The sequence below is a fragment of the Peromyscus maniculatus genome, chromosome 21 (genome assembly GCF_049852395.1).
Source record: "Peromyscus maniculatus bairdii isolate BWxNUB_F1_BW_parent chromosome 21, HU_Pman_BW_mat_3.1, whole genome shotgun sequence".
Taxonomy (NCBI): Eukaryota; Metazoa; Chordata; class Mammalia; order Rodentia; family Cricetidae; genus Peromyscus; species Peromyscus maniculatus.
This window is the reverse complement of record NC_134872.1, coordinates 2,243,897-2,308,173: the sequence shown is the minus strand read 5'-3', so window position 1 is coordinate 2,308,173 and position 64,277 is coordinate 2,243,897. Positions and strand designations below refer to the sequence as shown.

The 64,277-nt window shown below is 54.8% G+C and overlaps 5 protein-coding genes across 19 annotated transcripts in view; 1 reads left to right on the top strand and 4 right to left on the bottom strand.

Annotated features, from left to right (window-relative positions):
- Positions 1-379, bottom strand: part of Mucl3 (mucin like 3) — a 6,899-nt gene extending 6,520 nt beyond the window's left edge. Inside the window, exon 1 of the mRNA XM_076558177.1 lies at positions 263-379. Within this exon, the coding sequence (XP_076414292.1) occupies positions 263-374 (112 nt within the window). The 5' untranslated portion in view covers positions 375-379. The remainder of the gene's footprint in view (positions 1-262) is intronic.
- Positions 380-5,753: 5,374 nt separating this feature from the next.
- On the top strand, positions 5,754-6,527 carry Sfta2 (surfactant associated 2). The gene is made up of 3 exons (XM_006997315.4): positions 5,754-5,956; positions 6,131-6,219; positions 6,353-6,527. Exons 1-3 carry the CDS (start codon positions 5,896-5,898, stop codon positions 6,437-6,439), a joined length of 237 nt encoding a protein of 78 aa, XP_006997377.1. The 5' UTR covers positions 5,754-5,895; the 3' UTR covers positions 6,440-6,527.
- A 5,686-nt stretch (positions 6,528-12,213) lies between these two features.
- On the bottom strand, positions 12,214-23,291 carry Vars2 (valyl-tRNA synthetase 2, mitochondrial). 2 transcript variants are annotated; one of them, XM_076558174.1, is made up of 29 exons: positions 22,754-23,291; positions 22,554-22,635; positions 22,364-22,464; positions 21,824-21,945; positions 21,651-21,717; positions 21,463-21,560; positions 20,467-20,548; positions 20,231-20,350; positions 19,827-19,938; positions 19,197-19,285; positions 18,717-18,807; positions 18,426-18,553; positions 18,231-18,334; positions 17,767-17,848; positions 17,053-17,129; positions 16,906-16,981; positions 16,510-16,615; positions 16,336-16,406; positions 16,112-16,237; positions 15,929-16,033; positions 15,777-15,845; positions 15,605-15,683; positions 15,389-15,516; positions 15,160-15,312; positions 14,271-14,477; positions 13,279-13,390; positions 12,996-13,171; positions 12,763-12,885; positions 12,214-12,681 (listed from the first exon to the last, which is right to left on the bottom strand). In XM_076558174.1, exons 1-29 carry the CDS (start codon positions 22,952-22,954, stop codon positions 12,586-12,588), a joined length of 3,183 nt encoding a protein of 1,060 aa, XP_076414289.1. In that variant the 5' UTR covers positions 22,955-23,291; the 3' UTR covers positions 12,214-12,585. The 2 variants fall into 2 exon arrangements, with proteins under 2 accessions (XP_076414289.1, XP_076414290.1); XM_076558175.1 differs by lacking the exon at positions 22,364-22,464 and having other exon boundaries at positions 22,754-23,285.
- Positions 23,292-23,396: 105 nt separating this feature from the next.
- On the bottom strand, positions 23,397-29,026 carry Gtf2h4 (general transcription factor IIH subunit 4). Its single transcript, XM_006997302.3, has 14 exons — positions 28,843-29,026; positions 27,820-27,962; positions 27,459-27,563; positions 26,386-26,517; positions 26,046-26,142; positions 25,872-25,960; positions 25,580-25,691; positions 25,403-25,471; positions 25,168-25,251; positions 24,839-24,971; positions 24,542-24,672; positions 24,322-24,369; positions 24,105-24,183; positions 23,397-23,663 (listed from the first exon to the last, which is right to left on the bottom strand). Exons 2-14 carry the CDS (start codon positions 27,957-27,959, stop codon positions 23,491-23,493), a joined length of 1,392 nt encoding a protein of 463 aa, XP_006997364.1. The 5' UTR covers positions 27,960-27,962; positions 28,843-29,026; the 3' UTR covers positions 23,397-23,490.
- Positions 29,027-34,971: 5,945 nt separating this feature from the next.
- Positions 34,972-55,792, bottom strand: Ddr1 (discoidin domain receptor tyrosine kinase 1). 14 transcript variants are annotated; one of them, XM_076558160.1, is made up of 20 exons: positions 55,380-55,619; positions 52,253-52,391; positions 47,559-47,644; positions 46,598-46,727; positions 46,402-46,504; positions 45,775-46,003; positions 44,344-44,491; positions 44,038-44,137; positions 42,900-43,086; positions 42,525-42,771; positions 41,691-41,774; positions 41,449-41,600; positions 40,264-40,428; positions 39,614-39,724; positions 38,460-38,702; positions 38,163-38,290; positions 37,405-37,623; positions 36,738-36,972; positions 36,122-36,271; positions 34,972-35,931 (listed from the first exon to the last, which is right to left on the bottom strand). In XM_076558160.1, the coding sequence occupies exons 4-20, from the start codon at positions 46,683-46,685 to the stop codon at positions 35,791-35,793; spliced, it is 2,730 nt and encodes a 909-aa protein (XP_076414275.1). In that variant the 5' UTR covers positions 46,686-46,727; positions 47,559-47,644; positions 52,253-52,391; positions 55,380-55,619; the 3' UTR covers positions 34,972-35,790. The 14 variants fall into 14 exon arrangements, with proteins under 14 accessions (XP_076414275.1, XP_076414277.1, XP_076414276.1 ...); XM_076558162.1 differs by lacking the exon at positions 55,380-55,619 and adding an exon at positions 53,760-53,790; XM_076558161.1 differs by lacking the exon at positions 55,380-55,619 and adding an exon at positions 52,929-53,042.
- Between the last annotated feature and the right edge of the window lie 8,485 nt (positions 55,793-64,277).

Here is a 64,277-nt window from a genome sequence, read left to right as displayed (position 1 = left end):
CACCGTGTCTTTATGTAAGCTTGAAGCTCTGGGCAGGTGTAGCAGCCCCTCAGACTGTCTCAGAAGAAACGGAGCAGGATCGAGATTCCTCTCCTGCATGTCGTGGACACACTAGGCAACCCTTCCCGGCCATCCATGCCACTCCCCTTCATTCATTTCTGTGACTGGTCATCCAGCCCCATCACTATGAAAAATAGGACCTTCATGATTTCTGCCCCCCCCCCATATCCTGGTGACCCCTTTCCCTCTCTGGGCATCTTACCTGCCTCCCAAGAGGCTGGAAGGAAGAAGAGGCAGCAGAGGAAGCCAAACGTGGAGCAGAGACCGCTGGTCAGCTGAGCCATGTCAGCGCTGGGAGGCCGCTGAGGGACCATGGGCCGGGGTCCCTTCATCTTATAAGGGATCAGTTTGACGTCATGGAGGCTGGGGCTGCTCTGAACAAAGCCTTGAGTAAATGGAGCTGCCCCACCCCACAGGGGTGCCCTGATAATGGGAGGCCGCAGCTGTGTCATGGAGCTAGGTACCTGGGTCCCACCAAAGGGAAAGGATCTGGGTGGGGTAGCCAACCTGCCTCCTTATCCATCCCCTGCAGGAGGAATGACTTGTAAGGGGTGGCCTGCAGGCTCTGAGCCAATGCTGGTGTTCTAGAAGGATTGGACAGGGCACTGGACAGGTCCAGGCTCTGGGAGGAGGCACACACTCACCCTCCTGTGTCTCTGGCGTCATCCAGCTCCACACCCCGTATTCACACATGGCCACACTTTCTGCCCTGGGTGGAGTGTCCCCAAGACCAGGTGAAAGAGCAGAGAAGAGGGGCAGCCCTCACGTGGCCCACTGCACACAGACTGCTGCTTTCAGATTTGTAAGGTAATAGGACAGGCTGTGGGAACAGCTGAGGCAGGGACGGACAAGACAGGCAGGGGAACCCTGGGTCTGACGTCACTTGTCCAGCCAAGGGGGACACCTGTCCTTCCCATCCCTCCCCTACCACCCCAGCCCCACAGCTTCCCCTGCCTCAAAGCTGCGTCTACCCCTGCTCAGAAATGTGTACCTCCTATTTCCGGAAGTTCAACCCCCTTCCCCCTCAGTGAAAGGTCTCAGTTGTGGGACTCCACACTCACCTCCACATCCCCTCTGAACCCTTTGCCTGAGGCTTCACTCCTTCCCTACCTAAAGCAAGCATTAGCTTTGAGATCAGCTCCACTGGGGCTCTTGGAGAGAGGAGCCCCTGCCCCTCTCCAAAGCCGGTTAAGTGAAGGCCCCTTACACTGTGAGCATCCTGGGGCAATGTTTGTGTCCCCGTCACGTCCATAGCCCTAGTCTCTGGGACAGTGCTCAACATGCAGGAGACAGTCCTCAGCGGTCCTTTGCCAGTGTCCGGCATGCGGCTCAGTGGAGAATGCTTGCCTAGCATGCGCCAGGCTGTGGGCTCATACCCCAGCCCCCCCAAGAAATGTGAGTCCCCTGGTGGGTTGAAAGCGAGGCTGTGGCTCCCTGAGGGAAGTGGGCAGCAGAGGGGATGGAGAGAGCTGGGGCAGCTGGGGCTCACGGGGACTAGTGGTTTGGCATGACCAGTGCCTACGCCCTTAGGCAGGGCTAGATAAGAAGGAAAGAAGAGGAGGGGTGGCCAACTGCCCATTAGCTCAATTAATGGGAGATTAATGAGCCTCCGTAGCTGTGACTAAGACTGACGGCTCAGAACTGGGCAGCCTGTGGGGTAGAGAGTACAGCCTGCAGGATAAAGAAACTGAGGCAGAGACAGGCCTTTCCTTGTGGCTCCATCTGGACTCGAGAGCAGCTGACAGCCTCCTTTCCCACCAGTCTTCTATACCAGCCTTCCTCTAGGGTCCCCAGCCCCCAAACACTGGCTCTCTGTGGGAAGGGCCCATTTTGCCGCCGCCGCCGCCGGCAGGGGAGGGGGGGGTGCTACGACAATTCCAGGAGCTATCCTTGTCACAGAGTGAGATGCAGGCTGCTGGTATGCAGCAGGAGGAGGCTAGAGATGCTGCTGGCCGTTTGTATGGCTTGAAACACCTTCCAGATTGAAGAATCATCCAGCCTGATGTGTCAGTAGTGCCAAGGGTAAGAATTTCTGTTTTGGAATAAGCTTCAACCCCCTGCTTGTGAACAAACATCCTCCACCCACCTTTGGTCGCAACTCACAGAAGACCCAGGTGTCTAGAGAAGAGGAACTTGGCATAAAGAGCCTCTCGGTTTTTTAAATAATTCATCACCTGCCATTCTTTTAAGTTTGTTTTATTTTATGTGTGTTTTGCCTGCATGTGTGTCTGTGAACTTTTGTGCAGTGCCCATGGGGGCCAGAATAGAGAGTTGGAGCCCCTGGAACTGGAGTTACCGACAACTGGAGCCATCAGGTGGTGCTGGGAATTGAACCCTAGTCCACTGGGAGAGCAGCCAGTGTTCTCAACCTCCCTAGCCCTATCCTCTCAATTAAAAATTTTTTTTGTTTTACTTGGCTTAATATTCTCTCTCTCTCTCTCTCTCTCTCTCTCTCTCTCTCTCTCTCTCTCTCTCTCTCTCGTGTATGTTGCTTTAAGACAAGGTGTCCTGTAATTTTGCTATGTAGATGAGGATGACCTTGAACTCATGATCTTTCCTCTTCCGCCTCCCATGTGCTGGGATTACAGGCATGGACCATCATGCCTGGCTATTAAATTGTTTTGGTTTTTTGAGACAAGATCATAATATCTTGTCTTGGTTGACCTGGAACTCATTATGAAGACCAGGTTAGCCCCCAGATGGTGGCTAACCTTTTGTCTCTGCCGCTTGGGTGCTGAGGTTACAGGAAGAAACTGCCACGCCTGGCCCAAGATGATGTCTTATAGTCACAAGAAGTAACTTTGTCTGAGTTGGACACAGAGGTGCCAGTCACATGGTGGCCAAGCATCTCTGTGCATGTTAAACATCTCACCTGTGAAAACTGATGAGGTCAGCAATGCCATCCTGTTTTTTCCAGACGAGGGCAAAAGAGCCTGGCACCAGGAACTAAGATACCCAAGCTGCACCTGGTGAGCAGCAGAGACCTGGTGAGCAGCAGAGACCTGGTGAGCAGCAGAGACCTGGGGGGCAGCAGAGACCTGGGGAGCAGCAGAGACCAGACCTTGACCAGGGCCTGTTTAGCCTCGAAGGCCACAGTATCTGGGAGACCAGTGGAGGGAGACTGTGGCCATTACCCTTCTGGAGTGGTCCAAGGGGCATCACAGAGAAGGTAGGGCATCCCCACCTGCCTTGAAAGTTGAGTGGGGGGATCTGGGTGGTCAGTGCCCAGCAAAGGGAAGGGTCTCCCTCAGTGGGAGAGTGTTGTGGGCTAAAGAACTTGTCTGATGTCTGGGGAAGAAGGGATTTGGATGGGAAGAAGGGGTGGGGGTAAAGCATCTAAAGGATACCCTCTGTGACAGAATAGAGATGGTCCTGCCCTAGCCAAGGGTGTCTTCTGAATACGAGTCATCATCCCCCTGTCCCACTGCCTCGTGTTGCAGACTGAACCCAGGGCTGAGCCTCGTACTTGCTGGGCAAAGCACTCTACGGCTGAGCTAAATGCCCAACTCCTGTTTTTTGTTTCTTTTTCTGATTCATATAGTTTTGTTTTGTCTTTTGCAGCTCGCTGAGCTGGCTGGGCCAGAAAGAATGATCATTGCCTCCTTCTTGGGTCGATAATAATAGCCACTGCCAAGGTTGCACCCAAGTAGTCGTACGAGGTCTATAAGACAGAGATGGGGGGGAGGGCGAAGGAGTTTGGGACCCGTCCCTGTGATGTCAGGCAGGGCTGCAGCCGCTGCCTGAGTAACTTGAGAGACGTCATCTGGGTCAACGTCTCCCACTAGGACCGCCACCACCACCACCGCTTCAGCTGCTGCTGGGGCAACTGTCCTGGCTACATTGCCACGGCATCTGCCTTTGCTGCTGAAGGTGAGAGAAGCGGGAGGTGGTCCTTAAGGATTGCAGGGATTTTTCCAAGTCTCCCTTTGCTCACCCCAGGACAGTCTGGGGTATAGATAAAAAGAGCCAAATGCAAACCCTGGGACCAGAGCAGAGAACTGTCCCCGCAGTGCAGAGATTCTGTGGCCAACAGCTGCCCGCGCCTGTGTGCACACCACTCCTCATATCTTCAAATGGCCCCACTTCCGTGGTATTCCCCTTCCCTTTGGGAATTTCTGTATCAAACCGGGCCTTGAGGGCCAGGTGGGGCTGGTAGCAATGAGATTGGGGAGCCAGGACACCAGAAAATGGGCCCTGAGCCTTCCTTCTGTGCATGAGAAAAACATGGTTGGAAAACTTGGGTCCCGTCCCGCAACATGGGAGTGAAGGCATGTCAGGGTGAGAATCCCATCCCACGACTCAGTGATTGACACTTCACTTCCCACTACTCTGTGGGTCAGGAAGCCCCGGACCCCAAGAAGCCGTCTGTTGAAAGTGGTCCCAGTGAGGGTGAGTGGGACACAGGCGCCTGGGAAGGAGCCACTCTGGGAGAGGATATAGGAACGGCCAAAGAGGGAGACGATCTCAGCCATTTCAGCCCCACCCCCATGAGCATTGCTGGCTGGCAGCCTGACGGTGGCAATGTGAGGGGTCACAACTGCACCCCAAACTCATCTCCCTCAGAACTGGCAAGTCTGTGAAATAAAAAATGGGTAGGATGTCCCGATCAGGGGGCCCGGGGACCAGCTGCCCAGCTCTTGGCTCGTGCCTGCTGTGACAATCCAGGTCCTCAGTGTTCTTTGCTGAGCAGCAGCAATTAGCAGGAGAGCTGTTTGCCCAATACTGTCAGTGCTTCTCATGCATGACTCATGCGATACCCCAGGACCTCCTCGAGGCAGAGGTTATCACTCCCATTTCACCCACGGCTCAGCTACCTCTGTGAAGTGTGTGCCCAGATCACCAGGTTGCGGTGGTGGTCAGCACCTACCACACATCGGTACCATTTGAGAATTATGAGGACCGGGCGGTGGTGGTGTACACCTTTAATCCCAGCACTTGGGAGGCAGAGGTAGGCAGATCTCTCTGAGTTCGAGGCCAGCCTGGTCTACAGAGCAAGATCCAGGACAGACTCCAAAAGCTACCCAGAGAAACCCTGTCTCAAAAAAAACAGAACAAAACAAAAAGAATTATGATTCAGCTCGTTGGTAAAGTGTTTGCCATGGAAGCATGGGGCCTTAAGTTCCATCTCCAACACCCACATAGAAAGTCTGGCAGAGGGACTGGAGCGATGGCTGGGGGGTGGGGGGGGTGGGGGGTGTCAAGAGCTCTTGTTGCTCTTCCACAGGACCTGGGTTCAATTCCCAGCACCCATATGGTAGCTCTGGTTCCAGGAGATCTGATACCTTCTTCTGGCCTCTGTGAGCACTGCACACATGTGGTGCTCATGCATACATGCAGGCAAAACACCCGCATAAAATAAAGAGAAAATCTCAAAGATGGAAGCTCCCCTCTGTCCAGGTTTCCCACCTGGAAATCCACTGAGGCCGGGATGTTAAGACACCTCTTGGGCATGACGAAGTGAGGCCTCACCCACCCCTCCCTTTCACATTCCAGAGCCCTTCTCTGGCAGAAATGACAGCTAAGAGCAGTTAATCATTAATTCTTCACGAACCACTGAAGGACCCAGGCTTAGGTGGGGCCCCACACCTGCAGGAGGGCCCCCTCTTTGTCCCCACCCCTCTCTCCTCAGGGGTCTGAAGCAAACAATGGGGGGGTACCCTCCACATTACCCAGGAGCCAGTGAGTGGCCCTCTCCAGGGTCATGGGAACCACTCTGGGAGAACTGGAAAGTCCAGTTGCCATGTCTCAGTGCCCCCAACACCAGTGCTGAGGGCCCAGGGTAAAGAGAGGCCGGTTCCACATCTCTCCTGCCATCAGAGAAGTGAGGGAGCCACAATGGGGGCTTCGAGGCCCCTCTTCCTCCTCCTGACCCTCCTCAGCAGCGCGTGTGCAACAGGTGAGGGCCGGAGGGTGGGCAGCGGGGAGAAGGGAGGGGTGCTGAGTCCCTGATCTGAGAGTGGATGGGACCGCCCTGGAGGAAAGGGAGTCTGGTGAGAATGTGGGACACACCCCCCGGGGGGGCACCATGCCCCTAACTGCAGTGTCCTGAGACACATTTTTGGGTTCCCAGGGCCAAAGGTGACTTTGAAAGTGAAGCTGAGGGAGACTTTCCAGGCCAAGGCCTCCCAGGACTCCAGCTTTCTGGACGTGCTCCAAAAGGTAGTTCTCAGGAAGGGAGAAAGTGGTGCTGTGTGCTTCTCTGAGTCCCCGAGGGTTTCTGCTCGGGCTGGCTGGGTCAAGCGGGGAGGGGGTACCATCTACACCTCATCCTCTACTCATTTTTGTTCCCCAGATCTGCCTCCTCCTCCACCTCCCATCAGGGACCAACATGACCCTCCATCACAAAGGGCCACCACACCATTTAACCTGCAGAACCTGAGGCAGCTGAAGCCTGTGTGGGGCTCCAGCATTCAGCTTTGGGGAGTGGGCACTGGGAGTGAGCATCTTAATAAACATGTGGAATCTAATGATTGCCTTGGTGTGTCCAGTGGGTCTGTGAGCACCAGGCAGACAGGAAACGTGAGCTGCATGCCAGGGTCTCTGAATCTCCTGCTCACTGAGCAGAGGTGCCAACTGACTCTCCCTGTACACCACAGAAGCCTGGAATATGAGGAGTGAGGTAACTTCTCACGCACACACGCACGCACACGCACGCACGCACGCACACACGCACGCCTCTCCAGCTCAGCTCTCTTCAGAACACCTATCCTATTGTTCTTTGTCTTCTTTGTCCCTGGCTTTTCCATGTGATGCCTGTGGTAATCCTGAATGCTTTGCCGGCCCAGAGAGGGCCATTCTCCTGAGAGCCAACAGCAGCCAAGAAACCAGGCACCACACAGATGTCTTAGTTCAAGCAGGGTTTTAATTGCAGTCCCTTGTCCTCAGTTTTGGGGTTGTAGGCCCAGGAATCCCAAGAATGTGGACAGAACATCTCAAGATATAGCCCATTGGCCCAGGGTCCTGTGTGGCCTGCATGGCTGGTCAGGCTGGAAAGCAGGATACAGGGGGCTCGGAGGAAAGTGAGGGGTGCCGCTGAGAAGTCGCCAGCAAGTCCCAGCACTGGGGAGAGGTGGCCTCGTTAGAGCACTGAGTGACACCTGACATCTGGACCTGTGATCACAGGTGTCCCAGAAGAAGGGTCAGTTCTCTCCAAGCTTCTAGTCACCCACAGGATGGGGAGGCAGTGCCTGCATCCTAGGACTCTTCTGAGAACAATGTAGGTAAACTCCGAGGGATGTACCCCAGAGCATGTCATATGGTAGCTGGGCACATTTGGGACAGACTGATGTCAGAGTAGGAGCCCAGCCTTAACAGTTCAGTTCCTCTTGGGGATCTAGAGTCCTCTTCCTGTTTTTACCAGACTCCTTTCCTCAAGATAATCTTGAGCTGGGCTTAGTGGCACACACCTTTGATCTCAGCACTTGGGAGGCAGAGGCAGTCCAATCTCTTGAGTTTGAGTCCAGCCTGGTCTACAGAGCGAGTCTCAGGACAGCCCGGGCTACACAGTGGAACTCTGTCTCAAAAACAAACAAAATAAATTATCTCGGCTTCTCACTGACTACATCTTGTAGCCTAGACCTGACTGGCCCCTTAGGAGTGTTGAGAGGGCGGCTACTGTCCTTCCCAGTCCCCACCCACACCACCCCATAGAACTGACTCCTGTGGAAATGCTAGAAACTCCAGAGAGAACATCTCTGAAGACGAAGAAACACAGTGAGAAGGAAGCAGAGCACACATTTTGCCTTGCCTCCTTTCTCCTTTTCTAACTGTCCTGGAACATGTAGCATGAGGAGAGGTAACCCACAGGTCCCCAGTGGACCCCAGTGTTCTGTGACTTGCCCTTGGAACTGCACCAGTTGGGAGGTGGCCCCCATGGGTCAGGCGTGGGGACTTCAGATGACCTGGGGACTGAGGCTTGAGGAGCGGACAGAAGTCTATTCTTCTGCCCAGCCCCTAGAGCTCAAGACCTGTGGTCATCAGAGTGCAGTTTCCAGGTTCTTTTCCTAGAGCAGTACAGGGGAGATAATGCCTTGGGGTTCACCATAGCTGTGAGGGGGAGCTGGAGACACATAAAAATAGACAAGAGAAATGAAAAGTCTCCCTGAGATGGAAGACTGAAGATATTTCAAGGAGAAATGGCAGGATGGCATGGGGGCGGGGTTTCTGAATAGGGCCAGTAGGTGAAGGGGTGGACCCAGGGGCCCTGTATAGTACCCAAGCCAGCTTCCTGTTAGCAGATGAACATCTTTGGGACCGGTACTTTTGTGGTTCTGCAGCACGGTCTTTGTGTCTTTCCCTGATGTTCATCTCTAGGGGACACTCAGCAGCCCCTACATGACCATCAGCACCCCATTATATTTTATGGGGCATCTTGTCCAGGATTTGAGAAGACTTCTATTCAAGGTAGTATACTTGACTGAAAATTGCCAGGACTCAGAAGCAGCACACTCATCTAGCACTCCGAGGGCCCCTTCAGAGCAAGGGGACACCCTGACTAAGACTAGCTGATGGGAACCCCAGTCAGTCCCACCTCCATCAGGAGTAAGGAGTCTGCCGCTTTGAGTTCTGTTGCCAGAATGAGATTTCTCTCTTGAGAACCAGGGTGGCGGCGTAAGCCACCACTCCCAAGCAGAGACAGAACAAACCAGACCCCAAGGCACTGGGGAGGAAGGTTTGGAGAGGACAGATAACCCACTCAGCACACCTGAGAAAGGGCCATGGCGCAGGTCCTTAGCTTCCTCATCGACCCGGCTCTCAGGCCCTTGAGCCAAGTGTAGGCACCTGGGGGTGGGCTGTGTGGGGGCAGGGAAGGCTTGCTCAGCTTTATTCGTGCGTGCGTGCGTGCGTGCCTGCCTGCCTGCCCTGTGCCCCGCAGAAGCCAGAGGCATCAGCTGGAGTTACAGGCAGCTGTGAGCCGCCTGACCTGGCTGCTAGGAATGAAACTTGGGTTCTCTGTAGAGCTGAGCCACCTCTCCAGCCCCTTTCTACCGTTTCCTACGCTGTTGTAGGGAAATCCAAAGCAGTCTTGAAGTTTTCTGACGTAAGGTGATGGCAAACTTGCTTTGTGTTGGAAGTGCCTGAAAGTCAGGTGGAGGCAGGGACAGGTGAGCAGGTCACGGTTCCTAGGGGTAGGAGGTCTTTGCTGGACGCTGGTACCCTGAGGGCTTCTGCTGTTTGCTCAGAACTCACGTGGCTCCTGCTGAGGTAGGAGCACAAATGGCCTCTCCACCCATACCCCGTCCTCGAAACCAGGAACTCCCCACTCCGGGCCCCAGCCCCAGCCCCAGCCCCACTGTGTGTGAGGAGCTCTCCCCTGGCCTTGCTGGGACACTGAGCTTCCAGGGTCTGAAGGGGAAGGAAGTGGAGGGAGAACAGGCTGTAGGACCGTGAGTGGGATTGCACAAGGCCCTGGGTTCTGTCCCCAGCAGATCAGGGTCAGATTCTGGCCAAGCCGCTGGCAGAAACTGCTAACTCAGCCTGCGGGGGGCAGGCTGGAGTTGAGGGTTCCACAGGGTCTTCCCACCAGCTCTTTCTGCCCCGCATCTCCGGGCTTTTCTCTATTTTTTTTCCCCTCTTTGCTGCCTGTTTCTGCCCCGTCACACCCTGGGCGCTCTTCTGTTTTTAATTTCCAGCTGCTATGACATAGAGGAGAGAAGAGCGTTCTGTATTCTCTAGGTCACAGGTGCACGTGGTAAATAATTCACCCCAAGTGCTGAGCTTGCCTACAGGTTATAAACTTGAGGGGAAAAGGTTAAATGGAATGTTTACTCCCGTTTTGTTTTGAGTGGTGGATTGTAAATAGGCAATTCATTAATCTGAATAAGCTCCGCCTTCCTCTTTTGGTCCTACTGAGAAAGCAGAGGATACAGGTACCCATACCACCAGGCCAGCAAAATCTCAAGAGGATGCTCTGGAGGGGGAGACAGGACTGGAAGGTGTCCCAGTGTCTCTTGTCTACAAGAGTCTTGTCATCGGCAGAGGCTCCCGTAGACTGTCCTTACTGGGATCTCTGATCGTGGGTTTAAGCAAGGAACACCTGGTACTTCTCTGTGCACAGACCTGACCTCAATATAAACTGAAGGATTTTTTTTTTAATGGTCCCTAGCAGGAAATATCGGTATATAAAAACCAACAAGAGAGAATTTCTGTGGCGCTGAGCAGATACTGGCATGGTGAGAACTGGCAGGCCCAGTTCCTTGCTGGTGACGTCTGACATGTTGCTACAGATTTGCTAGGTGTTGTCAATAAAGGAGGCGCTTTCAAGGCAGCCCCCAGAAGCAACAGGGGCACAGTTAGCGTGCCAGGGACAGCTTGCTCCTGCAGGGTCAGGAGAACGAGTGGTTAGCGCTGGGACTCAGCACCCACAGACATTCTCTTTCTAGGTTCCAGTTTCCAGTGGTTAGAAGGGAATGCAGCTTCTAGTCTGACTACCCTGTTCAGCATGGCTTTTCCACCTCAGATACGTAATCCCTTGGCTGGCCTCTGGCCTGCTCACTATGGTCAGGGCAGCTCTGGAGGAAATTACTATCCTAGTGGTCAAGAATGCCCTTCCAGTGTCCATGGCTGTGCCATGGACTCTTCTACCCTCGGGACTGTGACTTTTCCTCCCAGGTGGATAACCCTGCCCTCCAGGCATAGGCTGCCTTAAGGATCCACCCAGTGGCTGCTTTCCACCCTAAACCCTTGGCCTCTTGACGAACAGTTTCTCTTGATAAGTGGACAGAATGGCCGGCAAATGCTCTGGTCTGGATGCAGGCCCAGCATGTCTGAAAAGCTTGCCAGCAGAGTCCAATAGGACTCATGAGCTGCATGTCAGGCGTGAACTTGAATAACCAGGAGTTGTCTCTCCAAAGACCTCCAGCCTGTGCATCTGGGCACCAAACAGGAGATGGGCACCAGAGGTAAACCTGGAGGACCACGGGTGCCTGTCAGCTGTGGCTGGTAACGGGATAGCAGTCCTGGATTGTGACATTCCACAGGACTGGCAAAGAACCTATGGCCATTCTCCTCCTCTAGGGCTGTGTAACTTTTAGCTGGGAACCTGGCTTCTGATGAACCTGCCTCCCTTTGCAGCTAGGCTGGCTGTATGATGATGGTCTATCCAACACGATGCAAGTAGGAAGTGTTAACACCCTTGAGGAAAGGACTTCAGAGGGAAGTCCAGCCCTGCAAAGAGCCCCAATACCAACCTCCGTGAAAACATGCTTTAGAACTGGACCCGCATGGCAGCCGCTAACCATAGTTTGAGAGGAATGTGTTTCAGCTAAGTGAGCTGGCTACAGCACAGCTCCACACCACACCCCTCGGCTCTGCTCACCTCCTCTGGTGACCCTTTGTGTGCTCACCCCACACACTGGCCTCCTCGGTACTTGGAGTGCCCCATCTCAGCTCTTCTCTGAGGAACTTTCTTTCCCAGGCACCCGCTTGGCTATTCTTGCACCTTCCAGAAGTCTTTGCTTAATTCCATCTAAGATTCACCTTGACCTGTTTACTATGCCAGCACACTTCAGTTCCAGTCTTCTCTCTCACATTTGATGACTTTTAAACTCTCTCACCCACTGAACCCTGAGGGGAAAAATCAGGAGCCCGCCTGCTTCCTTCGGTATGCATGCAGACACATGGCAGCAAATGGAGGAGACCTTGAATGTGGTGTCAGGAAATAAGATGGAAGGGTGGACATGGCAGCCAAGCCCTGCACGTCTGCCCAGTAACAGGAGCACATGTCAGAGCAACCACCGCGTTTGAGATTTGGTTCCTGCAGCACAAAGGCGCTGCGCCTGGGTAGGTATGTTGAGTCAGCTAGACGAAATCCCTGTTGATTAGCTGGGGTAGTTACTTCCATTCTCTCTAGCATCTCTGAGTCCAAAATGAAGCTAAAACCCAGGTGAGTCGGTTCTTAGTAAGATACCAAGATGATGGAAGACCCAGCCCACAAAAGGCTCAACACAGTAGCTACCCTGAGCTACCTCCACGCAGAAGGGCTGAGCAGGCTCTGAATTTCACTGAGGTGAGGTATTTGGGTGCAGGTGGCTTGTCTGCTTCTGGGACCATGTAAGACACTGAGTACGTCTGTGGTGGGTGTGATCTGTGGTCCCCAGTGCCCCTTTAATCCCCTCATGCCCAGAAAAAAATATCAACCTCCAGGCACAGGACCAAGGAACAAAGGAACTTCTACTTGGTAAGGTGTACAGAGAACAGGGTCACCAGAGTCCTGTCTCTGGGTCTAGGGAACTGCTGAAACCAGCGTCACACCAGAAGCTCCAAGGCAGCCCTCCTCTTCCCAGAGCAAGGGAGAGGCAAGGCAGTCAGGCAAGGCACAGGGTGATGAAGGATCACAAGCAGGTGTGTCTGGGATTTTATCATTTTATCTCCATCTCCTCATTCTTGCGTCACAGGGACTTCTGGTCTGCTTCCTTTTACAAAATGAGGAAGGTGTCACCTCTGAGGTCCCACTGCACCAAGAGCAGGCCACTCTGTCCTCAAAAACAGCCTGAGAAGGAACGTGGGCATGGGTGGGAGCGGAGCTCAGAGTCCCCGGGCACTGGCAGCCTCTTCTCTCAGCTGCTGGAGGTGGGAGGCCGCCTGGTCCAGCTTTGACAGTTCCTGGCGGAGGGAGGACAGCTGGACAAGGAAAAGGATGAGAATGGTGAGCTGGCCTCCCCACCCCTGCCCCCCCAGGAACTCAGGCTTCCTCAGCCTTACCCTCTGCTGCCTCTCTGCAAGCCCCTCCGATGCAGTCCGGTTCAAGAGGTCATCAAGCTGTCTCTGTAACTTCTGCCTTCGGGCAGCTAGCCGAGGTAGCTGGCTCTGGGGGTCCACCAGGCCCTGCGTAACAGGAAGGAAGTCAGCACCCCTGCAGCCTGCTCAGCCTCCATCCCAAGGCCCTTCCCTTCCACCTCTCCTCCTCTGAAATCCCTCCAGTCCCCTCTGGTCACCTGCAGCTCCATGTAGATCTTAATGGTGTCATCCAGTGGGGTCAGGGCCCAGCCGGAGGGAGCTGCCGCCCCCGGGGGCAGGAACCCTACAGCCCCACAGTGGCTCAGGGTGCCGAGGGGCTCCAGGAAGGGCTGGAATCGGCCCTGATCTGCTGGGTCCGAGCTCTGGAGCAGCACTAGTGGAGGCAGGGACAGTGAATCGAGGTCAGCGTGGGCATCTGCACCCACACACGCTGCCCTTCCCTGACAGCCCCTCCTTGAAGACACCCAGGACCAGCCTCACCTCGAGGTCGTGCTTTTGCGAGCTGGTAGGTGGCTCGGAGGGCCCGCAGTGCCTGTACAACCTCTTGGACTCTGGAGAAGCAGCGTTCCAGCTCAGGCTGGTGCCAGGACTCCTGGGGAAGAAACCCAGAGTCAGCGAGGAAGTTCCGGGAAGCTCAGCATTGATGCTGTGCCCTCTATCCACCTGCCGCATCAACAAGCACACTGCTCCCCTCCAGGAGCAGGGCAACCCGTGAGGGCGGGCGCCACCTGAGGGTCTGCACAATCAGCGGCTGACGCCTGTGCTCACTCTGAAGATGCCAACCAGTCCCAACCGGGCTAGAACTCTAAACACCATCAAAAACAAAGCCCAGTGGGGGTCAGATTTAAATCTAGAACCATTTTACTTTGTAAGCATGCATTTATGTGTAACACATGCATGCCTGCTGGATCCCCTGGAACTGGGGCTACAGCTACGAGCCCCCAGTGTGGGTGCTGGGAACTGAACCCAGGTCTTCTGTAAGAACAAGCGCTCTGTAACTGCCGAGACACCTCTCCAGCCCCAGACTTTCCTTTCCCCCCTTTTTTGAGATAAGGTCTCTTGTAGTCCTAGAACTTGATATGTGTACCAGGCTGGCCTTAAACTCACAAAATCTTCCTGCCTCTGCCTCCCAAGTTCTAGGATTAAAGGTGTGCACCACCACACCCAGTGCACTCTAAGCCTGGAAACAATTCAGTGAGACAACAGGTAGTCTGGGCATGGTGCTGCCCCTAACCCCAGCATTCGGGAGGCAGACGTGGGGGGGTCTACATAGTGAGTTGCAGGACAGCCAGGGCCACAAAGAGAGACCCTGTCTCATGAGAAAAAAGTGGGGCCGGGGAATGGCTCAGCACGTAAATGCTTGCCAGGCATCTCCCGGGTTGGAAACCCGTGTAAAAAGCCCCATGGCTAAGTGACAGTGACCCCACAACCTCGCTCCTCCCAGGCTGCCCCGCATCCCGCCCATGACTCACCAGGCTGTGGGCACTGGGGTAGGGAGCCACACAGATGCTGGGGGCCAGGCGGCCACCGTGCCTGGGGGGCAGCCTTTGCCAAAGCTCTTCTGCCAGGAAGGGCATCAGCGGGGCGAGGAGGCGCAGGCCCACATCGGCGCAGGAGAACAGGACCTGAGGGGGTCCTGGGGGACAGGGTACCTTCGACAACACTGGCTTCACCGCTTCCTACGGAGGAAGCTGACAGATAGTACAACAGCCACACCCTGCCTCTGTCACCACGGTGCCGGTGGGGATCAGCTCCTGGGACGGGAATATGCCAAGGGGCTGAACATCACCGGTACCATGCTATCCCTGGGTGTGCAAGTGAACAGGGCCGTGCAGTGACTCCCAGAGGTGGGGGAGAGGGAGCCGTACAGTTTAGGAAAAAGGGTTTTGGTCTTTTATTGCTTATCGGAAGATGAAAGAGGTTTTTTCCCTGCAGTGCTGGAGATAGAACCAGAGCCTTGAGCCTGCTACCTAGGCAAGTTTACAATGCGCCATATCCTCTGCCCTGGAACAAAGCTAAGAAACAGCGAGGGTTATCGGCCCCACTGCAAGTCCCAACCAACTGAGTGCCTAAGTGGGGAACTGAAGTGGACAGGCACTCTGGGTGACTGTCATGGGACACTGCGTAAAGACCCTGGTCTGAAGCCCCGCCCCCCCATCCTCCCAGGATGCAGCAGCTCTAGGGGCTGAAGCGACGGCCTCGGCCCTCTTTCTAGACCCTTCCAGCCTCCTTCCTCACTAGGACAGGCAGGCAGCAGCTCTGGGCCAGTGAGGGAGGAACACGCTTTTCCTGATCGGGGACAACTGGACGTACCCATGGAGCTGAGCTCTGGAAACTGCTAGGCTGTGCCCTCCCACTCACCAGGTAGACGTCACAGAGGTTGTGGAGCCAGAAATGATACAGGGTGTGGGTGACGAGTGAAAGCTCCCGGATGAGGAAGCCCCTCTCACATTCGTGGGCTGCAAAGGCCAAGCGGCTCAGAATCCAGGCGTCCATGTGGGAGGAAGGAGACACCTGCAAGCAGGCGGGCGTGAGGACCGGGACAGCTAGACCCTTTCCTGCCACCTCTCCAGGCTAGCTGCTCCCCCACCTTCTCTGCCGGCTGGGGTATGAAGTCCTCCCCCAGGGCACGGAGGATGAAGCGCAGGGCATTCCAAAGCTTGTTGCAGAAATGGCGGTAGTTCAGGACCTCGGAGACAGACAGATGCAGGTCGCCCCCTGCAGGAAGAACAAGGAGTCTCCTCACCCTCAGCCAGCCGTGCGGCCCACACAGGCGCCCTCTGCCATACCACCCACCGAGGCTCACCCAGGATTCCATGGGAGCACAGTGCAAATCTCAGGGCATCTGTCCCGCACTCGGGGATCCCGTAGGGAAAGTCCTTTTTCTGCAGCCAGAGGGAGACAGGTGTGCCAGTGCCCCGAGGCTGCAGAGGAGGCTGGCAGCCAAGTCAGAGGCCCGGGCCAGGGCACAGGCTCACCTGTGCTGCGGCTGCAATGTCTCGCTCTCCCAGGTCCAAGTTGCCATCTCTCAGCTTGGCCTGTAGCACCTGGGGGTGAGCAGGACATTCATGGGCCAAGGTCAGGCCGCTCTGCGTGCTCTCCTCCGACCTCTGCATGCCTTTGTTCTCACCTGCAGCTCCTGCCCACTAATGATATCCCGTGGGTCTAGCACATTCCCTAGGGACTTGCTCATCTTCCGGCCTTGCCTGTCGCGAACCATGGAATGAAGCAGCACCTGGAGACAGGGACAGGGTCAGCAGAAGGGCTTAGGGACCAGGAGGAGGACAGACATTCGGGGCACTGGAGTACTTACCTTGCTGAAGGGGAGCTGCCCTGTGAGCTGGGTCCCCAGCATGACCATGCGGCCCACCCAGAACATCAGGAGGTCACTACCAGTTTCCAAAAGTGAAAGGGGGTAGAAACGAGCAAGGTCTGGCGTCTAGGAAGACAAGAAGCGCAGTAAGGCCCCGCCTGCCTTGGCCAGGCCTGTCCACCTGTGTTATGCCCACCTCCATGCTCTCCCTTAACCCACCTTACCTCTTGGGGCCAACCCAGGGCAGAAAAGGGGAAAAGCGCCGATGAGAACCACGTGTCCAGGACGTCCGGGTCTGGGGACAGAACGGGGACAGCTAGGACCTCTGGTCTCAGATCTGCTCTATTCCCAGCGCCCCTCACAGATCTGGCCAGCCTCGGCCTCTGCCACGCACTCACCCCTCTCCAGGGTCAATTCTGCCCCTGGTCTCCCAGTCTGTTTTGCTGCTTTCGCTCTGGCCTCAGCCTCTGACCGCCCGACCACCCAAAATTCCTTCCTGTCGTCCTGAAAAAAGAGGGACAGAGAACCCAGGAGTAAGTGTGGCAGGCTCCTCCAGAGGAGGGTCCAGAGGAGGGTCCAGAGGAGGGTCCAGAGGAGGGTCCAGAGGAGGGCCCAGAGGAGGGCCCAGAGGAGGGCCCAGAGGAGGGTCCAGAGGAGGGTCCAGAGGAGGGCCCAGAGGAGGGTCCAGAGGAGGGTCCAGAGGAGGGTCCAGAGGAGGGTCCACCGTCCCGGCACTGATCTCCTGCCCCCTGGAAGGCGAGGCCGCCTTCCACACCCAGCTGCCTCTCACTAACCTCTGCCTTCTCTCCGACCACCAGGTAGGCTGGAATCTGATGGCCCCACCACAGCTGCCGGGAGACACACCAGTCCCTATCCAATGAGATGCCAGTTAACGCCTCGATGTGACCAGTGGTCCCCCCGCCCCCGAGAGCCCCCCTTACCCGATGTGGGCAAACCAGTGCTGCCAGCTCTTCTGGTGGAAGGAGGGCCAGAGCTCCAGAGCCCCGGACTCCACGGCCTGGAAGAAAGGGGCCGGGCCTTTAATCCTGGTCACGGGCAGGCAATCTGTGAGTCTGAGGTCAGGGTGGTCTACGTGACCAAGCTCCTGTCCAGCCAGGACTGCACAGTGAGACTCAGACTCCAAAGGTGGCCAGTGAGATGGCTGAGCAGGCCAAGAGCTCCTGGCTCACAGCATGACCACCTGAGTTCTAGCCGCACAGAAGCATCGGATCCAGTTTATATTCTCATCTCCCTCCACCAGGGTACCATGCCACACGCGCAAGTTTTAAACACTGTGTCCATGTATGGTGTGTATGCACACACACAGGTCACCATGCCACACGCGCAAGTTTTAAACACCGTGTCCATGTGTGGTGTGTATGCACACACACACACACACAGGTCACAGGACAGCCTGTAGGAACCAGTTCTCTCCGCCCACCAGTGTTTTCGGGGACTGAGCTCCTTGCCAGGCGTGGCAGCCGGAGCTTTTGCCTGTCAAGGCATCTCAACAAAGAATGCTGTCCAAGAAGATTCTGGGCCAGAACAAGGGCCCAGCCAGCAGGCCACCGTCCTCTGTCACCACCAGAGCCTTTATGACAGGCTCTCAGACACTCCCCTCCTCCAGGCCCAGCCTCCCCATACCGGGGCCTCACCTTGGCAGCTCGGTCCCCCATTTCCTGGCAGCGGACAAACCACTGGCTCTTGAGCAGGTACTCTACCACGTCCCCCGAACGGCTGCAAGGGTAGCAGGGTTAGGTGACAGCTGGGGACAAAATCTCACAGGAGCCTGGCCTGGTGGCACCCCTTTATAATCCTAACACAGAACCACACCCTAACCCGGGACACCCGGCACAGAACCACACTCTAGCCCGGGACACCCGGCACAGAACCACACCCTAACCCGGGACACCCGGCACAGAACCACACTCTAACCCGGGACACCCGGCACAGAACCACACTCTAACCCAGGACACCCGGCACAGAACCGCACTCTAGCCCGGGACACCCGGCACAGAACCACACTCTAGCCCGGGCATGGAGCCCATCCTGCTGGCTCTCGTGAGCTTCATCCATCCCCTTTCAGCATGGCCCCAGTAGAGGATTTAAATGGCGCTACCTGCAGATGGGCAGGACCATGGGGTGCTCCTGTAGGCCCCGGAACAGGCCCCGCTCTCTCAGTGTGCACATAATCTTTTCCCGGGCCACAAATCGGTGAAGACCCTGGGGAAAGTGACAAGATGAGGCCCCGGACAGGATGAGGCAGGGCAAAGGGTGTCTCCAGGAGACGGGGTAACACCAAGGCGGGCCCCACCTGCAGCCAGTCTCCACAGAGGGATGTCATGGTCCCATCCTCTGCAATGACACTCAGCGGGGTCAAGCCATGCCGGGCTCCCATCTCGGCATCTGCTGGACTGTGAGCAGGAGTCACCTTCACGGCCCCTGGGGGAAACAGCTGCCGTGAGATGGCACTGATCTTGGTCTTGGGTTTCAAGAAGCATAAATCCCACACCTCATCCCCTCTGCCATGACAGTCCCACCACCCGCTCTCACGGCTCTCCCACTTCATTCCCTCCCTTCTCCCCAACCCTGGACTTCCACACACCTGTGCCCACGTGTGGCTCCACACTGGTGTCTGTGATGAGGGGGAGGGGCTGTCCCGTCAAAGGGTGACGAAGCTGCCGCCCGTGTAAATGCTAAGGGAAGGTGAGCAGTTAGGAGAGGCTCAAGTGTGGGGCAGAGGGTCTGGCCGCGAGAACCCCAGGGCAAGGGCCGGGAGGCGGAAGGGAAGGGGTGAGCGCGAGGCCCAGCGAGCGGGCCAAGCAGACAGTCTCTAACAGCTCCTGCACCGCTGCTCCGAGGCAGCCACAGGAAGCACACAGCCAGTGAGGGTGGCGGGAACACTAACGGGCAGCTGCATTTGGTCTGGAGGCCACGGCTAGCTAACCCCGAGCACGAGGAAAAGCAGAGCATCAAAAATAGGAAGTGAGCATAGTTAGAGGCAATGCAGAGCGGAGAGGAGGGGTCTCAGAAGCAGGGGCTCACAGTGAAGAAGGTGGGGTGCAGGCGCACTCCAGTCACTCACTGTGTATCGCGGGTCGTCCGGGTGAACAGCCACGGCCACATCTCCAGGCAGCGTCTCGGGCCTGGTGGTTCCCACCACAACCTCCGCACCTGGAGACAAGCATCCAAGCACCGAGGTCAGCCGTCACCCCAGCCCTCCTCCGACACATGGGAAACGGGTAGAGCTGGGAGCCGACAAGGTCTGGCTGGCCCCAGCCTGCCTCTTGCCCTTTTCTGAACTATCTGGAACACTTACGAACTACACTTTACAACTAACCTTCCTTTGCACTGTTTTTCTGAGACAGGGCCTCATGTAGCCCTGGCTGGCTTGGAATGTAGCCCAGGTGAGCCGTAAACTTGGGAGTGCTCCCACCTCTGCCTCCCACATGCTGTGGTCACAAGCACACCATCATTAGCTTAGAACTGATCTTCCACCTCTTTCCTTAGTGAAAGAGAATCCTCATTCTCTTTCTCATAGAATCATACCAAGTTCCCAAAGAAGAGGTCCACCTGCATTTTTCTCCCCCCCCCGCCCCCCAATCCCCAGAGTAAGGACCCACAACAGGAAACCTACCAGGGTCCCAGCGACCCACCGTACGCTCGAGAAAACAGGAAGCAGCGCTAAGAGGGAAACTTTCAGGACTACACTCACCAGGCTCGCCATCCACGGGGAAGGCGACAGAAACAAGGAGCCCGAAAGACACAGGGGTCGGGCAGCCGGGCAGCTGGAGCACTGTGCGGCCAGGCAGGGGCCGGCTCTCCACCTGGGGGGTTGAGGAGGCAGTGAGAGAACAGTCTTTCTGCAGAGCTCACATCCAGGAGTCCCACAGCCATCCACCCAGATCCCATCCTCCACAGCAAAGTCACAGAGCTCAGAAGCCATGGCAGCTCACTGTGCTGAGCACTGCACAAATTCTGTGATTTTTTACAATGTCCCTACAAGGCCGTACGCCACCATCTGATTGACGGTGAAGAAGCTGGGTGGCTGGAGCTTGAGAAAATCAAACAGCTGCAGGGACCTGACTCCGCCGGCCTGCTTTTCTTCCTCTTGCTCACCTCAATGTCTGAGATGGCTGATCTCAGAGTACACGACCAGTTGACAAGCTGACGGTTGCGGTACAACAACCCCGAGTTGTAGAGTCGCACAAAAGCTTCCGTCACGGCTGCTGAGGAGCCCTAGAGTGACCCGAGTGTCCACACCTGACATCCTCCCTCGGCCGAACCAGGGACTCCCTCGTTCCTCTCCCAACACCCTCCCCACAAAACCCACAGGAGCCGTAACATGAACTCACAGCGTCCATCGTGAAACACTCTCGATCCCAGTCCAGAGAGGCACCCAGAGCGCACAGCTGCTCATAGATCTCTCCTCCTTTCCTGCACCAGAGATTCCTATCAGTAAACATGACCAGAGCACCTCCCACACACTCACCAAGGACGCTCACCAACGCCAGGTACCAGAGGAAATAAAGCGCACGGGGCATTGGCCCAGCAGAGTCTAGAAGCCGATGGAGACAGAACCACACACCCACCAGGGTGGGGCTTTCCATGGCTTTGAAAGACACATAAAGGTCTCTGCAGGAGTGTCTAAATCTTTGGCTTCTCTGAGCCACATAGGATGAATAATTGTCTTGGGCTACACCCAATGGTGTCTAAGCTGGTGCCCCTGGGTTATGAGAACATGCACACATACACACATACACACACACACACCCCTAAAGCTGCAGCCCATGGGTTGTGAGCGCATATATACATTTATTCTGCGTAACACTGTAACATGACATTGCCATCCAGAAAGTTCACATTTGAGAATTATGCAATAGAGGGGGGAAAAAACCTCACACACACACACACACACACACACACACACACACAGTCCTCAAAATGTTTAAGTAAATTTACAATTCATGACTATGCTGGGATGCACAAGGCCCATGTTGTACATGTCTGGTAGGAGCCGCCACTTTGTGAAAAAAAAAGCGGGAGAGACAAAAGCACGTGACAACAGACATGGAGGGGACGGGCCAGGGTGTCGGGAGCCGTGATGATAAATGAGGGGAAACAGACAAGTAGACGGGTTTAAAAAGCACACACGCGCACATATCCATTCGCATACACACACACAATGTGTGCATTCTGACGTAAACATAGCGCAGAGCTCGGGCACCCTGCCCGTCAAATGCTCAGTCCCAGAGCTTCTGCTCTGAGGCGGTTAGGAAGGACCGATGCTGCCAGTCAGAGGCGGAGGCAGCAGAGGTTCAGCTGGTCGTGCACGCGGCCCACCACCGTACTCATGCTTCCACTGCCACACGGCCTTAAGGAAGTCTTCGCGGCTCAGCTCATGTCTCCTCACGCCCTTCTCCTTCCACAGCTGTTTCTCCACCACAGCCTGACCAAGGGCGAGGGAAGAGCTGGTCAGGTTGCTCTGGATAAGGACAGCACCACCAACCAAGACGAGGAAATGGGACAAGAGACCCACCTGCGTAGCAATGCCTGCGTGGTCTGAGCCGGGGACCCACAGCACGCGATCCCCGCGCATCCGGTGCCTGAGGACAGAAACACTGTAAGGGACCCTTGAACTGGCTCACCCTCATGCGGTCCGGCACTCTTGACCTTCCCCCCAGGAACTGCAGCAGCCCCACTTCCTCTCACCAGCGCACGAGGGCATCCTGTATCGCCACCGTGAGTGCATGGCCGATGTGCAGGGAGCCAGTGACATTGGGAGGTGGGATACACATGGAAAAGGTCTCCCCTGTAGCATGGGGCAGCCGTGCCTAGAAGAAGTGAGGAAGTCAGAGGCACAAGAGGGGACTAAACATTACCTGGGGGGGAAGGGATGGGTGCCTGGTGCCCTCAGGGTGAAAAGAACTTCAAGGAGGCCAGGTGGTGGTGACACACGCCTTTAATCCCAGCACTTGGGAGGCAGGAGGCAGGTGGCTCTCTGTGAGTTTGAGGCCAACCTGGTCTACATAGAGACCCTGTCTCAAAAACGAAATGATGATGATGATGATAATGATGATAGCAATAATAAAATTTCAAAGAATATCCAATGTGGGGGAAAGCAAAAAGAAACTTGGAAGAAGCCAGGGGCCAAAAGAAAGCTCTGCTGTGAAGCGGGCCCGTGCCCACCAAGTTCAAGGGCTGCTCACGCTGTCCTGGGAACCTGGCAGCCCCGCTCTGCCCAGCACTAACCTGATACTCTGGCTTGAAGAAGCCCTCTCGCACCCACCACTGGTACCAGGCCGCCTCAACATACCGGGGACTGTAAGCAGGGGGCAGGGGCCCAGAAACGTCTGTACAAGCAGAAGAGGGATCCACCAGTGAACTGCACTTCAGCAGACCAAAGAGCAACAAAATCGCAAAAACGCACCCTACAGTTTACCTTTCTTTTCACCCGGCTCAGTGGGGATTTCATACAACACTACCTCCTTGTGACTCCAGGCCTTAGTGGGCACCGCAGGTGACTGTGGGAGGAAACGGGTGGGGGTTTGCAATTCCCAGTACACCACGGTCATCTGGATCCCGCCCCAGCCTCTTTCAGCCCCTTCCCCAGTCCTGGAGACCCAAGGCCTGACCCCTGACCTTGCTCTTCTCGGCTAGCCCAGCCTCCAGGGCCGCCCGCTTCTCCCGCAGGCGCTTCTGCTTGGCTTCACGGTTCCTCCGAGAGAGGGGCGAGCCGTGGAGCTCTGGCTGTGTACAGAGTGGCTGGGGCCTGGAGAGGCCCCATGCGGGCCTCAGCACCCAAGGCGGTGGCCGGAAGGAGGCCAGAGGTAAAAGAGGCATCGGAAGTGTTTGGGAAGAAGTCAAGGTCTGCTAATCGAGAGGACATGGGACATTAAGAGCTCACACTCGGTCACTCCCACCAGCTGGACCCTCACTCTATGTCCTTCCCCCGAGGGGCGGGGCGCACGGTGTCCGCAGCATTCTCCAGTCCCTGAAACCAGGGCGGCCGGAGAAGGCGGGGGCTCTGGCCGTCACCCTGCGCTGACGCGGACACACGGGAGACGAGGCCGGCGTTCGGAAACCAGGGAGCCCCAGACCCCACCACGCGCCTCTATCCGGAACGCCACAGCGGACGCTCCAAGCGGACGGACCGCCGCCGGGTGTGCGCGCGCGCACAGGGGCGGGGCCGCGCCGGCGCGTGCGTAGGAGACACTCCCTGCACGGGGTCTCGGTGTAGACGTGGGTACCACCACCTCGGACGGGAAAACGCGGGCAGAGCCGCTTAGCTTTTTTCCTTAATTTTATTAAACAAGAAATGTCCCGGCGTGTAAACAAAATACATCTGAGTTGGAAAGCTGCCCGCCCGCCCACCCGGCTCAGGAGCTGTGCTTCTGCCGCTTCCAAAAGCGCTTGACGTCGCTGTGCCCGGCCGGTGTCACCACCATCAGCCGCTTGGCCGAGTTCTCGAACACCAGCACGCCCAGCTCCCGCGCGTGGGCCAGCAGCAGTTCAAAGTCCACTTGCGACAGGAACTGGTTATACAGGACGCCTGGGGTCGGGTGGGACAAGCAGGAGGTGAGCGGCCGCGGTGCCCTCTGCCCCTCCGGGCTGCATCCCCGCAGAGGCAGCAGGCCAGTTCCAAGATCGAACTCTCCACGGACGACTGTCTGTTCACCTTAACTAACACTCGTGGCATCCAGACATTTGAAAAGACAACAGAATACCACAAGAAAAACCATGCAAACCTATCCAGGGAGATGACGGGACTGCCCTGCCGCTTACCCTCACCTAACTAACTTAATCCAAACCGCGCTGATTTGGGACATATTTCCTGCTACCAAAATATCAAAATAAAGGACCAGCTTTTCTCTCCCTCTCTGTGGGAGAAATAAATAAGAAATGCACACGACCTTTTTCATTCACCACGGCCAAACTGCTGGCCTTACCTCTTTAGCCAATGACCAAGACTGGATCAACAGAAGCCACTCACCTTCAGTGAAACGAAGTCTGTCCCTTTCCAGCTCCCACAGCCGAATCTGGTCTGTTATAGTGGGAGGCAGCACAGGAGTCTGCAGGGACAGGGTGGGGCTATAGACCCAGAGCAGGTGCCCAAAGCAGTCTCTGGTTTAGATGCTCCTTTCCTACCCATCCTCTCATTGCTAGGTGCCCAGACTGCCAGCCTCCAGCATCTCGGTACCCGTCCATACCTGTTTGAGCATCACTGGATGGGCCCGTGTCCTCAGGAAATGGATTATCTAGGAAAACACAAGGATACAGAAAGCCATCTGAGCAGTCCCCTAATGTCACCGAAACAGCATCTCTTGTTTTTGCCTAGCCACAAGCCTGACAGACCTGCGTCCATGACAGGAATGTCTTGTCCCCCAGGACAAGCACGGCCCATCCCCACCTCCTCTCCAGGCAGGGTACCTGCTGGGCTGTGATGCCACTGGCGATGGCCTGCTGCACACTCTCCCGGGTCACCTGTGCCACCACCATGTTGGGGAACCGATAGAGCATCTCAGAGAAAAGGGCGATGAGTGCGATCTGCAGCTCCGACTCTGCCCAGGGATGGAGAGGAGTGAGGAGGCTGCCCATCCATACCCGCCTTCCTTAGCCCTGCCCTCAAGTGTTAGAAGAGATACCAGAGAGCTCCTGAACCATAAACACGGCCATGACTGGATTCCCGCCCCCCACTCCTCCCCATCCACCTCCACCCCGCCTCACCGGTGTAGGCATACAGTCGGTAATTGGTTTCTACGACAATGAAGCCTGGCTGGTGCACGGTGCCCCCAGCCCCAGAGACACCAGATGAGAGATTGATGGCCAGGCGTGTGGGGTAGTAACGCCGGGACTTTCTCTGGAAGGACACGGAGAAACAGGGTCCTCTTTCAGATCACCACCCTAACATCTTCCTGTTAGACATCAGATCCCCCAGTGCAAAACCAACCTTTAACAACCCCCCTCAAATGGCCAGCCACTCAGTCCTGGCAAGGGCTTTCTGCTACACCCCAGCACCCCACTCTCCTAGAGGCCAGGTGGCTGGGTGTGCGTACCTTCCTCTGGAAAACAAGCCCGAACTCACGCAGGTGTTGCAGGAAGTTCAACAAGGAATCACTCATACCCTCTACGGAGTAGTCCTGGGGAAGAAGTGGGTAGCTGGGGCTGTGACACATCCCCACTCCCCACCCAGCCTCCTCCCTCTCTCACCCTCTCAGCTAGTTCTGTGGTCACGCTTCCCATTCCACTCCTGACCACTCTTTACCTCCCTGTCCTCCACCCCCTACTTACCTTGCCCAGGGTAGAGAAACTGAGCTGGAAGAGGAAGGAGAGAATCTCCACTAGGTCCATGCCCCGACTCTGAGGAGAGATGAGAGAAGGGAGGAGGGGTTAGGAGCACAGTGTAGGGGGTTGTCACTCAGGGGAACCTGAGAAGAGCGGGTACGCCGGCTAGGCCCTGGCTCTTACCTGGGCTGTCTGCAGATACTGCAGCATGAAGTACCAGAGCTGGGCCGACGTGTCCAGCAGCAGGAACTGGAAGCCAGCAGAAGTGATACAGGGCGGCTCTCCGGGTTCAGCGCTAGAAATGGAGGGGTGACGGGAGCAACATGCAAAGAAGGGTAGCTACCCGTTTCCGGTGACTCCTGCTCGGACGGACCTCTTCTCAGCCAGCTCTCCTCAAGCCCTCCTAACCCCAGGCCCCCACTTTGAGACCCGAGAGACGGTCGAGCGGGGAGCTGCTGTGCTCTGCCCTCCTCACCTCTTCATGAGTCCAGCCTGGCTGAGGAGCTGAGCCAGGTCCTGGCTCACGGCGGCACTGGGGGAGCCCACCATGAAGTGCAAGACCACCTAGAGAAGAAAGGGATCAGACGGTGGTCTCCGGGCCTACGGGGAATGGGAGCAGAGCAGAGGCACACGCAGGCCTGGTCCTCACCTCCCAGCGCTCCTCTGCATACTTGTCAAGCGAGGGGACGTCCCGGGCGTGCTTGTCTGGTCCCAACTGACTGGTGTCATCAGACCAGGCCTTGCCCCTGTGGCCAGGATGGGCAGGAGTAAGGAGCCCATCTGTTTCCTGCTTCCCCATGGACCATGAGAAGGGGACATGTTCTACACCCTATACCCACACCCGGCCCAGTGTATTTCTGAAGGAGCTTCTTCCAAAGCGGGGGGGTGGGCACAGGTTCTGGGGAGACCTCCCTCTCAGGAGATTCTCCTCCATCACTGTAATCAGCGGGTCCCCTGGCCTAGCTCAGGAAGGGAGGGAAACGACATACCCACCCAGAAGGGCAATTCGGAGGTTCTGGCGGAAGATGGGGTTGAGGATGAGGCCCTGGAGTCCACCAGGGAGCAACTGGGTATGCCAGATACGGAGGCCACTCAGCAGCCCTGTACTTTCCTCCTGAGCCCTGGATGGAAGCAGAGGTGGGTGGTGTGCCATGAGCAGAAAGGAGACCTCCGGGGGCTCCATTTCTACCTTTTCTAAACTGGTGGCCCTTGGAGCAGTGAAGCTGTGTTTTCTTACCTCAGATGCCTGTACTGCCACACTAAGTAGAGCCTGGGCTGTCTGCAGATGCTGCAGCATGGAGCACCAGACTTGTGTTTGTGTGTGTCTATGTTTATCACTGTTTGTTTCTGTTTTCTAAGTCAATTCCTTTCTTGTTTTATTTCAGAAAGGGTCCTCTGAAGTCAGGGACAACCTGAAAATCACTACATAGCCCTTGAACTTCTGATCTTTCCATCTCTACCTCCCAACTTCTGGGACTGATTTTTTTTTCTTTTCTCATCTTTTTTGTTTTTTAAGTTAGTATACAACTAGTTAGTTACAGACATCACAACTCTCCAAAGGGAAAACACAGCAAGTGTACTCTGCATAGGGCAGAGCCTGTTGAAAGGCCCTAGGTTTGATCCCCAGCGTGTGTGTGTGTGTGTGTGTGTGTGTGTGTGTGTGTGTGTGTGTGGTGTGTGGTGTGTGTATGGTGTGTGTGGTGTGTGTGGTGTGTGTAGTGTGTGTGTGGTGTGTGTGTAGTGTGTGTGTGGTGTGTGTGCGTGTGTGCGCGTGTGTGTGCGTGTGTGTGTGTGTGTGTGTGTGTGTGTGTGTGGTGTGTGTGTGTGTGTGTGGTGTGTGTGTGTGTGTGTGTGTGTGTGGTGTGTGTGTGTGTGTGTGTGTGTGTGTGGTGTGTTTGTGTGTGTGCGTGCGTGTGTGTGTGTGTGTGTGTGTGTGTGTGTGTGTGTGTGGTGTGTGGTGTGTGTGTGTGTGTGTGTGCGCGTGTGTGTGCGTGGTGTGTTGGACGTGCAGTTTGAGAATGCAGCCACTGGGCAGCCAGCACCAGCTGTACTCAGGACTCACTTGCTGAACTCTTTCTTCACCCACAGGGCCACCGCAGCCTGCGGCAGAGGCTGCTCCAGAAAAAGCATCCGCATCACCCAATTCTTAGCCAAAGAAGGGAGTTCCCTGTAAGGTTCAGAGGCCAGATGTTACCGGACGCTGCCGCACCTCTGCCCCCATCTGCCTCTCAAACGTCTCACACCTCGTTACCAGCCCCAGCGCCCTCACAACCTCCTTCCGTTTTGGATCGCCACACTTTGGAGTAACGTCTAACACGCCGGTACTCACACTAGGCTAAGCCTCTCCCCATGACAACTAATTCCAGTCAGCAGACCCCGTTATGTCCCCCAAACCATGGCTCTTGCTTTGAAAGGCTCCTCACCTGAAGACAGCCAGACAAGTGGCTGGGTGCCCGTACAATCGGTCCAGCACCCCGGGGCTCAGGCCCCCTAAGAACTCCTGTAGATTCCTGCATTGCAGGTGTGCTCGGTTCAGTCCACCCCTGGCAGGGGTGCTCTCCATCACCTGAGAGGTACAAATGTTAGAAGTACTGACCCACAATCCCGGCCAGTGTCACTGCGACTGCAGATCTATCAGGTCCACTATAACCCATCGCTCCTATAACTGCAGACCTATCAGGTCCACTATAACCCATCGCTCCTATAACTGCAGATCTATCAGGTCCACTATAACCCATCACTCCTATAACTGCAGATCTATCAGGTCCACTATAACCCATCACTCCTATAACTTCCTCTCTGGTGCCACTCATCATTTCTCTCAAACCCCTCATGCTCCTGCTTCTTCACCAAGCAGCTCAGGACCACCTTGAACTTGCTAGGCAGCCAAGGATGGCTTTGAACACCCAAGCCTTCTGCCTCCACTCCCCAAGTGCTGGGATTACAGGAACGCAGCAAAGCTGGCTTTTCACCCCACATCTCCCCTAAAGTTCAACCTTCTCTCAGTCTCCAACTGGTGGAATTATTCCCATTTTGTGTATGGTCCTGAGGATCAAATCCAGATCCTCACCACTGTGGACAAGTGACAGAATCATTTATTGTTTCATACTTGCAAAATTGTTTTGCATATCAACGACGCCTCAAGTTCATCTAAGCAGTGGCAAAGATGCCTGTCTGAACCCAGCCTTCTTCCCCCCCACCCTCCTAGTCAGATCAGTCTACACGCCCCAAACCTGTCAAGTCCTTAGCTGTCATCTGGAGAACATGCTTACCAACCCAAATCACTTTCTATCCCTTTCCCCCCAAGCCAGCCTCACCCCTCTCGCTGAGACCCACGCCGTCCGAGCTCCTCACGTCTCCCTGGCTTTCCTTTCACGTCACCTCTCGCTCAACTCTCTGCCTCAGCCCTCTCATACCCCCTCACCACTCGGATCCCCCTCGCGTACCCCGGGTCACGAGCCGTCGCTTAATCAGAGCCAATGTCTCGCATTGGCTGCTGGAATAAAGGATGAGAAAAACGGTGGGAGAACCACGAAGTATTTCTCAGGCAGGAACCAGCCAAAAACCAGTCCAAAGGGAAGGGAACGCAGGGACAAGTGTGAAGAGTAAAGGGGAGGAGAACAGGCAATGCACTCGCCTGCCGCGTGGCATGATGGGAATTGTAGTCCTCTCCTTGCCTACATTGGAGGCACTGTGAGGAAGGTTTGACTACAATTCCCGAAAGGCACCGCAAGAAGACCGGCAGAGAGAAGCTGGTTTTTCATTAGATTCCCTAAGAACACCCTAAGGCTGACCATTTGGTTCCGCATCTCTTTTTGCAACTAAGAAGAGTTTCTGTCCCTCCCAGACAGGAGGAGGCAACCAATCTGGAGGAGCTCCCAAGGCCTCCTATCAGAGGCCCGCTGAGCAGCTCCCTGGTGGTGTGTCAGATTTAGAGACCTCATAACTGGGTTTCTTGATCTCTGATGTTCCCCATGAAACTGAGATAATGCACAGTGCAGAACATTTTCACGAAGCGAGGATTAACACAATCTAGTTCGCCCTTATTTGGCAACTAAATGCTCAATCAATCTTAAATGTCTTCCTCCAGGGTCCTTCCAACTCCCAAGTCGTTAGGAAACTCCACTACAATTTATTTATTTATTTATTTATTTATTTATTTATTTATTTATTTATTAATTAATTAATTTATTTATTTATTTATTTTTGGTTTTTCGAGACAGGGTTTCTCTGTGTAGCTTTGTGCCTTTCCTGGGACTCACTTGGTAGCCAAGGCTGGCCTCGAACTCACAGAGATCCACCTGGCTCTGCCTCCTGAGTGCTGGGATTAAAGGCGTGCGCCACCACCGCCCGGCAACTACAATTTTTAAAAGAAAGCTGCCATTTGTTCTGATTTGATTTATGAATTTACCAGAGAAAAAGGCAACTATAGTTTCTCCAATTCTTATGGCACAAATTCTGATTTATTTATTATTTACTTACATTTGTTTGTTTGTTTTCTGTGTATCCCTGGATGCCCCAGAACTCGTTCTATAGACTAGGCTGGCCTTGAACTCACAGAGATCTGCCTGGCTTTGCCTCCCGAGTGCTGGGATTAAAGGCGTGCGCCACCACCACGTCCATGCCATGGCAACATGAACCACCACCACTCCCACACCGCCCCCACCACCACGCGCCTTTGCCCTCCTACACTCACACACGATAGTAATGAATGAGTAATTTTTTTAAAAATGAAAGTAATTTGACATTGTTTTGGTTGTAAATGTTAGAATAAACTTTGAACCAGCCCCTTCCCCAGAATTGCCATCGCCAAACTCATTTGTCCACTATGACCTTCATCCTGATAGCTGGGGCAAGGCAGTTTCTAAAGATAAAATGGCCTTGTCTGGAGGAACAACTCCAGGAGGGGGGAACTGAAGACTTGCACATAGCCCCAGAAGTGGCATTTAACTTCCCATTCCTCAAACTGCCTCTATAAACCCCAAGTATCCCCTCCGCCTTTGGCAGATACCCCTCTACTGCCATGTCTGCCCCTCTATGTTTGAAATAGAGTCCAGTCTGTTGAGGTCAGTCTCCAGGCTCTTTTCTGCCTCCTGTCCTTTAAGCTGCTTTAGAAATCTAACAGTAAAAAGAAGAAAAGAAGAAACATACTAGATTAGCAAAAGAAATAAGCAATAGAAATAAGAAATCCCAGTGCCTTGTAAAGAGATGAGAAACTTTTGATTTGCAATTAAAGGGGGAGGTGGAGACTGGAGCGATGGTTTGTCAGTTAAGAGCACAGCATACTGCTCTTGGAAAGGATCTGAGTTCAATTAGTTCCCAGCACCCATGTGGGGCTGCTCACAAATGCCTGTAACTCCAGTTACACACAGGGGGATCCAATGCCCTCTTCTTGCCCCTGTAGCAAGCACCTGCACACACATGTGCATAAGCATAACTTAAAATAATAAATCTTCTTTAAAAAAAAATAAAGCTAAGTGTGGCATTATGGGCCTGTAATTCTGCACTGGGTGGTTAAGTGGAGGCAGAAGGGTCAGGAGTGGTGGTGGCACACACCTGTAATCACAGCACTCAGGAGGCAGAGGCAAGCAGATTTCTGCAAATTCAAGGCCAGGCTAACCTACATAGAGGGTTGTAAGACAGCCATAAAGAGACCCTGTCTCAAAAAACAAAACAAAAACCAGGCAAGCTGTAAACTCCTGATCCTACTGCCTCCATTTCTGGAGTGCTGAGATTACAGGCAAGCATTACCACCCTAGCTTCTACAAACAATTTTAGTGTGATTATTCTTTGACCCCGCAAAGCCGCCATTAGAATTACGTCATCCAAGCCAGGCCTTTTGGCATATGCCTTTAATCCCATAACACATGAGGCAGAGGCAGGCAGATCTCTGTGAGTTCCACACCAGCCTGGTCTACAAAAGTAAGTTCTGGGACAGCCAGGGCTGTTTTTACAGAGAAACACTATCTCAAAAAACCTAAAAAAATGCCAGGCGTTGGTGGCACATGCCTTTAATCCCAGCACTCGGGAGGCAGAGGCAGGTGGATCTCTGTGAGTTCAAAGCCAGCCTGGTTTCCAAAGCGAGTTACAGGAAAGGCGCAAAGCTACACAGAGAAACCCTGTCTTGAAAAACCAAAAAAAAAAAAAAGAAAAGAAAAGAAAAAAAAAAGAAAAAGAAAAAAAGTTGTATCATCCTGAAAACCTCAGCCATAGAATAGATTAGATGCAGAGATACCCAACAAAGATGCTTCCTGAACTCAATGGCAAAGGCTCACAGGTCGGTGCCAGAGGCTGGTTAGATAAAACATGAATCATCCCAACAATGTGGAAGACTGGGCACCCCTGAGAAAGGAGGGGCCTGTGTGCACACTGGGGCCTTGAACTGCACATGACCCACCAGCAGAGGGAGAAATGCAGATTACAGTGTTTTAAACAGCCCGTAAGAAGCTTTGATATGTATCTAAAACTGAAAGGTAGGCTGGGGAGATGGTTTAGTGACCAGAGTTCAGATCCCCAGAACCCTCATAAAACGTTGGGTGGGAGTAGCCACCTGCCTGTACAAGACAGGGGATCCCCAAAGACGCTGTCTAGGGAAACTGTCCACATTAGATAACTCTGGGCGATTGGGAAACCCTGCCTCAATGCATAAGGTGAAAGCCATGGGAGGTGGTTCAACTTGACTCTGCTTGGCAGGATTCAGTAGAGGAGGTGGCCCTGCCCAGTGGGGCCACATGGAGCACAGGCTGGGATCTGGGAGCCTGGTGAGGCTTCCCTAACTCTGTAGATACTCTTTATGTTAGCCCTTGAGGTTTTTTTTTTTTTTTTTTTTAGAACTGATCCCTGAGTTCCTTAAATTGGCTGTTTTTCAGCTTATAATCTCGCAGCCGAGGAAACGAAGACACATACACAAATACATGTGGGATAGGACATACAAGTGAGCAAAGAAGAGATCCTCGGGCTGAAGACCATCTCTGAAGATTTGACCTGACCAGAGGAAACTGCTGAAGAGACCCAGGGAACACTGTTCCAGGGCAAAAGCACACTTACAAAGCCACATGCCAGGAGGGTCTGTGGCCTCGGGGGAAGCTGAAAGGACAGTGGTGTATGTGCTGGACAGAGTGCGCTGGACAGGATGTAGCAATCAGCCAGTCTTTGTAACATGAGTCTTAAAAGATCTCATAACAACAAAACAAAAACAAAAACAAAATAGAGCCAGATATTGGGGTGAAAACTGAAAGATCAGAGAAACAGAACAAGCCACAGCCAGCCTCACCTCACCAACTCCTCAGCCGATCCTGTTTCCACAAATCCTCAGACCGAAAGCCTCTGAGTCCTCACCCCTGAGGGTCTCAGCTGAACTGCTTTAGTTCCTGTCTCTCACGCCTTGTATTCTGTTCTCCACCCAGCCATGTCACTTCCTGGGATTAAAGGCATGTGCCACCACCGCCCATCAGAAAACACTTCTAATATAAGCATTCAGGAGACTGAGGCAGGAGGATTGCCAGTAACGAGCTCCTACTAGCACACAAGGGTCGGGTGTGGTGGCACATACCTTTAATTCCTGAACTCAGGAGACAGAGGCCCACAGATCTCTGAGTTCAAGGACAACGTGGTCTACCTAGGGAGCCAGGACAGCCTTGGCTACACAGTGAGACCCCCACTAAATAAAAGAACAGAAAGATCCAAAAACAGGGGGGACCAGGAGTATAGCTTGGTGGTAGGGTGCTTGCTTAGTATGTACAAGGCCCTGGGTTCAACCCCAGCATTGTAACCACCATTGTCACCATCGTCACCATCGCCACCCATATATACACAAAACAAGCAAAATGTAATAAAAAAAAAAAAACACAAAACTTAAAGGGGCCGGTGAGACAGCTCAGAGGTAAAGGCAGTGGCCACCACACCTGAGTGTTACACTCAGGACCCACATGATGGAACGAGAGAATCCGTTCCTGCAGGTTGTCTTTAATTTACACACTGTGGCATGTGCATACACAGCTCCACATGCATGCACGCACACTAAATAAATAAATGTAATAATTTTTAAAACACAAGATACAGAGGACCAGATGTGGTGGTGAGTGCCTGCAATTCCAGCACCTGGGAGGTAAAGGCAGGGGCATCCGTTCCAGGTTATTCTCTGTTCCACAGCAAGCTTGAGACATGTCTGGGCTACATAAGACCATAAGATCCAGCCTCAAAACAAAGGTCACTGTGGTTGAGAACTGAAAACAAACTGGAGAGGGACAGAGCTGGGAGATGTCAGTGTTGCGGCGGTATGTGCCAGGGCGGTGGAAATGTTCAGAAAGAATGAAGATCTGGCAGGCAGACCTTCGAGCTTGCGCTGGACTGGACTCAGCACCAAGGAGGATCGAGGACACACTGGTGTCACAGGGTGGATGCTGCTGCCGCTGTGGGAGAGGGGCAGGTTTGGACATGCCTAACTGAGCTTCACAGGAGCCCAGAGTTACATAGTTCTAAAGCTTACTTAGAGCAAGTCTGGGCACAGAGCTCTGGGAGCTATGGCTCCCTGCCAGAGATTCCATTGCTTATTATTCTAACGTCTGACCTCTGAACCCTAACCCATCAATGTCTGTCTTAATCTTAAGGCAGTAGTCTGACCTTCGTAGCTTTAACAAGACTGTCAGATTGGTGACCTGGGCCCTGAGAGCCCATTAATTCAACCTCAGATTAAATTATCTTTACTGTGTCTTCTCATTATCTATTTGGCTCACTTTGTGAATAGCGTCAGCCAAAACCCCAGGGTCCTTATTTCACAGGAACCGCTATAAAGATGGGGCCATTTTCTCCAAACCTGAAACTAGATTTTTTTGTTGTTGTTGTTATTGTTTTTTGCAATCATCCAAAATGAACTCTAAGGCTTTCACAGTGGGTGCAGGCTGTCCTCATAGGCCTGAGACAATCCAGGCTCATAGTTCTGGTTTCTGCCAGACAGCTCATACCCAAGAGGCATGTGCATGCTTTCAAAACCTAACCCAGACATCACCTGGGCCTCCCCAGCCCTTTGGATCCTAGAATTTGGATTAAAAAAAAAAAAGAAATGACACCTTTATTTTTGATACCTCAAACCAAAATCTAGCACTGCTCTTTATGATGAATGAGAGCAAAACTCCTAGTGTTTTCTGAGATACCTGTTGACTTGCAACCGATGGACACCACTATTTATTTGTTTGTTTTTAATTATTCACTTATGTGCATTGGTGTTTTACCTGTATGTGAAGGTGTTAAAACCCCTAGAACTGGAGTTACAGTCAGTTGTGAGCTGCCATGTAGGTGCTGGGAATTGAACCTGAGTCCTCTGGAAGAGATCCAATAACCACTGAACCATCTCTCTCCAGACCCCAATGGGCATCACTATTTATATTCTTTCTGCAGAGCATCCCAGTGGACAGGGCCCTCATGGCCTCACTGCATGGGCCTGGATTATGTGACAACAGACCAATGCTCAGTTACACATGCAGGATGTTGGACATGGACTGGGGAAATAAAGACAGTGGGCTGGGAGGGAGGGGAGGAGGCAGACACGACCCAAACCCCAGGAATGCACCCACAGCTGTGGAAAAACTCAACTTTTATTATTACCTGCCTAGTGCAGGAGATTAAAATTGCCTCAAGCTAAGTCCATATATTAGTGTAAAAATCTGTGTCTCTCCCCCCAAAAATGTACAAACCCACGTGATTATAGAAAAACCAATGTGGTAGCTACAATAGAGATTCCCCACCCCCAGCCTTGGGCTATGGATCCCTCTGTCCCCCATCCTAGTATTTACTCCACAGAAACATATAGGCTTTGAGAAGTCCTAGCTGCAGTTCAGCCGGTGGGAAGGAGGGGTGTGTGATGAGGATCAGGACAGGATCACCCCAGGTCCAGTGTGTCGGGGGCGGGGATCAGAAGGAAGCCAGGGCTGAGGACCACCGTAGGGGTTAGGTTTCCTTGTCCACCTCATTCCCCAGTTTCTCAGCTGGCAGTGTCCAGTGTGTGACAGGAAGGAGGCCGGGGGCACAGCCACCTCCCCAGGAACCAGTGTTGTCCAGTGGGGCCCAGGTGCTCCAGGGGGCCTTGTCCAGTGTGCGCCCTGCATGTGTCCCCATTCTTCCCCAGGGGATGGCTGGAAGAAGTCAGGCAGGATCCCAACCACAGGGCCAGCTGGGTGGGCGGTGCTCGGGAGATGGAAGGCGAGCAGGAAGGGAGAGTGTCTCCAGCGACAGAAGCTTCCGCTCCTTGGGCAGGCCCAGCCCACCTGCAGAAACGCTGCCTCTTGAGGGACGGCAAGTCAGGGGATGGTGGGGTGGGGTGCCGTGGGCTTCTCTCGTTTTAGTGTCCAGCTTCCCCTGGAGGGCGCCCAGTGGGAAAGGGCTGCAGGGTCCTGAGTTCACACTGTGTTAAGAGCGTCATCTGCCAGGAACCGATGAAGCTGGGCAAAGGGCGGCCGCTGCTCGGGCTCCCGGCTCCAGCACCGCAGCATCAGCTCATAGAGGGTCTGCGGGCAGGCGGGTGGCCGGGACAAGTATACCTGTGGAGGAGAGGCGGGGGGGGGGGGGGGGGGGGGGGGGGGGGGAGCAGGTGCTCTTTAGTTTCTATCACCACATGCTCTGCCCCCGGCCCCTCCCACAAGCCTCCTGGCCCCTCCCACAAGCCTCCTGGCCCCTCCCACAAGCCTCCTGGCCCCTCCCACAAGCCACATCCCCTCCCTCAGCTCCAACCTGCCGGCCTTGGTCCCTGAAGAACTCCCCAGCGTTCTCGATGACCTGCTCGTCTGTAAGCTGCCCAAAGGGCTGGGACCTGCAGAGCATCAGTACCTCCCACAAGGTCACTCCAAAGGCCCACACGTCACTTGCTGTCGTGAACTTCCCCTGGCACACGAGAATGCAAGAAAGGCAGAGGAAAGATCTCAAGACAGGGCAGACCCAAGGTCTACCTGCCCTCGCCCCGGGCTGTCCTTCCACCTGACCCCTTCCACCTGCTCCTCTGTTCCTGCCTCCCCCCTTCCGCTGCTCTGGCCCTGTCCTTCTCTGCCTGCCTTCCAACCTGCTGGCACTGAGCCTCTGCCCTACTCCAACCCCTTCTATTCCCAGTTTCCAGCTCTTGCCCCTCAGTCCAGCACCCACTCTTGGCTCCTGGATCCCTTTCCCCACACATCGCTGTTCCTTCTTTTCCCAGTTCCTAGATCCAGAGGTACCCTCGACTTCCAAATGAGAAGAGTGCAGCCCCAGAAAGGCAAGTGGCTGGGGAGCTACAGAGCTGGCGGGAGGGCAGCCAGTGTAGTCGTGTCCCCCCCCCCCCCCCCCCGGCCCCAGCCTGCTCCTTTGGGCCGCTCACCATGAGGATGCACTCCCAGGCCATCCACCTGATGGGCAGCACAGCCCGGCCCTGTACGCGGTAATAATCCCCAGCATAGAGATTCCGGCTCATGCCAAAGTCAGCGATTTTGATGGTGAAATTTTCCCCAACCAAGCAGTTCCTGGTGGCCAGGTCCCGATGTACAAAGTTAAGTGTGGCCAGATAACGCATGCCTGAGGCGATCTGGGCTCCCACGTGCAACAGCATGGGGTAGCTAAATGAAGGAGTCAAAGGGAAGGTCACAGGGCAGCCCAGACCGCACCCCACCTCACACGCGTCTGTCTAGGAGAGGGAGGGGAGCCCACACCTCAACCACTGCAGAGGTCACTCCTGATCCAGGAAGGGAGAGGCTCAGAACCGGGCAGCTCCTACTCCACCCACCCAATCCCGAGGAGCTCATGCTTTGTTAGGCTGGGGAAGAGAGAACTCACAGAGGCTCCAGGCCTCTTCGCCTGCTCCTCCCAAGATCCGAGCCTTTCTGGCCTAGTTCATGTATGACCATGGACATTCCTCATCCTAGGTCCCTCTGGGACGTCTACCGGCCCATCCCCACCCAATGCTGCCCTCGCTCCTCCCCAGCTTGAGTGAGGGTCAGGAGTCCCACTTGGGGTGCTCTTAGGAGGGCCCTGCCTCGGGGAGTGGGTACCTGATTGTGGGCCCCTGGTCAGGCTCTCTGTCCCCAGGAACCCCCTGAGCTGCCTTGTTCTCCAGCTGGTGGGCACTAAGGAACTGGTTCAGGTCACCATTCTCCATGTAGTCTGTGATCATGCAGAGGGGGTCGTCCTGCACACACACGCCCAGGAGCCGGATGATGTTTGGGTCCTTCAGCCTCGACATGATCTTGACCTCCTTCAGGAAGTCATTCCTGGAGAAGCAGGGAGAGGCTGGAGAAGCGGGCATGGCAGTGGATCTTCCTTCTTGCCCCCCAGGACCTCCCTCTCAGACACCAGGCTCTGCTGCTCCCCAATCTTCATGGTGCCCCCCCTCCTTTTCTAGACATCATCCCTAGTCCTTACTGAGCATTCTTTTGCTAATTATTTTTTAAATTGAATTAAAGTATGTTCACATCATTTCCCTCTCCCTCTCCTCCCTCTCCCGTGTCCCTCACCTCTCTCTTTCGAATCTACGGCCTCTCACTCTTTAATTATTATTGCTATAGGTGTGTATGTGAGTAAGTCTATGAACGCACCCTGCCCAATCCCCTCAGTGTTGCTGGTGTGTGTGGGTTTCAAGGCTGACCACTTGGGACTGGATAACCAAGTAGGGGACTGATCTCTGGAGATTAGCACGCCCCCTCTCAGAAGCTGTTAATTGCCTGCAGCTCCCCGTCCAGGAGTGGGGCCCCATGTGACTTCCCCCCTTCTCACTGGCTTGTGCCGTCACTACTGCTGCCGTGGGTCTCACCTGGCATTTTTGGTGGCATCGGGCCGGAGGATCTTCACCGCTACCAGCAAGGGGTGCCCCTTGTGCACGCTGACAGGGAGGTCACCACTGACCAGGTCTTGAGGGTCCTCTACTTCACACAGGTGCACCTGGGAATGAAGGTCGTCCGCTCGGTCGCCAGGTCTGCCAAGGCCACGGCGTCACACGGGGGCATCACGGCACAGATGGCGAGCTGCCGGGCCGAGGAAGCATGCAGGCACGGCAACAAAGCCCTAGTCCAGCCAGACGCTGTCTAAGCTGGGCAGGCACCCTTCTTACCTCCCCAAACTGGCCCTCGCCAAGTTTCTCCTTGAAGCGGAGCCGTGACCGGGGAAATCCACTCTGGGGGGCCATCCCCAACTGCCCCTGGGGGCAGGGCGGGCACAGCATAGGTGTTGCCCCCAGTGACGCCCTGCAGGGTGACAATGTCAGCCTCGGCATAATGGGGGACGCTGTTCTGGGGAGGTGGGGGTAGAAGCGGGGCACCCGGCTTCTCGGGTTCCATATAGTCCCCGCTGCAGGCTGGAGAGGCGAGGGGAGAGAAGACAGGACGAGGCATCAGGAGCAGCCCTGAGCAGCACAATTCTCCATGTCCCATCTCCCCGAGGTCCCAGCCTCTATGTCCCCTAGGTCCCCGCTGCCAGCCTCAAACCGGAGAAGGCAAGTGCGAGAACGGTGCTACGCACCCAAGGCTTTCAAGGTAGCACAGACTGTTGAGCAGAAGGTACCAGAATATTTTACCCTCTGGGGTCTCCTGGTATAACCCTAACCACTAGGTAAGCCTGGGCTGGAAGAAGGATTCCTCCACCCAGCGTCTGAAGCAGGACCAAGCCACGGGTCTCCCCCATACTCCAAACCCTCATCCCACTGACCACCAGCTCCAGCTCCTGTCGGCCCAGCCCCTCCCTGCCGGTGACTCCCAATCCCGAACACACCACGCTCAAAGACAGGCAGAGACAGGGCACACGCAGAGGGGAGACGAGATGTTTACAGACAGAAGGGAGGCAGAGCTGTCCCCTCTAGGCCCTGGGGAGAGGGGCCACCATGAGAAAGCAACACAGAGAAAAGAGGAGCAGACAGGAGGGGCGGCATGAGCCTTCACCTCTGGGACTGCGGAGAGAGGACACAGGGGGGAGGGGGCAAGCGCCCAGGGTGAGGCCCTCCTCCTGGCAGCTCTAGAGAGAGGGGAGAATAAAGGAGGAGTTACAGGAGAGCGGCACCACAGCAGCGTCCTCTCTAGCTCTGGAGAGCAGTGTGAGAGGAGGAGGGGACAGAGCTAGGACCGGCAGCCTTCCCGGTGGCTCCAGCAGAGCCGGGGAGCTCGGGAGAGCAGGAGAGGCCACAGTGGGAAGTGGACAGCGCAAGGCGTGAGGGCTTTTCCCGGCCGGTAGCGGTATGGGGAGCCTGCAGAGCCCAGCGGCGGAGGGGCTTACCCTGGGTGTTGGTGGGTTTGGCCCAGGCGGGTGTGGGGGGGCCCGGGCCTCGAGGGGGACGGGCGTAAGTGGCCAGAAGGAGGCGGTAGGCCGGATTGGAGAGCAGCAACGCTGTCGGGAGAAGGAGGGGGGAGACACGGGGAAGGGATGAGACTCAAGGCAAGACCGGGGCGTCGGGATGAAAGTGCAGGAGACAGAGATAGAGGAAACCACGGCCCTCACGAGTAACGGAGAGCTGAGAGGATGATGGGTACGTACGTACGTACAGATGGGTGAGTGGATGATGGGTGAGAGCTAAAACTGCGGTCTGAGTGCTGGATAGACAAATGGGTTTATGAATATAGATGGATGGTAGGATGGATGGGTGCTCGAATGAGTGGACGGATGGACAAAGATGGGTGGATGGATGGAAAGAGCAAGTGCCGAGGGGTAAGGAGACAACGAGAGGGTACAACAGAAACCTATGACACTGTGACAGGATGAGACCACTGGCATTGTGGGTAATACATAGGAAAACCTGGGCGGAGACTATATGGAGGGACATAGAAATAAGAAGATGCTGGACTGGCTACAGACAGTGAAGGAGAAGGAGGGATACGACAAGAACCCAGGCAGATGACAAGGGGGACTGGAACAAGGCAAGGCCTTACCAGAGCCATTGGGACACAGGGCGCAGAATGGGGTGGAGTCCCCCGAGGCCGGGGCTCCTGGTAGGGGGGTGGCTCTCGGGGCCCTGGGCGGTTGTTGATGAGGATGGTGTCCCCAGGGACTGAGAGGTGAACCGTCAGCTCCTCCTCCAACACCCGGCGCTCGGCCTTGTTGCGGGATTAAACGACATTAATGGAGCCACACACAGCACAGCTTCCTGGGTGCTCGGATCAGAGCTGGTCTGTCCTCTGCTCACGGCAGCTCCACTTCCCGGATGTCACCCCACAGGACCCAACCCAGATCTGGCCAGGGCCCCTAATTATCAACCCTAACGGACATGACCCTCCCAGACATGGGAGGTCCGGGGCATACGGAGAGCAGGTGACCTGCCACTAACCCCTTCACTGGCTCTTCTCCAGCCTTTGCTCCCAACAGGTGGGTTGGGCTTTGGTTTAAAGAAGGACCCCAGACGGACAGGGCTGGGCTGGAGGACAAAGGTGAGGCCAGGAGATACGTTCTCCTGGCTCCTCCCGGAGGGCTGGTTTGCTACTTGCTACGTACACCCTGCACTGGAAGGCCCTGCCTGTTTCAAGGCCCCTCTCCGAGGACTCTCAGCTCTTGCTCCTCCCTAGCTCGGGTAACTACCACCTCCTCTCAACCAAAGGAGACTCACGGTGGTGGGAACTGAGTCACGTGGTGTCCGTCTCACACACCATGCTCACTCTTGAGGGTGGTCTCTGCCTCTGATGTTAAGCCCAGCCCTATAGATCCTACCGGCCCCAACTGTGCTCCCAGGGACTGTGCTCCCGTGGACTATGCTCCCGTGGACTGTGCTCCCAGGGACTGTGCTCCCGTGGACTGTGCTCCCAGGGACTGTGCTCCCGTGGACTATGCTCCCGTGGACTGTGCTCCAGGGACTGTGCTCCCGTGGACTGTGCTCCCGTGGACTGTGCTCCCAGGGACTGTGCTCCCGTGGACTGTGCTCCCAGGGACTGTACTCCCGTGGACTGTGCTCCCGTGGACTGTGCTCTCGTGGACTGTGCTCCCAGGGACTGTGCTCCCGTGGACTGTGCTCCCCGTGGACTGTGCTCCCGTGGACTGTGCTCCCGTGGACTGTGCTCCCGGGGACTGTGCTCCCGTGGACTGTGCTCCCACGCCCGCCCGCCCAGGCACAGCGCGCTGCCCACCTTGCTGAGCAGGCGGCGCCAGTGCAGCCTCCAGAGCATGAGCGCAATGATGAGCAGCAGCAGCAGGATGATGGCCACCAGGCAGCCGATGAGGATGGCAGTCGGGCTCCCCTCCGCCTTGGCCACCGGCTGCTGGCCCCGGGGCTCCAGCTCTGACAGGGGAGAATGGTCAGCACCACAGCAGGTGTCCGGCCGCACCAGAGGGGGAGGCCCCCGAGGAACTGTACCCAAGGACTGCTCACCAAAGCTGCTGACGTTGGTGGGAGGGGGGCCAGGCGGCCACCAGGGGGCTGGCGGGAAGGTTTCGGAGGAATCGTTCACCACATCTGGGGAGAAGGAAAGAGAAGAGAGAGTCAGAGCGGGGGGACCCCGGGACACATGAGACCTAGGGAACTGGGGGGAACGGGGTGCAGAGCAAGCCCATTGGTAGGGCAGTGTGGGAAGCCCCGGGCTGAGGGGGAGTGGAGGACTCCGGATCTGCAGGCTTAAGAGAAGATGCCCCTTCTCAACCAGGCAGAAGTCTTTCAGGCTTAACCAGAACTTGTCACCCTCACTCAGGATGGATCAGGAATGAGGGATTCATCCAGGAAAGAGAGAGATTTGGGAACAACAGGGACCCTGCGCAGCTATGATCCTAATGCTTGGGGAGGCTGAGGCAGGGGGATCATGAGTTTTAGGCTGGTCCAGGTTACATTATAAGATCTGTCTCAAAAACATAAAATATTTTTTAAAAATAATTTAAATTTTTTTTTTTAATTAAAAAAAGAATCTACCTGGGTGTGGCAGCACATGCTTTTAACCCCAGCACTCAGCCAGCTGAGGCAGGCATGTCTCTCTCTGAGGTCCAGGCCAGCCAAGGCTAAAGTGAGACCTTGTCTCAAAACACAATAAGATAAAAAAGAATCTACAAAACACCAAAAAACCAAAACAAGAAAGACTCTACAAAGGACTGGGGTCTGATTATTCTGCCCCAGTCCGAGAAATATCACAGGTGACGGGTGATACCAGGAATCCATATGCTGGGGACAGACACCACAGGGCTGACAGCCAGACCAACAGGTAACTCGGGGGCTTACTCGAGATGAAAGAGATCTCACTGAAGAGTAACCAGGGTCCTGCAAAGAGGAAGCGGCACTGCAGGAAGCGGCCCATGCGGCCGCCCAGGGGCACTGAGACGGCTCTGGCTCTGGGGTCTCCGAGGCTGCCCCCCAAGGCATGGCGCACAGGCTCTCCCTCCCAGGCCATGGCAGGGCCCCTTTTAAACCGGCATTCCACCCCGCCTGGCAGACGGGCTCCCAGAGTGTGCATGTTGTTACAGTGGACCTGAGAGAAAGAGGAGGACGCCGAGTCAGGCCAGGAAACCACAGCAGCATCCCCCTGCCCCCGCACCCCCCCCCCCCCCCCCCCCCCCCCCCCCCCCCCGTGTTCTCCGGAGGGCAGAGCTCGCTCACCTGCATGGTCTGGAAGGTTCTCAGTCGGTCAAACTCAAACTCCATCTCCACATAGCCACTGGGGAAGCTATGGTTGCTCCATCCTACGTAGTCATAGCCTGGCCAGACCCGCAGCTCCTGGCTCTGCCTGAAGTCATCCAGCCCCACCACGCCGTCTGCCAGCTGGCCCAGACCGCCATACTGCAGCCTGATCGGAGGGAACCGGAAAGGACTGTTCAGAGGGAAGACGGTGGGCCTCGCAGGTTCTGCACGCACACACCCAGCAGGGGCCGGAACAGCCTGATCCTCACCCCCTCTCCCTTCCCAGCCCACCCCAATGTCATCCACCACACCCAAAACGGTCACCACCACTAAGGCAAAAGGTTCAATCTATAGTTTTTTTTTTCATTTATTTTTTATGCATTGGTATTTCACTGCATGTATGTCTCTGTGAGGGTGTTGGTTCCCCTAGAACTGGAGTTACAGGCAGTTTTGGGCTGCCATGTGGTTGCTGGGAATTGAACCTGGGTCCTTTGGAAGAGCAGCCAGTGAGCCATCTGAGCCATCTCTCCAGTCTCTCCAGCCCCACCTTGTTTGTTTTTAGCTAGTGTCTTAGGGGGTCTGGCTGGTCTAGAAAGCGCTGGTGTTACTGCCTCTACCTCCCAGGCACTGGGATTGCAGTTCTGATGCCCTGCAGGTTTTCTTACAAGGTGAGCCTTGTCTGGACCATGGGTGCCTCTTTCTAATGCAGACAAAGTGCCCTTTGGCAATGGCCACCTTACCATCCTTCATTCCCAGCCTGTCCTTTCAGGCCCCACCTAACTGGCGTTCTCCCCAGTTCTTCCATTTACAGGCTACTCCCTGCTCCACCTCACCTCACATGCACACGTACACACACAGCACACACACACACACACAGCACACACACATATACACACATCACACATACTACACCACACACACACACACACAGCACACACACACACACACACACCACAGCACACACACACGCACACACCCCACACACACACCATACATACACCACACATACTACACCACACACACACACACACAGCACACACACACACACACACACACACACACACACACACACACACACACTGGCCTTCTCCCATCCCAAGCTCCGTACAGGTCTTACCCGCCTGCGGTATATCCATCGTAAGTGGAGTCATTGAGATGCACCACCTCAGATAAGTACATGGTCTGCCCTATGGGGGCTGTGTACGACAGGAGTCCATCTGGGAGGGTGGAAACGGGAGTTAGAGGCATCAGGCCGAGTGATTTCAGCCCCTTCCTGTGAGCGTGGAGAAGGCAACACTGTCCAGTCCCCCTCTCCTCTCAGTGGCAGCTTCCCGACAGAAGAGGACCTCCGAGGCCCTCCTCACGCTCTCTGTCTCTTGCTTCCAGGACCGGTGAGGGGTCCTTGTGAGGCCCACCCACTCACCCTGCCACAGGCAGCCATAGAGTTCCACCCGTAGACAGACGCTCATGACTCGGTCAGCCCGGGGGTAGAAGCGGACCAGCCGGGCCACCATGGGGGGCCCAAGGTCCTTCAGCACCACTCCACCAGGATCCTCGTTACCCGAAATCACCTGTGGGCCAGGAAAAAAGGGGTGCATGGGTGGGTGGGGCTGCAGGTCAGCCTGCGGGGGCCACCGAGACGCTGGCAGAGGGTGACACTGAGCACGCAGCACTGTGGGACGCAGCTGGGCATTTCTAAAAGGAAGTTCTGTGGCAGTGACCACTGATGCCTCCTGAAGTCTGGAGGCCCGTCCTCAGTCACCTACCCTCTCCCCTTGCCGGCTCCCATGTGTCTCCAAGCCATCCATGCTGCTGTACCCAGACCCTCCCCGAGAACCAGCCTGCTTCACCCCACCCACTTTGTTCATTCAGCAGCTGACCAAGGGCCTGCTCTGGACCGGACATGACCTCAGTGGTGAAGGGAACCCCTCCTCACAGGACAGCTGTGAGGAACAAGAGGCAGTGTGTGGGGCAGAGCAGTGAGGTGGGCGTCCAGAGCAGGATCTGCCGGAGGTGACATCTCCGGGGAGCACTGGGTGGAGTAAGAGGAAGCCTCTGGGTGTCTGGGGGAGGGCTGACCGGGCACAGGCGGCAGCAAGTGTCTGGCCCCTGACTGTGGAGAGGGACCCTGGCTTGTTCCACAGATAAAGGCGGTATGGCCCAGCGTATGTACATGTCTGCGGGTTTGCACGCGCAAACACAGTGCTTGCAGAGACCAGAGGATGGTGCGAGATCCCCTGGAGCTGAAACTGGGTTAATCCAAGTGCTTCGCACTCAAAGAATTGGAGTCTTTTTATTTTCTTCTGATAGAGCCAAAGCCAGTGTCGGGCTGAGAGCTGGGTGTGCTGTTTGTAGCCCCAGGAAGAAGTTTGATACATAGTAGAAAGGGACCGAAGCCGGTTGAATGGTTTAGACTTCAGCTGGATGGAAGAACACACGGCTTAGGGCTGGGAGGTGGGGGTGGAGTGATGGGGTTCAGAAAATGCCACAAAGGTGGGTGCAGAGAGGAGCTGAGAGAGCAAGACACCAATACCATCTTAGTTTGTGGTCATGGGATCGGGGGGGGGGGGGGGGGGCTGTAAATTCCCCCAAGCTGAGAACAAGAAAAAGGAACAGATTTGGGATAAGAGTGGGGACTGGCGTCCACTGGAGAGGCCGATGGTAAGTTTGAGACCCACACCCCGCACCGGATGTTAAGAGGCAGTCAGGTTGGCAACACTGGGTGGCGCTCCTGGCAGAGTCTGGAGCTGGGCAGACTAGACTAGCGCTAGAGCATGGGCAGTGGCAGATGCTGTTTAGAGTATGGCAAGGAGAAGAATGCATCCTTCCCAGGTGCCTCCCTTTTCAGCCTCACCTCCTGACCCCAGCGGTCCCTCCAGTCCATCCAGCGGCGGCCATCTCGGGAGTAACGCAACCGGTAGCTTCGGGAGAACTCTTTGCCCAGGCCCCCAGCATGGCGGCCCTGTGTGCCTACCAGAGCCACCAGATGCAGCCTCCGAAGGTCCACCTGCAGGTACTCCTCCTCTTTGGGGAACACAGGTCCTGCAGGGCACCACGCCCCATCTCCGTCACTGCTTTCCAGCCTGGGAGGAAGAAGGAGGTCAGGGCAACACTTGACCTTGGCTCTTTTTTATTTTTGTGACAGTGTTACTTTGTAGCTCAGGCTGGCCTCACTAAGTAACTTTGAACTTCTGTTCTTCCTGCTGCTACCTCTTGAGTGATGGGATTATAGTATATGCCACCACACCCATTTATGGGGTGCTGGGAATTGAATACAGAGCTTCTTCATACTAGCTGAGTACCCTAACTGAATCACATTGCCAGCCCGGCTCTGGGTCTATTACAGCCTGCTCCCACCACACTGCATATGCGTCGCTGGCCTGGGCCTTCTCAAAAGCCATTTGGCCTGCGCTGAGGGGCTGGAAGAGCACAGAGGGGTCCATTAAAGGGCTCCCTCAAGGAATCCCCCAGGATCGGGTACCTGCTGTGGCGGGCAGCGGTGGAGTCTGACCAGGAGCTGGACACAGAGATGTCGCTGTCGGGAATGGTGCGGTCTTGCATGCCCAGGGCATAGCGGCACTTGGCTGGAGGACACAGGCATGGGATGGATCAGGGCCCCCCCAACTCTCTGACTCCCAAGCTCTATCCCTCAGGGACCCAAGAGTCAGCCTCCTCACCAGGGTCAAAATGTCCCTTCATGTCAGCATCTCCAATTGTCACCAAGAGTAGCAGCAGCAGTAGAGGTGAGAGGGCCCCTGTCCCCATCGCTCCTGGTCCCTCTGGCCTATGGAGGAGGGGACGGCATTTCTGCAGGGGACAAACCGGGAGGAGAGTCGGCTCACCAAAGGATCTAGGTACAGCCAACAGCAAGAGACAGACGGGAGGGCAGCTTTGGGGAAAAGGGGAGTGAAATGGCCAAAAATAAAAACAAGAAGTCACCGTTCAGAGCACGGCTCTACCTTAGACTGCCCCCTAGACACCAGGCACCGGCTGAGACCTCAAACCAGAGTCCATAGCTTTACCGTCAGCCACGTTATAAGGTAGATGTTACGATCCACATTTAACACACAAAGGAACCAGACAGAGACCCGTTCATTAAAGGACATGCGCGAAGCCCCACCCCACCCCTCAATCAATAGAGAAAACAAAAACAAAAAACGGAGACTTCAAAAAAAATGTCGGCAACACACAGTAGAGACAAAGGGCTTAATGGTTAGAACTAAGAACTCTTACAAATGGAGGAGACGATTTTATAAACAAGCCAATATAGAAATGGCCCAACGCTCTGAGGAGTCACTTCATGCAAGAACAGAGCCAACATGGTTAAAATATATATTTTAAAAAATAGTAAGTTCACTAGAAAAATACGAATCAGACTGACAAAGGAATGTTTCTCTTTTTGAGATAGGTTCTCACAGTGCAGCCCAAAGCTGGCCTCAAACTTACTATGCAGCCTAAGGCTTGTCTTGAACTGGGGAGAAATCCTCCTGCTTCAATATCCCAAATGCTGGAATTACAGATAGCTACATACTTGACATACCCAACTTGACAAAGTATTTTTTAAGATTTATTTTTTAGATGTTCATGCATATTGGGGTTTACCTACAGGAACAGATGTGCGCCACGTGCATGCAGTACCTGAGGAGGCCAGAAGAGGGAGGCAGAACTTCTAGAACTTGAGTTATAGATGGTTGTGAGCCGTCACCATGTGGGTGCTGGGTCCTCTGTAAGAGCAGGAAGTGCTCTTAACCACTGAGCCATCTCTCCAACCCCAACAAAGTATTGTTAAAGGTTATATCTTCCATGGGAAGAGGGACAAAAAGAGAAGCCACCATTTTTGTGTAGGGGGGTGCTGTGATAGCGTCAGAATCTACTTGGAAAGCAATCTATGATCAGGGCAGATGGCTCAAACAAAGGGAGTAGGGGAAGAACTCAAAACTGCCTCCAGATGTCCACCACGGAGCCTTTGGTGAGGACCCAGATCCCTAAGCTATGTGAATACCCACGGGGGATGTTCTGGGGGTTAGGGGTGCCAGGGGGCGGGGGTTAAACGTCTACGTAGCTATAAAAAGAAAAAAGAAAAAAGTAAAAGACCAGAGAGGTAACTCAGTGGGCAAAGGCACTTAGCTCCAAGTTCGATGACCTGAGTTCTATCCCTGGGACTCACGGGTGGAAGGAGAGAATCGGGTGGAAGGTGAAAACTGACCCTTTTTTATCTGTTTTTGAGACAGGGTCTCTCTAGATAGCCCTGGCTATCTTGGAACTGTGTACACCAGGCTGGCCTCAAACTCACAGAGATCCACCTGCTTCTGCTTTCTGAGTGCTGGGATTAAGGGCGTGTGCCCCTACTACCAGCCATTCTCTCTCTCTCTCTCTCTCTCTCTCTCTCTCTCTCTCTCTCTCTCTCTCTCTCTCACACACACACACACACACACACACACACACACACACACGAATAAATGTAATTTTTTTTTTTTGGTTTTGTTTTGTTTTTTTTTTTTTTTTGGTTTTTAGAGACAGGGTTTCTCTATGTAGCTTTGCGCCTTTCCTGGAACTCACTTGGTAGCCCAGGCTGGCCTCGAACTCACAGAGATCCGCCTGCCTCTGCCTCCCAAGTGCTGGGATTAAAGGCGTGCGCCACCACCGCCCGGCCGTAATTTTTTTTTTTTTAAAGAAAGGGCTGGAGAGACAGCTCAGCAGTTAAGAGTACTGGCTGCTGCTGAATCAACCCAGGTTAGATTCCCAGCACTAACATGGCAGCTCACAACCATCTGTAACTCAAGTCCTAGGGGATCCCGTGTTCTCTGTTGGCCTCCATGGGCACCAGGCACGCCTGTGGTGCACAGACATACATGTAAGCCCAAACACCCACACATATAAAATAAACAACAATAATAAATTTGAAAGAAAGGTAGGGTGTGGTGGCATACCCTGGCAAGTCACTTGAGAGGCCAAAGACCAGTAGCTCAAGGCCAGCCTCAGCCCCATTCTAAAGTTGAAGCCAGCCTGGGCTACATGGGACTCCAAATCAAATACCAAAAAACAAAAGCCAACAAAAGTTTAAAAAAAAAAAAAAAAAGTGAGGGCTGGAGAGACGGCTCAGCAGTTAAGAGCACTTGTTGCTCTTCCAGAGGACCCAGGTTCAGTTCCCAGGACCCACACCATGGCTCACAATCATCCATAACTACAGTTCTAGGGAATCCAATGCCCTCTTCTGAGCTCCGTGGGTACCGGGTGCACACACACATTATACAGATATACATGCAGGGAAAACACCCATAAATAGAAAAAAAAATTAAAATATATGAATCTAAAATAATTCTTTTAAATTAAAAAAAAAAGTATTGTGAATCTGATTCGGCGTGTGTTTGCCATGCCACCGCTCACCAAGGAAAGCCAGACTCAGAAGTACGAGAATCACTCCACCCCGTGAAAGCAGAGGATAAACAAACCCACGCCTGTTCGCACTCGCGTACGTATGGCTGGTGAGGCTGTGCGCGACCATGAACAGGGGAGAGAGGGAAGAGCACACAAAAAGGAGGAAACTGGCGGTGTTGGCTCTCTACATCCAGACAGTAACACACATTCATGTAAATCATCTAACATATACACCAGTGTAAACCCTCAGTCCTAGAGAAGTTTCGTTGGTTTATTGAGGAAAATACAATAGAACTAAACACCAGCTAGCCCGAGCGCCTCAAACCTCTAAGGACAAGACTCCATCAGCGCTCAACCTCATGGTCCTCTGCAGTTCCCTAGCCCACTGAGGTAGCCAGACCAGCAGACTGGACACCCTCTGACGCTTGGCAGAGACTCGGAACCCCACCTGGACCTTCTGCATCAGAGTCTCCATGTAACTGTTTCTCCCTGAAGACCGAGATGCTTTCTCTGTTCCTTCTGGGGTGTGGGCAGTTTACCCTCCCCCAAACCAGCTGAAGTCTTCGTATAAACTCAGGGATCTACTGTCCACTGTCCTGGGGACAGAGAAGTTCTCCTGATACCTGGCAATGCCTGAGGCCCGCATTGAAGTCTAAAGGTCCTGGAATCCCGAGGGACCCCCACTGCCCCTCTCACATCCCCGCCACCAGGTCCCCCCAGCTCTCCTTGCCCTGCCTCTGGCATCCCGTTCCCCAAGTTCCAACTTACTGAAGGTAGCAGAACCTTGAGCTGAGAAGGCTGAGTTGCCTTGGAGATGAGGGCGGGCTTAACTACAGGGAAGCCAGGTCACCCCAGGAGGTAGGAGGAGTTGGGGGGAGTCTCCCCCATCCCTTTGTCCTCCTCCAGCTGCTCCCACAATGCTCTAGGGCAGGAATGTAAGAGGCAGCTGAGACCCCCCATCACTGAAGTAGCAGCTGAGGGGGCTGACTGGGTTGCCAGAGGCCACTTGGCTATCGAAGGAGAGCCTAGAACCAAAAGGCACCATGACCAGCCCCTTGAGGGTACAGCCCCACGGTGCAGGGGAGCAGGGACCGAGAAGTCTGGCAGGGAATTCCTGGGTGCCACTCTCCACCCCCACCTCTGTAGAAACAGCAGGGCCCTTGTTCCCCTGAGTAACCTTCATGCCTATCCCAGATGAGTCATCAGAGCCAGACAGTGCCGAGAGGAGCCTGGGGCAGAGATACAAAGCCAGGCGGGGACAGGAGGCAGGGGGAGACAGAGCAGAAACACAAAGCTGGAGGTAAATAGAGCAGACTCTGAGAGCAGGGCACCGGGCCAGGCGGAGGAGCTGCAGAAGCATGCTGACAAGGTCCAGGGCAATCCCTTTCTCATCGTCCTTAGGTCTGGATTCCCACTATCAGATCGGCTGAGGAGTTCCAGCTCAGCGGCACCCTACCTGGCCTTTCTTCAACCAATTACAGGACACTCTGCCTCAGGCCCTTCATTCTCCTCTCCTAAACCCCATCTCCAAATCCAGAGAACTACACCCACACAGCTCTATACACATACACAGAGATGGGGTGAGACTTAACAAGCCCACTGTAAACACTAGAGTAAACGAAATGTACCATGCTCACACCTCTGGGTGCCTTACAGCCTCATATATATATATATATACATTTTCTTTCTTCTTTTTAACTTCTGGTCCCCTTGCCTCTTCAGCATATTCTACTGGCCTATGTGCCACCAAGACCAGCTCATACACAATTCTTACCCACTCCATACACACCTTGAAATCTTTTGTTGTGTGTGTGTGTTTGATTTATGTTTTTGAGGTGGAGGGGGGTTGGTTGGTTGGTTGGTTGGATGGAGGGAGGGATTTTTGTTGCTTTTTAGACAGGGTATCACTATAGAGCCTTGGTGGGCCTCGAACTAGCTATGTAGACCAGGCTGCCTTTGAATCCATGGGGAGCCACCTGCCTCTCTCTCCTGAGTGTGCTGGGATTAAAGACATGTTCCACTACAGCCAAATGACTGATTGGTTTTTTGAGACAAGGTCTCAAGTAGTTCAAGCCTCCAAACTCACGACGATGCCAGGGAAGGCTGACCTTTAACTCTTGATCCTGCTGCCTCCCTCCACCTCTCACGGGATTACAGGTGTGTGCCACACACCCCGAGGTAATCTATCAAGTCAGATCTCACCGTTTAGTGAGCTGCCACCTTTAGACACCTGTGAATACTAAATGCCAGACACATGCTGCTGCGACATCACATCAGAAGACAACGTGAAATCAACTCAGGCCCTGGGGTCCGGGATCCCCAGAGAACTGCCCCTCCCAAACACACATGGGTGACTAAGCCAAGAGCAGGTGGGGACAGGTGGAGCCAGGGTGGGAAAAGGAGCAAGAAGAACAAGTCCATTTCTCACTCATGCGCTCTACTGTGACCTGTTCCTACAGTGCCACTGGGGTCTGGACACACCTCCATCCTTCTCAGCCAGTCTGTTCCAGGCCAGCCGGGCGGGCGGTGGCTGGGAGAAGGGGTGCTGGACAGGAATGCCCGGCCAGAAGGGGACCCTGGGAGCGTTGCTCATTGGGCGGTGACTTCGTCTCTTGGCACCACCCGGCAACCACCGAGCGTGGCTGGTCTGGTAGGTTGGGCGTCAGGCTGGCTCCCTCTGGCCGGGGCAGCTTAACAGAGCATGCTCGTAGGCATGGCACAGGGAACACCGACAGGATGACTCAGTGGGCTGCATATGCGCACCTGTCCTCTTGGGGCTCGGTTCTCCCCTCACCCAGGAAAAGAGAGATCCTTCCCTGCGAGAAAATACTTCCTCGGAGAGTCAGGGCCCTCTCTGTTTCGGATAGAGAATCAAAACCCCGGGGCGGTGGGCAGAGCTGGGGCTCCCCAACCCGCGCCCCCTGCCTCCTGCGCGTCCCCACCTCGCTCCCTACCTCTCATCGCTCTCCGGGGCCGACTCAGGCGTCCGGCCCCGACTTGGGGCCTCCTCGGCGGCAGGGCGCGGGAGGGGAGCGCAGGCGCCGGCGGGGCTCGGGTGTCGGGAGGCGGCTCCCGCGAGCAGCTGTCGGGGGCCTGTTCCGGGGAGAGGAGCCAGCGCGGGGCCGGATCGCGTCCAGGCGCCGCCTCCCCGCGCCCGTCCCCCGCCCGTCCTCCCGCCCCGGCGCCCGCGCTCCCACGCCCGGCGCCGCCCCTCGTTTCTCTCCTAGCGCGGAGCCCGCCCCGCATGTGCCCCTGCGCGCGTAGCCTCCCCTAGGTGATCCGCACGCCCATCCCCCGCCGCCCCGAGGCTGGGGTACAGCAGCACCAGCAGGGGCCCGGCTACAGCCCGCCCAGGACCCCCACGCGGTGGCCCCGCGAGGAGATGGCGCGTTCCCTCCTCCCCTTTTTCTGGGCTCGGTTCCTGGAGAGAGGGAGAGAGGCACGGAGGAGCAGCCCCAGGGCACGCAGGAAGCAGCGGGTTCCCACAGGCCCAGCACGGGAGCGAGAGCCGGAGCCCGGCTGGGGGAAGGGAGCCGGGTTCACCTGTCTACCCAGACCCGCTTGGTTCTCACCCTACCCCACTTTGCTACCTTTTGGCACCCCCGCCCCACGGCTCCCAACCTAGATTACCCCGGAGCCTGAGGGCGGGCCACACTCTTTTAGTCTCCACTTCTCTCTGTCCCCTTCTTCCAGACCCTCTCCCCAGCTCTGCAGCTCCCTCCTGTTCTCCCAGGAGCCCTGAGGTCCAGACTCCCAGGCTCTGGGTCCCCCTGGGCTCCCTGCTCCATCCAGGCTCGCTCTGGAGTCCTCCTCAGGCAAGCCTTCCTCAGTTCCCAGCCAGCTCAGTCCCTGGTGGGAGCCACGGAGTCTGGTTTCTGGCAAGGAGAGGCGCAAAATGGAGCCAAGTCGAGGTGGGGGTGGAGGAGAAAGATAGGCGCCCTGAAAATCACATGCTGCCCAAAAAGACAGGAACGCAAGACCCAAGGATGCAAGAAAACAATGAACAGAGAGCTGCTGAGCCTCGGAAGGGAGAGATGGGGGGCGGGAGAGGGTGGCAGAGCTTGTGTAGGAGGTGTTCTGTCCCCATTCAGCACCACCTGTCAGTCCTACCTCTCTCCGCACCCCACACCTGCCAAGTCCCCGAATGATGTCAGGTCACAGTACAGTCTCCAGAAACCTTGCCGGTCTTACCACCCTGTTGCGCCTCTCAACTGACTGAAAACTCACACCCAAAAGCATTTCCAAAGAGTCTCAAGAAAAAACAGACAAGAACAGAAAAGGCTACCAGGAAGATAAGCGGCCGCTCGGGAGAGAGGCCAAGGCAGGCTGAGTCTCCAGTTTACACACCCAGGGACGCCCCAGCTGCTGAAAGACCTGCTAATAGCTCCCTTGGTCACTGGGAGAACTGCCTCCGGCCTTTCCACCGAGCCCTTAGGGATACCCCCTCCCCAGATTACCTACCCCTCTGCAGGCAGCAATAGGAAATCTGGGCGCTGCAGAGGCTGGGCGGGGTGTGGAGTCCGGCTGGGGGTGGGGCCAAGGCTTCCCAGTAACCTCACCTGCGACGGTAACAGCCCCTCCTCCCAAAGAGACGCTCTGGGGAAGCCCGGGACAGGCGGAGCTTGGGTTCCTCACACCCGGTGGAACCTTGCACGCCCCAGACTCGCGCTGACCAGTGAAGGGTCGGTGGGGGGTGTGGAGGAAGCCTCTGCCCCTTTCTCACTCCCAGGGAAAATTCCTAGTCGGTGATGCCCACCTCGACCCAGACCAGGGCTGGAAAGGCAGCAGGGACTGGGGCCCAGCGGAGTCAAGTGACAGCAGAAAAGGAGCTGGAGCCGGCTGGAATGTGCTGCTTGGAGCCCAGATTCCCAGGGGCCAGAGAGGGAAATCCCAGCCATCCAGGGGCCTACAGAGCTGAGCCAAGAACCGAGTGTGCCATCTGCGGCTCCCCGAATCCACTGCTCCTCTCTCTCACCACCCACATCCCCAGAAGCCCCCACTGTACCCTGGAAGCCGGGGAGGGCTCTAGACTTCTCCCTCTTGCACACTCCCCCATGCTGGACTGATTTTTTTTTTTTTTTTCCTGCAAGCCCAGGAAGAAGAGGGGAAACAGCTGGGGGGAAAATGTGAAGAGAGGCACGCGGGAGAAATCAGAGCTCAGCCCCAGGCCGGCAGACCACCCGCCACTGCAGGGAAGCAGGACAGACCAGTGAGAGGAGAGTGGACCAGATGGGCCCACCCTCACCGCCCCCAACACACACTAGCCACAGTCCCTGCCCTGAGATGCAGCTGCCTCTGGGGAAGCAGGTTGGCTCAGCAGCTGGGGAGAGTGGGAAGCCTCTGGTGTGTGTGTGTGGGAGGGGGGTAGAGCAGGGAGCTGGAAAAGACCCTGGCCTTAGGTCATATTTTAAAGCCACTGAGTCAAATGGGACTGAGGCCTGGAGTATGATGACCAAGGAAGATGTGGCATAAATCTAGGAAAGAAAAATGAGACAGATGAGCCGTGGATAGTCTGGGAGGGAGACCGAGAAGGGATGGAGGAACCAGGAGAGAGAGGTTGGTGGTCACAGAGAGACAATGGTGACAGAACCCAGGAGGAGAGCACACAACTGACTCCAGAGTCAGATGGTACCAAAGGCAGATGGTCCCAAAATGAAAGGTGAGAGATAGAGGGGGGGGGGGGGGATTGAATCGGGGAAGCTGATCCCACACAGAAGGAAAACAAATGTTTGGAAGATAACTAGGATGGAGAAAACACAAGAGAGAGGAGGTTGAAATGAAATTAAGATAGGAGAGGGAGGGAGGGAGGGAGGGAGGGAGGGAGGGAGGGAGGGAGGGAGGGAGGGAGGGAGGGAGGGACTGAGGCATGGAGTTTGAAAGAAAGGAAAACAAAAACAAAAACAAGACGCTGCGGGGCAGACTTAAAAAGGAAGGACAATTTCAAGATAGACGGAAGGCCCAGAGATGGAATTAAACCTGCCTCCAGGCTGCCGGCCACCAAGGCCCCGCCCGCTCACTGGTCAACCTGGTTCGGCACAGGGCCTCCATCCTCCTCCCCTCCCACCACGCCTCCAGGCCTACCTGGTCCCTTCTCATAAAGGCAGCCCAGCCCCAAGGTCTGTTCCTGCTCTCCCAGGTGAGCTCTTTCTCTCACCGCCAGGTTCTCCCGAGTTTCAGTGTCCCCAGGCTCAGGCCTTTGGGGATCCAGATCTGAGGCCGATGAAGCCTCCCGGCTTTGTCCAAGCTCCAGCCTCGGGGGCCCAAGAGCAGCTGCCCTGGCCAGCTGCGGCTGGCTTCAAGGTGACCATGGCAACCCAGCCCTGCTCCCCTCGCCGAGCCTCTCAGCCCCCGCAGAGAGGGAGGGGACAGCCTAACGCAGAGAAAGGGAGCGGAGACAGAACTGTGAAACTGGACCAAAGGGGTCTCCTAGACAAAGAGACCCCAGACAAAGAGCCCCCCAGACAAAGGCCGCTGAGGAGGAGGTCCCGCCGAAAGCCGCAGGCGCTGGCTGCAGCCAACGGCTTAGAGCTGAGTTCGCCCTGCTGAGCCGAGGACCAGGCGGGATGTGAGGGCTAAAGTTGGAGGCAGAAAGGTTCGGAACTGACCGAGGGTGGTCCTTTGGGGACCTCCTCTGAGTCCCCAACACTGCACTCCCTTTCCCGGAACTTTGATTTTGTTCCCTGGGAAGAGTCCCAGTTTCTTTTTTTTTTTTTTTTTTTTTTTTTTTTTTTTGGTTTATTTTATTTATTATGGATACAGAAGAGGGCACCAGATCTCATTACAGAGGGTTGTGAGCCACCATGTGGTTGCTGGGAATTGAACTGAGGACCTCTGGAAGAGCAGTCAGTGCTCTTAACCTCTGAGCCATCTCTCCAGCCCCGAGTCCCAGTTTCTTAACTGGCTGTTTCTCTAAAGTGTTAGAGAGAGCTCTTCTGTAAAGTGAGATCTCTTCCCCCAGAAGCGCCCAAAGCCAAGGGGCAGCTTCAGTTTTCAGCAGCTGACCTGTCCTATGAAAAAAAAAAAGCATCTTCAGAGGACTCCCTCCCGTCTGTGGTTTGAACCCCAAAGCCAAAGGACATTGACTGATTGGGCAGGCAGGGGGTGGGGCCGGCGGGGGTGGGGCCGGGAGGTGACAACTCCTCGCAGCACGTGAGAGGAAGCCCGGCTCTGCCCTCTGAGCGGTCTGAAATGTTGACTCCCCATCCGCCTTCCCTTGGTAGTGTCTCCACAATGCGGTCCCTCCCACTGGGATGAGGGGCCCTGGAGAGAGTGTGGGTGGTCACTGCCCTGGCATCAGCTTCCTTTGTGGCTTTCTGATGTGTCGCTGCGGATCTCGGAGTCCATCCTCCTAATCCATTTCACAGGGACTTGAAAGACTTTGCACGGGGCAGGACTCCGAGAGAGCTCTGAGAGGTTTGTGAGGAGCGTGCACTCCTCGAGTAGGAGTCACAGAAGGCAGGCTCCATGTGCTGTAGCTAGGGAGGCACGGGAGCCAGGGGAGAGTCAGGAGCGACCTCCCGAGTGGGCTGGGAGGAGACTGAGTGAGGCCTCCGGTCAGAGCGCAACTTCAAGCAGGTCTCGGCGAAGTTAAGGTTTGCAGATGAGGCAAGGCTCCTCCTGGCTGAGGCGGCACCGGGTGTGAAAGGCAGCTTTAACTGGAAGTGTGGTTCCAGGGAGGGACACCAGCGCCACAGCTAGAACTCTCGTTACTAGCGTGGCCCGGCTCTGAAGGAAGAAGGGCCTTGGGCTTGGAGCTGGAAATGTCAGCATTATGTTTGCATTCTTTTCCCTAAGTGGAGCCTCGCAGTTTCTCAGAAATGCAAAGTTCAGGACAATGGTGGAGGGAAGATAGCCCGGTTTTGTCCGGTCCACACTGCCCTGGAGGCTCACCTCCCACCCCTGCCAGGAAAGCAAGGGGTAAACTGGTTTCCGCAAGCGCAGGCGGTGGAAAGCGATACACGTGGTCGGCCCTTCTCCAGCCTTTTCTGTTCTGTGTTGTCTCCTCCAGCCCTGGGAGGAGGGTGGGCAGGGCTCTTCATAAAAACAACCAACCAGGGCCAGAGATGTTGGAACTTGCCCCAGATCCAAGGGAAGTTGACACTTCCCGCTCAGAGTTTCTGGGTTCTTCCATATCACCTTTCCAAAGTGGGGGTGGGGATCTAGCGTGGCTCCCTGGACGCACTCTTGAGCCTCTTGAGTTCCGGGCACTTGGCAAACCTTCGTATTGATACAGACTTTATCAGTCTTCCGTGGATTTCCCAGTGGTAGCAATGAACAAGAAAACCACCGGGGGGCGCTGCCGCGCAGGTGACCTAGGCGGAACGCGGGCGGAGAAAGGCCTCTGGGATGGAGAAGCTGGCAGAGCGGGGGAGGGGAGGGAGGAGCCCCAAGCCACAAATACCGAGGGATGGGTCAGAAAGGCTGAATGTCAGCGCCGGGGGCGCCAGGCTGTTTACATTTGTGCTCCAAAACGCAAACGTCACTTTCTCTCCTGCTGTCATTTGCTAAGGGGCCCTTGGGACCAGCAGCCTGCCTGCCGATGTGCCAGGCCGCTCCCGGCCTTTCCACTTTCTCGGGTTTTATGCACGCAGCAGTTCTATGATGGGGAATTTTTGGTTTTTTTTGAGACAGGGTCTCACGATGTAGCCCTGACTGCCCTGGAACTCGCTATGTAGAGCAGGCTGGCCTAGAACTCAAGATTGGCCTGCTTCTGCCTCCCCAGTGTACCACCATGCGCAGCTGTGATGGAGAATTTTAAAATATGCTCACTCTTGCCAGGCATGGTGGTGCAGGCCTGTAATCTCATCACTAAAGAGAACAAGACAGACAGGAAGACAGAGACAGATTGGTGGTACAGGCATTGGGATCCCAGCTGCTTGAGAGGCAGGATCAAAAGCTCAAGGTCTTCATAAGCTACCCAGTGAGTTCTAGGGGTCAGCTTGCTCTGTGGTATGTAAATGCATCATGGGTGTGCAGTGTCTGTGAAGGCCAGAAGGTAGAGAAAGCCACTACCTCTGCTTTCCTAGGCTGGGATTACAGGCAGGCCACTGCCTGGTATTTATGTGGGTTCTGGTGAACACTGGTTGGTGGTCATACTCCAGGACACATGCTCAACCACGGAGCCACCTTCCTCCCCTCACAATGAATTTGAGGCCATTGTGGGTACATGAGGTGGGACGGGGAGACGGCTCAGCAGTTAGGAGCACATGTTGCTCCTCCAGAGGACCTGGGTTTGTTTCTCAGCATCCGTGTTAGGTGACTCACAAGCACCTATAACTCCAGGTCCTGGAGATCCAACATTCTCTTCTGGCCTCCAAAGTCACTCACATGTACACAGACACATCAATATAAATAAAAATAAGATTTTGAGAAAGAACACTAAGCTGCGTGTGGTGGTGCACACCTTTGATCCCAGGACTCAGGAGGCGGAGGCAGGCGGATCTCTGAGTTCAAGGCCAGCCTGGTCTACAGAGTGAGTTCCTGGACAGCCAGGGCTACACAGAGAAACTTTGCCTTGAAAAGAGAGAGAGAGAGAGAGAGAGAGAGAGAGAGAGAGAGAGAGAGAGAGAGAGAGAAAGAGAAAGAAAGAAAGAAAGAAAGAAAGAAAGAAAGAAAATGCTGCCCTTAATGCTTTCCTTCATCTCTCAGGAAGAATACTAGCCACTATCTCTGTCTTTCTTGTTTGTGTACACAGAATGGACAGAGATCTGAAAATGGCCAATGAGGGCTTGGAGGGATGGTTCAGTGGTTAAGGGCACTGGCTACTCTTGCAGAGGCCCTGGGTTCAGTGTCCAGCATGTACATGAGGCTCATGACTATCTGTAGCTCCAGGTCCAAGGAATCTGTCTTCTGGCCTTCACAGACACTGCACACCCATGATGCACTTACATACATGCAAATCAAACACTCATACACATAAAATAAGAATAAATTCAGCTGGGTGTGGTGGTATATGGCACAGGCCTTTTAATCCCAGCACTCAGAATGCAGAGGCAAAGAATCTCTTTGAGTTTTAAGTCAGCCTGGTCTACCAATGCGCTCCAGGCTAGCCAAGGCTACATAATGAGATCCTGTCTTTTGTGTGTGTGTGTGTGTGGTGTTTTGAGACAGGGTTTCTCTGTGTTGTTTTGGTGCCTGTCATGGATCTCGCTCTGTAGACCAGGCTGGCCTCGAACTCACAGAGATCTGCCTGGCTCTGCCTCCTGAGTGCTGGGATTAAAGGTGTATGCCACCACCACCCATTGAGATGCTGTCTTAAAAAAAAATCAAAATACTATTATTACTACTACTAATAGTTAATGGTAATAAGTAAAAAGTTCTAAATAACAATTTTTTTAAGTGGCAAATGATTGGCTTAAGGCGACTGGAAGCCAAGGTCAATGTTTCCCAACCAAAGTCAATGAGACTTCTATGGATCTATGTGAAAATTATTCACTCCATGTTTTCATTTTCTCAGAAACTTTGAAAATTATGGAAAGCACGTGTGGGTCATGTATAAATGACTCTGCCTGCATGTGAGCACCTGACTTGTATTGATGTTTATCCTTTACAGCCTCCACGTCTTGCTTGCTTTCATACCAAGTGAAAGCCACAAGGCCAGTACTAACATATTTCTTGGCAATTTGAATAGACCTGAGCCAGGGAAGAACTGAGTCATCACTGGGCACACAGTAAAACATCGTGCCAAGTTCAAAAGAACCTAGCATTGGGCGGAGTTCATGTTGCAGCCGCAATTTCATTTCAGAAAAACAACACCATTCATCACCTTAAATTGGTGTTAATTTTCAAGTTGCCTTTTGTTTATGTTAGCGGCTACTCCGTTTGGGGTTTTATCACTGTTTAATTGCTCAAGTATTCAGAATTCATAGCTAGCTGATTTTGTACACTTGATAAAAATAGCTTCAGCCAAGTTCATAAAAATGACTGTTCTTCCAAAAGTGATCATCTAGCCATGCCTGCTTTCCTAGGGGCTCCTTACTGCAGGACTAACATGAACCTGGGCCCCAGGAGACTCCAGGGAAACTGTAGTGCTGGAATCCCTAGTGAAGGTCAATGTTCCGTGTGGCCCCCCCATCCCTCACCTCAAGACCAAGCTCAAGGAAGTTGGAACCTGGGGCAGAGTGGAGATTCAGGGAATGCCAAGGCAAATGTAAAGGATAGACTCGGGAATTAAAATGGGGGGATGTATCTCATTTGGAGGGGTACTTGTCTAGAATGCACAATGCCCTGGGTTCAAGTCTAGCACTGTATAAAACCGGGCTGTCCAGGCCAGGCACAGCAGTGTGTCCCTTTAATCATGGGAAGAGGTGAGTGGAGTTCCAGAACAGCCAGGTAGCCGGGGGTGATACAGTGAGACACCTCCCCCAACCCCCCCAACCCCCCACCCCGACTCTCTCTCTCTCTGAGACAGGGTTTCTCTACATAGCCCTGACTGCCCTGGAACTCACTATGTAGAACAGACTGGCCTAGAACTCAGGGAGATCTGCCTGCCTCTGCCTTCTGAGAGCTAGGATTAAAGGCGTGCGCCATAACATCTACCCTTTTTTTAAACTTTTTTTCAGTCTCTCAAAACAACAACAGCAAAACCAACCTGGGCTATCTAAGTTTTTTCTGAAATAAATATACATACATTTTTCTTTTCTTTTGGTAAGACAGTATCTCCTGTATCACAGACTGGCCTCCATCTTGTTACACAGCCAAAGATAACTTTGTTCTTCCTGCCTCCGTCTCCTGAGTACAGGATGCACATGGCTCTGCTTTGTGTAGTGCTGGGGTCAGAACCCAGGGCTTTGTGTGCTGAGCAAGCATGCTACCAACCGAGCCTTAGCCCCAGCAATATCGACGGCATGCACACCTTGAAGGACCCGACTTTAAATAGAAGGAAAGGAGAAAGATAAGGAGCATGTTTTTAAGAACGCTGTGGTTGGTTGGGCATAATGGCACGCACCTTTAATCCCAGCACTTCAGAGGCAGAGCCAGGCAGATCTCTTGAGTTCCAGACTAGCTTGGTCTACAGGGCAAGTTCCAGGACAGCCAGGACTACACAGAGAAACCTTGTCTGGAAAAACAACAACAAAACGTCCCCACAGCCATTTCCAAAGGCACAAGATCTCTCCCAGGAGTGCCCTGCAGACTCCCCATGTCTCTGCAGTGAGGGCTGGGAGAGGCTGACCTGTCTCTGCAGTGAGGGCTGGGAGAGGCTGACCTGTCTCTGCAGTGAGGGATGGGGGAGGCTGACCTGTCTCTGCAGTGAGGGCTGGGGAGGTTGACCTGTCTCGGCTGGGGGAGGCTGGGGGAGGCTGACCTGTCTCTGCAGTGAGGGCTGGGGGAGGCTGGGGGAGGCTGACCTGTCTCTGCAGTGAGGGCTGGGGGAGGCTGACCTCTCTCTGCAGTGAGGGCTGGGGGAGGCTGACCTCTCTCTGCAGTGAGGGCTGGGGAGGCTGACCTCTCTCTGCAGTGAGGGCTGGGGAGGCTGACTTGTCTCTGCAGTGAGGGCTGGGGGAGGCTGACCTGTCTCTGCAGTGAGGGCTGGGGGAGGCTGACCTGTCTCTGCAGTGAGGGCTGGGGGAGGCTGACCTCTCTCTGCAGTGAGGGCTGGGGAGGCTGACCTGTCTCTGCAGTGAGGGCTGGGGGAGGCTGACTTGTCTCTGCAGTGAGGGCTGGGGAGGCTGACCTGTCTCTGCAGTGAGGGCTGGGGGAGGCTGACTTGTCTCTGCAGTGAGGGCTGGGGAGGCTGACCTGTCTCTGCAGTGAGGGCTGGGGAGGCTGACCTGTCTCTGCAGTGAGGGCTGGGGAGGCTGACCTCTCTCTGCAGTGAGGGCTGGGGGAGGCTGACCTGTCTCTGCTGGGGGAGCCTGGGGGAGGCTGACCTCTCTCTGCAGTGAGGGCTGGGGGAGGCTGACCTGTCTCTGCAGTGAGGGCTGGGGGAGGCAGCAGTGTCAGGAAGCACATTGCTGGGGATGTCTTTCTGGATGTTGTGAATGTATTGCTCTGATTGATTGATAAATAAAATGCTGATTGGCCAGTAGCCAGGCACAAAGTATAGTATAGGCAGGATAAGCAGAGAAGAGAATTCTGGGAAGAGGAAGGCTGAGTCAGGAGTCACCAGCCAGACACAGAGGAAGCAAGATGTAAAAGTACCAGTAAGCCACAAGCCACTTGGCAACTTATAGATTAATAGAAATGGGTTAATTTAAGATATAAGAACTAGATAGCAAGAAGTCTGCCATGGCCATACAGTTTATGTATGGTTTTTTTTTTTTGTTGTTGTTGTTTTGTTTTTTTGAGACAGGGTTTCTCTGTGTAGCTTTGCGCCTTTCCTGGAACTCACTTGGTAGCCCAGGCTGGCCTCGAACTCACGGAGATCCGCCTGGCTCTGCCTCCCGAGTGCTGGGATTAAAGGCGTGCGCCACCACCGCCCGGCCAAACATTTTTTTTTTTTTTTTGAGACAGGGTTTCTCTGCGTAGCTTTGCGCCTTTCCTGGATCTCGCGTTGGAGACCAGGCTGGCCTCGAACTCACAGAGATCCGCCTGGCTCTGCCTCCCGAGTGCTGGGATTAAAGGCGTGCGCCACCACCGCCCGGCCGGCCATACAGTTTAAATGAGTCTCTGTGTGTTTATTTGGGTCTGAGTGGCTGTGGGCTAGGCAAGACTGGAGAAAACTCCACCTACAGCACATACCTTCCCCCCCTCACCCCCAAGACAGAGTTTTTGTGTGTAGCTTTGCACTTATCCTGGAACTCACTCTGTAGCCCAGGCTGGCCTTGAACTCACCTCCCAAGTGCTGGGATTAAAGGCGTGCGCCACCACCGCCCGGCTGGCTTGGGTTTTGAGACAGGGTCTTACTCTTGTGTCTCAGGCTGGCCTGGAACTTGAGACAATCCTCCTACTTGAGCCTCCCAAATGCTGGGGTTGCAGTGATGAGCTACCCAGCCATCTGGCTTTTTCCTTTTTAAAGTCTTAGGTTGTTAACACTGGCTTTGAACTTACTCTGTACGTAAGGATGTCTTAAACTCCTGATTCTCCTGCTCCCCTCCCTGCCACCCCCTTCTAGGGTCCGGAAGGAACCACCCTAGACATAAAGTGGAAATCTTTGGAGGTCACTGTCACTTTCTGCACACTAAGAGTTAATCTCCTGAGGGAAGAGAAGAGCCCTGGCAGCCTGGGGGGAGGGGAGGCTGGGAAGCCTCTGTGGTGAAGCGGGCTGTCAGGGCCGATCTGCTTGAGAGCTAACAGGCTTTGCACAAAACTCACCCAAGCAGAAGCAGCATCCAAGCCTGGTGAACTTGATCCTTTCAGAAGCCTAAGTGCCTTTTGTTGTTCGTACATGTGCTGTTTGGTCCCACACTGCATGTATGCAGAGACGGCGTTTATCCTGTGCACCATGTGGCGATCCTGAAGAGGACTCCAGGAAACACTTGCTGAATAAAAGGCCAAGTGCGCATGGCTTGTCACCACGTCTAATCCAGCCCTGCCTCCAGCCTAAGCAGAGGAGTGTGGAAGCTGTAAGGCCTGTTGATGGACTACAGAGACATTGGGCAAAGTCACCGCCCGGTTGGTGCAGATTTGGGAGATCTAAGGGCCCAGATTCCTCAGGGTTAGAGGCAGAGTTGCAGCATGCCCGGATGGCTGGGCTCCTGAGCAGGGGCTGAACTGAATCAGGGTGTGAGGGAAGCATTCCTCAACTCCCAGCACTAGGGAGGTGGAGGCAGATGGAATAGGAATGTAAGGGCACAGGGAGTGTGAGGTCAACTCGGGCTACTCGAGACTCTGTCTCCACAAAGAAGGAAGAGGAGAAGGAGAAAGGGAAAAAGAGAAGTAGGAGGAGAAGCGTTGCCGGGGACAATGGTAGCCTCTGTCACAAATGCCACAGATCCCTGTCCCCACCAAGGGCAGCTGTTCTGTAAATGATGCAAAGAAAAAGGAAAAGCCTTACACCTAAATACAGCTTCTTCAGGAGGACGAGGCAGGGGGATCTCT

Bases quoted from the DNA above. Each gene is read 5' to 3' on its own strand.
- Sfta2 (XM_006997315.4), top strand. From the start codon at position 5,896: ATGGGGGCTTCGAGGCCCCTCTTCCTCCTCCTGACCCTCCTCAGCAGC. The intron at 5,957-6,130 runs GTGAGGGCCGGA...TTGGGTTCCCAG, and splicing joins CAGCAGCGCGTGTGCAACAG to GGCCAAAGGTGACTTTGAAA. The intron at 6,220-6,352 runs GTAGTTCTCAGG...TTTGTTCCCCAG, and splicing joins TTCTGGACGTGCTCCAAAAG to ATCTGCCTCCTCCTCCACCT.
- Vars2 (XM_076558174.1), bottom strand. From the start codon at position 22,954: ATGCCTCTTTTACCTCTGGCCTCCTTCCGGCCACCGCCTTGGGTGCTG. The intron at 22,465-22,553 runs GTAAACTGTAGG...CTGCTTGTACAG, and splicing joins TGAGCCGGGTGAAAAGAAAG to ACGTTTCTGGGCCCCTGCCC. The intron at 15,846-15,928 runs GTGAGAACAAAG...GCTCACCCCCAG, and splicing joins TTAGTGGGCAGGAGCTGCAG to GTGCTACAGGCCAAGCTGAG.
- Gtf2h4 (XM_006997302.3), bottom strand. From the start codon at position 27,959: ATGGAGAGCACCCCTGCCAGGGGTGGACTGAACCGAGCACACCTGCAA. The intron at 24,972-25,167 runs GTACGCACACCC...GTGTCCTTCCAG, and splicing joins GGCTTGTTTTCCAGAGGAAG to AGAAAGTCCCGGCGTTACTA. The intron at 24,370-24,541 runs GTACCCTGCCTG...GTGTTTTCCTAG, and splicing joins GTGGCATCACAGCCCAGCAG to ATAATCCATTTCCTGAGGAC.
- Ddr1 (XM_076558159.1), bottom strand. The intron at 40,429-41,448 runs GTGGGCAGCGCG...TCCCGCAACAAG, and splicing joins GGCGCCGCCTGCTCAGCAAG to GCCGAGCGCCGGGTGTTGGA. The intron at 38,703-39,613 runs GTAAGCCCCTCC...TCGCCTCTCCAG, and splicing joins CAAACCCACCAACACCCAGG to CCTGCAGCGGGGACTATATG.